The following is a 72,089-nucleotide window of genomic DNA, read 5'->3' as shown; positions in this document are numbered from 1 at the left end:
CACTTCGAGAAACTTATGAATGAACTCCTTGGATTCCGCTATGACTACGCGGGAAAATATCGCAGGCGCATTCTTTAGTCAAAATAGCATCACAATGTACTGAAAACAACCCCACTATATCGTGAAGGTTATCTTTCTTCTATTCTCTAGCATGATCTTGGTTTGATGATACCCCAAGAACCCATCAGTAAAGGAATAGGCCTCCAACATTGTCTAACACTTCCTCTATAAACGACGTTGGGAATGGATCGTGAACACATGCATCATTAAGCTTCCTCAGATCTATACAAATCCTTATTTCACCTTTTTGTTTCTTCTCTTGGGCCACCATCGAGCTCACCCAATCAGATTCTTCAATAGGTTCTATGATGCCTTCCTCCAGGACCTTATCCTGCTCTGGGAGAACCTTTTCCTTATACTTAGGATTAAGGTGATAAGGCCTTTGTTTAATAAGCTCCGTGTCTGGTTTCAATGTGATCTTCATGATGCCCAAATTTCTGATGATGCCCTTTAAATCGGAAAACTTATTGGGAAATAGATCTTGGTATTCACGAAGTAATTCAGCGACTTTATCTACAATATTGTCATCCCAATAATCTCCAATTTTTGCGAACTTCGGTTCTTCTTTAGTGCTAATGTTTACTTTCTTTGTCTTCAAAGGTGCGAAGATGTACGAGTTTTATATTTGTGGGCCTTCAACTTTGCGATGTCATTCTACCTCCAGAATATTGATGTTCCTTGGGTCTTCTTCTTCCTCTTCAGTGGTCACATTATAGCATTCCAATGTCTGGCATAGCTAGGTGCTCCAATCTGGTTGGGTCCATTCCAGAGGTTCCTTCGGCGTTCTGAAGATAACCAATTTAATTTCTTGCAGCGCTTCATCGATGCTTGCAAACCCATCCCCAAAACTAAAATTCAATAAGAACCCTTCCTTCAATATATCCCATTCCATGGTGCCATGGTGGAGCTTCATTTTAAGATACCAGTTCATGGGGATTGTATCCAAGGTATGCAAAAACATGTGTACCCACTCTGGTTGCAATTTTGTGCCCCATGCTTTAGTTCATTTTTCCAGGTGATCTGAAAATGGGTTCCTTAGGTTTCTTGTCCAACTTACAAGCACCTATCCCACTTCCAAAACTTAAATATTCCCAAGTCTTTATGATTAACAAATGCAGAATTAAATATGTTCTTGAGAATAAGGTGTATGCTAATGGTTTCTTTAAACTGTTTATGTGCTGCAAATTGATTTGATTAAACTAATATAAAACATATAATAGTGAAAAAATGCAGCAAATGAGCATCACACATAAGGCAGCAAGTTTAATATGGAGTTCATCCAAAACTCTTGGGCTACATCTCCTTGAACTCTAGTCAACTCAACTAGGCTCTCTGGGATTATTGTCTAAGTTATTTTACAAGATCCACACTCAACTCCACTAGTTTACATAGAACACTATGGGTTCAAAACACCATATTGTCCCTTGGCTCTGAAGCTCTTGGATTTCTGGCTCTAGGCTTTGGCTCTGGTTCTCGGCTCTGGCTCTGGCTCTTCAGCTCTAGCTTCTTTGGCTCTACCTTTGGCTGTCTACAAATTCTCTCTGGCTTTTCACTTGACCTACAGGTGACTCCAAAGACTCCCTTAGCTGCTCTGTGCATTAGCTTTTCGCTCTCTCTACTCTCTTGCTTATGCCTTGCTCTCAATTGAGCTCTCTACTTCCTTTGAGGTACTTTTCCAGCTTTTCGGCTACCCCAACCATTTCTATGCATATCATCATGTCTTTGCGCCTCTCCGGCTTCCCTGCTCCTTGTCAGTTCGACTAGCCATCTAGCTCTATGGCTCTATGGCTTCAAAATGCATCATTGCCTGTAAAAACGCCTGCTTGTAGCTTAGGATGATGATTTGGAGCGGTTACAGAGGTTTCGAGGCCTTCTCATAGGCAAAAACCCAAAAATTGAGAAAATCCTATTACATAGAGAATGTCTGCAAAATACACCATCGGGCGTGATTTTTAGACTTGAAATCCCATTCAATCGCCACTAAAATCCCTATTGGGTCCACCATTAGGCATTATATCGTATCGTATTAACGTATTGGGCAAGATTTGAAATACATGGGAAAACATTCAAAAACCTGACAAAATCCTTTTTATTGGACTTCAAATTATATCAAAATCGCCCCAAATATCGCTTTGGGTCTGCCTTGGGTCACTTTCACAAGCTCCACCATTGATTTGGGTGATCTCTAATTCAATGGTCAACATGCGGTTTTGGGTGGCTTAAGGGTACAAAACTTACCCGCCCAAAAAGGCGGTTTTCCTCTCTCCTCTGTCAGCCACGCATCGTTCATTGTATAGGATCGGACGGAGCTGGCCCAATACCATTTACCGCTTGAGGCCCGCCTGAAATCCCGCTTATGGAATTCAAATTTTATAAATCACACCTCTAATTCCCCTTCGAGTCCAGTTTTATCGCCTCAGGAATCTTTCCTTTGTATTTCAGTTTTTACACTAAAAAGCGTTAATACACAGAAAATCCCTTTTTAGGAACTCAAAATTTATGAGGCCGGGTTTATAAAACCCATTGGGTCCAGCTTCCACTAATTGCTAGTCACATGCATATTGCCCCTTTTACATCACTATGATGCGACGTTGTGATGTGATATATCGCAATTGCAAGTCGCATTGGCCTGGGGTCCATACTTTGCCTCATGGCATCACTGACTGCAATCCATCGATATCGGCGATTGCAATATCGCATTGGCCTGGGGTCCTTGCCTTTGCCTCATGACATCACCGACTGTGATCTGCCAATATTGGTGATCGCAATATTGCATCAGCCCGAGGTCCTTGCCTTAGGTTATATGCACAAGCCTGCCTTTTCCTCGATATGTCGGGGATTAGCAATTGGGGGCTTCTCTCCTTTCCGCTTAATTCCACCTTTTGGACCTCCTCCAATGTGATTTCCCTTTATAAGGGTTTTTTTTCCCATTTTAGAGTATTTTGCCTCTTTTTCCAAAGAACAAAGGGCATCTTCTCTCTGCGATAACTTCTGCATCCTAAGTCCTTGGAATTTCATTTTCCTCTGTGAGAAACACTTAGACTTAGGAGTCTATCCAAAATCCATTTTGGATCATGCCTTCCCACTGAAAGAACTTTTGGTCTCCAAAAGACTAATATACTTATCTGAACAGTAAATGAGAGTAACAACACCCTCTTCTTTTAGCTTCCATACACTTGCTTTGCATAGTGCCTCAGAACCAAAGCCTTTGACCACTTTCCTTCCTGGATATGCTGGTCCTCCTGGGAAGAAGTGTCTTCCTCCTTGCCTTCCTGCAAAACTCCTGTTGAAATGGTCATAGAAGGTAGTTTGAACTTCTCTTCCTTGATCATTGATCCAAGGTGGCTCAAACAAAGGTGAAGTACACCTGCTCCACAATTATCATTTGTACCTATTTGAAAAGATGTCAACAACCATTGTTAACAACAACAGAAATACAAACAAAAACTGGATGGTCTAACTCCTGCTTCAACAAAAGAAACAAATTTCACATCTTGTGAACACCTCCATGTCTTACATCTACATACAAATGATGGACTAGACAACAAGCTGACAAAACATGCCTTTAAAACAAATGAACCTTCAAGTCAAGAATGTAGAAAAATACCATTAGGACTCTTTTTCAAAAGATGAAACACTTCATTATTAACTCCATCTTGGAGACCAAGTTAACTTCTCCCTAGTCAACATTACATCACATGCATGTCAAAGCAATCAACCCTGCAAGTTAATTACACATACATGTTCAAATACAAGGAAATCATCAACATCGTTGTGTTCATGCATCTCATGCTCATGCATGCATTTCATTCTTCAACTTCCACTTAAGCACATTGTACTTTTGAAGCTGAAATGAAATATAATGATGCAACAACAAAGTGAGCTTCCTACTCAACTTCTCTCATTCACCTTCTTGGTAAAGTTTTGCAACTTGCATTCCATTAACAAATAAATGCAAATAGATGCATCAATAGATATGCAATCTTAATTGGATAAGAACTCTAACCATTTCTCACCAATCCCTTTCAAAGGTACTACCTTTGTCTACACATCAACATCAACATGTGCATCATCCTGAAACACATCAATCATGGAAACTTCCTTTCCATTACTGCCATCTTCTCTTTCCACTTTCTTCAGCTTTGGTGGAAGAATTGTTGGATTCAGAGTCCAACACCTTTCAGAAAGATGTCCTTGCTTATGGCAGTAAGTGCAACACATGTGCATCCTCATGACAACGTGATTTGCCTTGTCCAATGGACCTTTGGCTTCTTGCTTCTTTCCCTTCAAAAGTTTCCAGTATGTGGCCATTCTCTTCCAACATCTAGAAACATGATGGTTATCCAAACCAGAAAAGGAATATGTAATTATTTTCCCATATCTATGTGGAAATTTATCATGCTTTGCAAAATCAAAAGGAATATGATTAGAACCATATTTATACCTTCCTGTTTCACCTTTATTGCCTTCATGAGGAGGTGAATCAAATGGAGAAGTGGCTCCCTTTGGAACACCATAAATCTCTTCAAGGCTTTCAGAGTTTCCACAACTCTCTGGTTCAAGTGTGTGCTTCTGAACACCTGCATCCCGCAAATGATATTTCAAGCTATTGCATTCCTCCTGAACACATTCTTCACACTCTTGAGGTGGAAGACCTGCAATGCAACTCCTTCTTGGATCTGTTTTAATGGTCTTCATGGCAGCTTTGGAACTTTCTCCATAAGCTTGTCCATAACCAAGACCCAAATACTTCGGCCTTTCCTCAACCATGATTGGTTCAACAATACCTTGTGTGTGCTTACCCAAGCCTTTCCCTTCATAGCCCATTTTGGACATTAGCTTGGAACCTATGCCCCTAGTATGTTTTTCAAAAGAACCAATATAAGCATTCTTAGAAGAATTTGAAGATAAAATGGAATGGTTTACCTCTTCTTCAAGCTGATTCTTGACCAAGGCTTCTTTGGCAACAAAGAGCTGTGACTCCAACTCATGCATCCTTTTCAAGTTCGTATTTGCAATATGAAGTTGCCTCTCCATTTCCTTCAATTTGTCAGAAAGCAATTGCTTCTCTTCCTTCATGGAATTCAACTGCTCTCTAAGTATGCTGATTTTCCTTCCCTCCTCACACATTTCCCTCACCTTGTCCATCATAATGAGCAAGTCTTGCTTCATTTCTTCATCAAAGAGTATTGTGATGCAAGAGGAGTTTGAGGACTCACTTGCAGAAGTTTTCATTATACCAATGAACAAAAGAACATCAAACAAGATTACTAAAGAGCTTATTTAAGAAAACTTTTGCAACAAACCTCTTGTGCTTCAAGGATTTCCTTGAGGTCCTTTGGGATAGAAGAATGCCTTCAGCCCTTATTCCTTCTTGTCCTTCCTAGACTGACCTATCAATAGATTTACCTTCACCTCTGCAAACTCAAACAATAGTCAATCTGCAAAACAAACATACAACCAATCAGACAATCAATCCTTGACTGCCCAAACACCTTTTAGACAAGTAATCTTTGCTTTGTCAATCAAGCATTCTGATATAACCTTCTTTGAAGGTGGGGTTAATCAATTTCAAGCTCTGATATCACTTGATCTGAAAATGGGTTCCTTAGGCTTCTTGTCTAACTTACAAGCACCTCTCCCACTTCCAAAGCTTAAATATTCCCAAGTCTTTATGATTAACCAATGCGGAATTAAATATGTGCTTGAGAATAAGGTGTATGATTATGGTTGTTTCAAATTGTTTATGTGCTATAAATTGATTTTCTTAAACTGATATAAAATATATAACAGTGAAACAATGTAGCAAATGAAAATCACACATAAGGCAGCAAGTTTAATATGGAGTTCACCCAAAACTCTTGGGCTACATCTCCATGAACTCTAGTCAACTCAAATAGGCTCTCTGCGATTATGGTCTAAGTTATTTTACAAGCTCCATGCTCAACTCCATTGGTTTACATAGAACACAATGGGATGAGACGACCATCTTATCCCCTAGCTCTGAAGCTCTTGGCTTTCTAGCTCTAGGCTCTGGCTCTAGCTCTAGCTCTTGCACTTGGCTCTGGCTCTAGCTCTTGGCTCTGGCTCTGGCTCTTCAGCTCTGGCTTCTTCGGCTCTGGCTTCTTTCGCTCTGGCTTTGGAATTTTGCAAACTTTCAGCTCTCTGGCTTTTCATTTGACCTCCAAGTGACTCCAAAGACTCCCTCAGCTACTCTGCGCATTAGTTTTTTGCTCTCTCTGCTCTCTTGCTTCTGCCTTGCTCTCAATTGAGCTCTATACCTCCTTTGAGGTACTCTTCCGAATTTTTGGCTACCCCAGTTGTTTCTTTGTGTATCATCATGTCTCTACACCTCTGTGGCTTCCTTGCTCCTTGTTAGTTTGATTGGCCATCTGGCTTTGTGGCTTTGTGGCTTCAAAATGCATCATTGCCTATAAAAACACTTGCTTGTAGTGTGGCATGATGATCTGGAGCAGTTACAGAGGTTTCGGGGCCTTCTCATAGGCAAAAACCTAAAAATTGAGAAAATCCTATTACACAGGGAATGTCTACGAAATACACTATCGGGCGTGATTTTTGGACTTGAAATCCCATTCAATCACCCCTAAAATCCCTATCGGGTCTGCCATTAGGAATTATATCACATTGCATTAATGTATTGGGCAAGATCCGAAATACACGGGAAAACATTCAAAAACCTGACAAAATCCTTTTTATCAGACTTCAAATTATATCAAAATCGCCCCTAATGTCGCTTCGGGTCCACCTTGGGTCACTTTCACAAGCTCCACCATCAATCTGGTGATCTCTGATCCAATGGTCAACATGCGGTTTCGGGCGGCTTAAGGGTATGAAGGTTACTTGCTCAAAAAGGTAGTTTTCCTCTCTCCTCCGCCAGCCACGCGTCGTTCATTGTATGGGATCAGGCGGAGCTGGTCCAATACCATTTACCGCTCGAGGCCAGCCCAAAATCCCGCTTACATAATTCAAATTTTATAAATCGCGCCTATAATTTCCCTTTGGGTATGGATTTATCGCTTCAGGCGTCTTTCCTTTGTATTTCTATTTTTACACCGAAAAGTGTTAATACACAGAAAATCCCTTTTTCCGAAACTCAAAATTTATTAGGCCAGGTTTATGAAACTCATTGGGTCCGCCTTTCGCTAACCACTAGTCACATGTATATCTCCCCTTTTACATCACTGCAATGCAATGTTGCGATGTGATATATCGCAATCGAAAGTCGCGTTGCCTCGGGGTCCATCCTTTGCCTCGTGGTATCGTCGACTATGATCCACCGTTATCGGCGATCACAATATCACATCGGCCTGGGTTCCTTGCCTTTGCCTCGTGGCATCACCGACTACGATCTGCCGATATTGACAATCACAATATCGCATCGGCCCAAGGTCCTTGCCTTAGGTTATATGCAGAAGCCTACCTCCGACCCAATATGTCGGGGATCGACAATTGGGGGTTTCTCCCCTTTCTACTTAAGTCTGCCTTTTGGACCTCCTATGATGCAATTTCCCTTTATAAGGGTTTTTTTGCCCATTTTAGGGGATTTTTCCTCTTTTTCCAAAGAAAAAAGGGCATCTTCTTTCTCCAATAACTTCTACATCCTAAGTCCATTTTTTCCCATTCAAGCTATAGTAGATTCAGAATGAAAATATCTCTGCCATGGGGCTATTTCCAGGAACTTCATTGGAATTTCATTTTCCTCTGTGAGGAACACTTAGACTTAGGAGTCTATCCAAAATCTATTTTGGATCACCAGGTGATCATGTAGATCATCCTTTCCATTATAATTCTTAGTTATTCTGGTGTTAGCATTCCAAAGCCGTAGCTTCATCATTCATATGTAATCTCGGAATCTAGCAAAACTATCCTTATGCGTACCCCACCATCGTGCAGGTGTAGCACGCAGTGCCAACTGTAATGCTTGGAAGCGGTGGTCCTTAGGGACCTCACATTCAAATTCCTCCAAAAACGTATCTACATCAGTTAAACCATCGTAATAAGGTAATTTTCTTACCTCCGATGAAACAAAGCGTAGCGCATTCATCATCATATTGCATCACAATGTAGAAATTTCATGTAAGTGATTCTGCCAATGCTCTAACTCCTCATCTGAATCATAGGTGCAGGAACTCTCTCGGTCCCATGCAATCTTCCCATCTGCCATTGGATTGATCCAGTCCTGATCTTGCGTTGTTATATTGTAAGTTTGATCTAGTTCATCATTAATGTCTTCATAATCATGGAGTGGTTCAATATAGCATGCCCCTTCTGTCGGATCCAGTGGCACTATAACTCGAAGAAACTTTCTTTCAAACAACATTTTCCTCTTCTTCAAATTAATGACCCCATTCATATCAATAGCCCAGTCAATTCCTAGGAGCATGAGGTAGGGATTATTTTAATCAACAATTTCTATAACTTCAAAGTTTTCTATAGCACTGTTACTCCATATAATCGTCCCATGGAGATGATTTTATTCTGGTTTTCCATTCTGAGTTGAATAGGAGACCACTATAACATAGGGTTCCCCATCCTCTCCCATGTTTGTTTCAGTAGAACATTTGCATCAGAGCCCAGATCCAAGATGACCTAGTCCATTTCATAATCACCTATCTGCGCGGTTAGCCGCATCTCTCATCCTATTTGTGCCCTATGTTTGCCAATCTTTCTGACCACACAATGTTCATTAGGGGCCTTCTCCTTACTGACACATTTATTTATTAATTCATGCAGGCCTTTTATAGCCTTTCTATCGTGTGGTAGTTTCATTCAGGTCTCTAAAAATGTAGTGAGAACAGAGGGATAAACATCTGCAAGTGTGTCAAGTTCTTGCATCTTGCCCTAGATTCCTGAGTTGTAGGCCTCTACAAAGCTCTTCTTGGCTTCCATAAAAGTTTCCTTAGTGTGATCCACATCAAAACCAGTTTCTTTCTCTGGTGCTTTGCGGACCCATCCCTCTTCTTCAGGTAGTTTATCTTTATCAGTCCCAGTCGTCATTCCACTTCTCAACACAATATTAACACTTTGATCTCCTTCACGGGGCTCAACCCTCATCATCTATAAATTATGCGTTGACTACTGAGGCTGCGTTTTCTTCTCTTTCTTTTTGTCTATTAGCACCGAAATTCTTCTATATTATGGTCAAATTGTTTATAGTATTAATGTGATAGGTGTGTAGGATTTTGGCACTCTCACACGTAGTGCACCGGCCGTCTGTAGTTGTAGCATAAAATCTGATCACGACCTCTACCGGATCCTCTTCCTCCTCAACCTCGACCTCGACCTTGAAACCTCCACGCACCCCTCCTGTGCCTTGATCTAGAGGCCAAGTTTCTACTTTCATATGGTAAGTAGGGGTTCTTTCCATCATCAGCTCATAGCTCCAACAATGGCACTCACGTGGCCCACATATTTGCAGAAGTTACATAACAATTGTTGGGGTGTCTAGATGAACTTCTGAAGTAAGTGGTAGTTATCTGTTGCATGTTGCCTAGTAACTTGAAAAATGGCACACCACAACATAGCCCCCATGGTCGGCCCTGCTAGGGCTTCTGGTTTGAGGGGAATTGGCCCCTCGCCTATAATGTAATTCACGTACATGGGACAATGATCCTTATCGTGCCCATGGCCATTGCACTTCAAACACCAGAATTTTGAACGCATTTCTAATTTAGTCTCCTTGTTTTTCTTCAAACTCTATAATTCGAGGTGTAACCTCGCTAATTGTGGGTGGATATGTTGTACTCCCAGGTTCATATCTTGAATAGGTGATGCATGTAGCCTCATTGCGATCTCAAAGGCTCCTGCCTATGTATTTATCTTATCCTGTGACAGAGCGATCCTTAAATGGGGTAGAAGCGATGCAATAAAGCAGTCACAATGTTGACTATCCGAGATATGCATGTTAGCCTGTCTGATCTAGAACTTCAACCTCTGATCAAAGTCCCAAGGTGTCTCTTCCACCTTCATCATTATCTCCTTGAATTCAATCACTGAATGTGATTTAGACTTAGCTAATCAAACTCTTTGTTTAAAGCCTTCTTAGTCTCTGCTAGTGTTGCAAGAGGATTATCAATGCAATACTTAATATACCAGGTTAGCGCGCGATCCTCCAAAGTGGTAGCTAATTGTTCCTTCTTTATATTTTCATTAGTGATCTATTGCACTGTCCATATAGAATTCTTAACAAACTAGGACTGCTCTAGATATTCACTTCCTATTCCCTTGAAGATCGACATCTTCATTGCGTTCGCCATGTTGAATGGTGTTGGTGTTGGTGGAGGTGTGGGTGAAGGTGTATGCGGTGGAGGTGGAGGTGGAGTGGAAGGATGATTTATTCAAGGAATCCCCTGATTTATTATCTCAACAATGCTTCACGGCGTAGTCTGCCCCACTCCTTCATCGTCACTTGAAGGAGGTCCAATCAATGGACTATACTCTGGTCCCGATCCTTCATGATTTCTAAATAATCATCCACTCCACGTAGCCTCAAACATTAAGGTAATCACATCACCTGTTTTTCACATAACAATATTTTAATCCAATGATTCAATGATCTTAAATACTTACCTCACGGTCCTTTGAAGAATCCTCGCTCCGCTTCACTCTAGTTGACTGAGGTATCAACCAAAAATTCTATAACAAATCCTCCTAGAATTCGATTGAGCCAATGATCGACAGGCCGCGTGATATTATTTTCAGAGACTTCTAGTCATCACACTAATTCTGAAGTCCACACTATAGGACTATTGAGCTTCCACCTTCCTTGAATGTCTATCAATTTAGCTAACCACTCATACAGTTCAATGGGGAAGGTGCAGAGGAAGATATTGTGTATCTCTGTATACAGATACTTATTCAACCACTCTTCCTTTGATAGGTGCAAATTCTTGTTTTCTTGCACCGCGAACTCATGAATATTGTGATCCAACCACTTTTCAATTTATTTCTTAGTTGGATTCCAATGATGCGACATCACACATCTCTTTCAAGTAGATCTTGGTCCCAGAAACAGAACCATTTATTAGCTTAGGGGGTCCTAACCCAAGTTCAGAGTTAATTGTGCCAACCAAAAAAACCCTACAATGCTAGCTCTTTCAGCAACACCTGGCATAGCGTAGGCTATAGTCTCACCCGAAGCAGTATGGGGGGATGTAGGAACCAAGTTTTTCATCCAGAGACTAGTATGATGTCTTCTAGCGTCTTGGATTTGCCTTCGCGAAGATCAATAAACTCCTAGGGCACGTTACTACAACTTAGTTAAAGTAGCCTTCAAACCTTCGCGAAGGCCCATGATCAGTCCTTGTGGACATTTGACAGTTGATTCACCTACTTACGTGTACCAGAAAGCGATCCTAAATTGGAGTTCGCACATATCTACTTAATTCACCAAAAAAAATAAAAGAAATAACCAGAAACTCGTGAAGGTGTTTAAAAATTCATCGTACATTGTTAAGATAGATTCAAGATAATTGTGTAGCATTCAACTAGTATTTCATAAAAATTCATTTACCAGTAGCATATAACATTAACAGATATAACATAAATACTTAGTAATTCTTCAGAAAATTGTCTTTTATTGATCTTCAATTCACGAATACAAACTCAAACTACCCTATGCACACAACTGTAGGGGTCCATGCACTCAGCTATAGAATCTACCTAAGCCTCCGTGCACTTAGTTGTGAGCCTTTCTTTCCCTAACTAAGTGTAGGAAGCATAGCCTTCCTGCCTTAGCTCCTGCCAAGATTCTTCAATCAACCCAATCGTCTATCTTAGTTCTATCTAGTTACTTCTTCCTTTCGCTAAGACTCAACTATTTATAGAATTTTTCATACAATTCCATGTTCCACAGACCATGGGTGAATCTCAAAGCTAACTCAAAACTTTACTTAAAACAAGGGGCTAAGCCCCTTTGACTCTTGTTCATCCACGCACTCTACTTCCATAAATCGTGGAGACTTTACATATTTTACAAAATTGTATATAAAAAAGGACTAATTAATTCCATTCTGCCCTAGGGGACCCCATCCCAATAGGACCGTCTGCCGATAAGTTGGAGCATCAATAACCCCGTCGTCGATGCTCATGTGTAGTTGTATGGGTTGCTTTATTGGGAAGTGGGTTTACCATTGTAGAAGGGGTTGTTGCCATGACTCCTTCAGACCCATTCCTACCTGCTAACCATAGGTATTACATTGGAACCATATTCCAGTGGATTTTCGTTGCTATGTTTGAAGAAGCTTGTTCCCCGCGCACCATTCAAAGACTATTGTTGAAACCAACAGCTTGAAATTATCAATTGAGCCTAAACTTTATCATTTGTTGTAAAACTACCCAGTTATAAAGAATTTGGCCACACCAGCATATATATCATATATATATATATATATATATGATTATTTGGTTCTGAAGAAGGGGGAGAGAAAAGGGTAGTGCAGGTTTGTAGAGCAGAGTAGTGGCACCTACTCCTGGCAGGTGGCCGAGACCATCTATTAGAGATCAGAAGGTTCTGAGAAGGTTGCATAAGGCTCGATTATCTTAATGGGGTGTTCAAATAGGCGTTTTTGCATTGTTTTCGCTAGGAAGTCAGTGGTGCTATCTATTTCTAGAGCTGGGATCTCCATTTGCCATCTATGTTCCAGATTGGAGGTATAAGGGTGGTTATGTAGAAATATGCTTGTAATTCTCTCTTTCCATGCCACTTAATAAAACAAGGCCTCCCTACTATTGAGCAAGGCCCAGAGATGTAGTCCAAATTGGAAAAACTCCATAATAAAATATCTGTGTCATGATCTTTTGTGATCATGTCTCTTTGTCTTCATTTTTCATGCTTATGTTTTTATGGTTTTTAAGCGATGTAACTCATGTCAATTCCAATGCATCTATAAGAAAAAACAATCCTGGATCAAGAAGCTCATTCTAGATCTTGGAGAGAGTGAGGCCAATGGCCTACAGATTAGCATTTCCACCCACAATGAAAGTACACAATTTTTTCATGTTTCCTTGCTTAAGAAATATGTTCATGAAACCAATCATGTTGTTGACTAGTCTATGATATAGTTAAAACCAGAAGGAGAGTTCCAACCAAAACCATTTTGCTTCCTCGATTAGAGACAAATCACTCTCTGGAATAGAACAATAGAGCAGGTCAAGGTCCAATGGAAGAAATTTAGACTTGATGAAGCCACATGGGAGATAGCTAAGAAAATAATGGCGCAATACCCATCTTTTGTTGTTAAATAAGGAGATGTATGAGATACATTTAAAGGTTAGTTTTGTTGGTTTACTATGTGTTGATGGTATTGGATACTGTGAACATGCAAGGGATCTCCCTGATATGAGGTCCAAATTAGACCTCATGCCATTTGGTATAAGAGTCCCATGGTACTATATGGTCTAGCCACCATTGCAAAGGTTGTTGGTTGTGGAGCCTGATTATCTTCTTTATTCAAAGGTATCGCTGCATTGGACCCCAGTTCCTAATGGGGTAGCAACATCGCCTATTTTTTAGCCACTGGGGGGTCCAATGGGGGCGATGATGATTTTTTAGACCCCCCCAGCGGGGGTTCAGGGGCAGCGCCACTGAAGCTAAAAATAGATGTAAAATTGCCTTGAAAAATGTTGTAATTTCGTAGTCAATCTGGTTCGTTCATTAGGCAGAGATCTAATGGTAGAAGTTATGTATAAATTAAGGTTTTTTTTCCCTAGAATGCATACCCTTGCTATATATGAGGGAAGTGTGTTACAACTATGTAGATGTGTATTCTGAGCGAGAAAGAGAGACGAGATTGTGTGAGAGAAAAGAGGGAATTACAATGGATCTGTTGTAGGTTGTATCTCTTCATTTTGCTGGATAATATAAAAGGAAGGACTGGTTGATTCTCCATGGACATTGTCCAAATTGGGTGAACCACGTATATCTGTGTCTCTCTTGTTTTATGCATTTTATGTGTTTATATTTCTTTAATATTTTATGTGTTCCATTGCTTTGGAATATATAATTTTCTAGCAAATGGTATCAAAGCCGAAGGTTTATTTGGCTGATAAACTTGCAGGAGAGAAGGGTTCCTCATTTGAGTGGGAGAAATGACAGAACATGGCAGGTTTAGGGTTGAAAAATTTAATGGCAAAAACTACCAGCTGTGGAAGATGTAGATGGAAGATTATTTGTTTTAGAAAGATATATACCTACCATTGAGTGGAAATACAAAGAAGCTGACGAGTATGATAAACATAGAATGGGATATTCGCGACATAAAGGAAGTTGGAACAATACGGTTGTGCCTAGCAGCGTCGGTAGCCTTTAATATTTCAAAGGAAATGACAACATAGGGTTTAATGTCGGCATTGGACAAACTATATGAAAAACCCTTGGCCTCAAATAAGGTCTTTCCTATGAAGCATTTATTTAATATGAATATGACAAACAATGGATCTGTTGCTAATCATTTAAATGAATTTAATATAGTTACCAGTCTGTTAAGTTCTGTAGGGTTTTGATGATGAAGTTAGGGCTCTATTATTTCTGTGCTCATTGCTAGAAAGTTGGAATGGTTTAGTTATGGCCATTAGTAACTTTGTCTGTGGATCTAGTACTTTAAAGTTTAATGATGTTGTTGGTGCAATCCTTAGTGAGGAGATGCGACAGAAAATCTCCGATGAGACATCAGGTAATGCTTTGACTGTAGAGACTAGGGGAAGAAAAATGGAAAGAGTAAAGAGCCTAGGATATTGTAGCAAGTCAAGGAAAGGTAGATCCAAGTCCAGATCAGGGATAGTGTGCTGGAAATGTGGGAAGAAAGGACACCTGAAGAAATACTGCAAGTCTCGGAAGGGAAAAGAAGGAGACGTACAACAAGAAAACAATCATGAAGTGAATGTGACAGGTGATGTGTTGAAAGATGATTTGATTCTTTCATTAGAAAATATTATTGATGCCTGGGTGGTAGATTCAGGGGTGTCATTCCATGCCACACTTGATAGGAAACATTTTCGTGACTATGTTCAAGGAGATTTTGGACAGGTTCATTTGGGTGATGATAAACCCTATAAAATCATAGGAATGGGTAAATTTTTCATAAAATAGTAGAATGGAAACCAATGTCTATTGAAGGAGGTAAGGCATGTTCCATATCTGAAGAAAATTCTAATTTCAATAGGGTAGTTGGGAGGTGAAGGCTGTGTAACTACTTTTACAGATAAAACCTAGAAGGTCACTAAAGGAGCCATGGTAATAGAAAAAGGAGAAAAGTTTGGTACATTGTATTTATGCAATGGTATTTCTAATTCTGTTAATACTTTAACCTCTACAGGAGTAGATACAACATTGTGGCATCATAGGCTCGGGAGCATGAGTGAGAAGGGGATGCAGATTATTCACTCAAGAAATTTGTTGCCAGGTTTGAAGCATGTTGATTTGGAATTCTGTGAGAATTATGTTTATGGAAAAGCAGAAGAGAGTCAGATTCCTCAGAGTTGGGAAAGAAAAGAAGAGAGAAAAATTAGAGCTTTTGCATACAGATGTATGGGGAAACGCTCAGGTATCATCTCTCAGTGGCTATCATTATTATGTTACTTTTATTAATGATGCAACTAGAAAAACCTGGATTTATTGTATTTGAAATAAATATGATGTATTTGATACTTTCAAGAAATGGAAAGCTTTGGTTGAAAATGAGACAGGAAAAAGGTTGAAGTGACATAGATCAAATAATGAAGGTGAATATTGTAGCAAAGAGTTTGATAGGTACTGTTCAGAGAATGAAATTCATAGAGAGAAGACAATTCCAGGAACACCACAAGAAAATGGTGTGTGAGAAAGGATTAATAGGACAATCATGGAGCGTGCAAGGTGCATGTGATTGCATGCAGGATTGCCTTTACAATTTTGGGTAGATGTTGTAGATATTATTCTTTATCTAATAAATAGAGGGCTTTCAAGTTCCTTGGATGGTGGTAATCCAGAGGAGGCATGGACAACTAAAAAGGTAAACTACTAATTTTCAAAGACTTTTGGTTGTGAATCCTTTTTCCACATTAATAAAGAAAATAGAAAAAATATTGAGGCAAAATCAAAGAAATGTACCTTTATTGGATATGGTGTTAATGAGTTTGGTTATTGCTTTTATGATTATGAAAAAAACAAAAACATTAGGAGAAGAGATGTCATATTCAATGAAAAGGTGTTGTATAAGGATCAAATGCAAGAAAAGAAATAGGAAAAATAAAACAGAGAATACACAGTGCTTCATGAGATCACAGAAAAAGTGAAGGTGCCTGGAAATCATAATGATTAACAACCAGAACAACAAAAACAACCACAATAGCAACAAGCACCTTAAACACTTGAAAGTGGTGTTAGAAGATCTACTAGGATAAGTAGACCCCCTGAATGATACTCTCCTTCATTATATTATGTATTGTCGATTGATTTTGGTGAACCAGAATGTTATGAAGAAGCAGTGCAGGTAAAAACCAGGAAGAAGTGGGAGCATGCGATGAAAGAAGATATGGACTCCTCGGTACATAACCAGACTTGGGACTTAGTCAGGTTGCCTACAGGTAAAACAACATTGCATAATAAATGGGTTTACAGGTTGAAGGAAGAAGATGGAGGTAGAAAAAGGTATAAAGTTAGACTTGTGGTGAAATGGCTTGCACAGAACAAAGGTATAGACTTTGGTGAGATATTTTCTCCTATTTTTAAAATGACTTCAATCAAAACTATTTTAAGTCTAGTAGTAGCTGAAGATTTGCATCTTGAGTAGTTAGAGGTAAAGACAACCTTTCTCCATGGGGATTTGGAGGAAGAGATATATACGCAACAATCACAAGGATATGAGGTCAAAGGGAAGGAGAAACTAGTGTGCAAGTTGAAGAAGAGCTTATATGGATTAAAATAGGCTCCAAGGCAGTGGTATCTAAAATTTGACAGGTTTATGTTTGAACAAAGTTATACTATATGTCACTCTGATCATCGTGTTTATCTCAAAAGGAAAAATGATGGAAGATATATTATATTGTTATTGTATGTAGATGACATGCTTGTTGTAGGTTCTAAGATGCAGGAAGTAAATGTGATCAAAAGAAAATTGGCAAACTCATTTGCAATGAAGGATTTGGGTGTTGCAAAACAAATCCTTGGTATGAGAACAACTAGAGATAGGAAGAATCGTAAATTAACATTGTCTCAGAGTAAGTACATACAAAAGGTGTTGAAAGGATTTAATATGCAGAATGCAAAACCAGTTAGTATACCTTTGCCTAACCATTTCAAACTAATTAAGGAGATGTGTTCCAAGACTCAGGAAGAGATGGATTATATGTCTAAAGTTTCATATGCATCAGTAGTTGGAAACTTAATGTATGAAATGGTTTGCGCAAAACCTGATATTGCACATGCAATGGGAGTTGTAAGAAGGTACATGAACAATCCAGGAAAATAAAATTGGATGGTAGTGAAGTGGATTCTTAGGTATTTGAGAGGTACCACAAATCAAGCATTATGCTTTGGTGGTTCAAACATTTCTCTACATGGATATGTTGATGTAGATATGGCAGGTGATAGAGATAACATCAGAAGCGCCACAAGGTACGTGTTTACTATAGGTGTAACAAATGTTAGTTGGGTTTAAAATTGCAAAGTATTGTTGCACTCTCAGCAAAAAAAGTAGATTATGCTACTGCTACAGAGGCTAGTAAAGAAATGATTTTGTTACAAGGGTTTCTAGATGAATTGCGTAAGAAGCAGGAGTTTGGTAGGTTATACAGTGATAGCCAGAGTGCCATTCATCTTGCAAATAACTCTTCATTTCATTCCAAGACTAAATATATACAACTCAAGTGCCATTTCATATGGTCAGTGTTGGAAGATGGACAATTGAAGATGGAAAAGATACACACTAGCCAGAATCTTGCAGATATGTTAACAAAAGTTGTAACCGGGGAGAAACTGATAGTTTGCTCGGTTTCAATTGGTTTTCAAGTAAGATGATGAAGATGAGAAACAAACAGGTCCAAAGTGGATTCACTGTCCAACAAATGAAGCAGCGGTGGAGTTTCTATAATAAGTCTCCAAGTGGGAGACTATTGGGTGTGGAGCCTGATTATCTTCTCTATTCAAAGGTATCACCACATTGGACCCCAGTTCACAATGAGTCGGCAATGCCACCCATTTTTCTCTACCAGGGGGGTCTGGGGGGGTGATGATGATTTTTAGACCCCCCCCTCCTAGGCAGGGGTTCGGGGGTAGCGACCTTGAAGATAAAAATAGATCTAAAATTTCCTTGTAAAATGTTGTAATTTCGTAGTCAATCTGGGCCATTGATTAGGAAGAGATCTCATGGTATAATTTATGTTTAATTTAGGGTTTTTTTCCCTAAAAGGAAACCCCTCGCTATATATGAGGGAATTGTATTGCAACTATGTAGATGTGTATCCTGAGAGAGAAAGAGAGATGAGATTGTGTGAGAGCAAAGAGGGAATTACAATGGATCTGTTGTAGGTTGTATATCTTCATTTTGCTGGATAATATAAAATGAAATACTAGTTGATTCTTTGTGGATGTAGCCCAAATTGGGTGAAACACATATATCTATGTCTCTCTTGTTTTATGTGTTTTCTGTTTTTATATTTCTACAATATTTTATGTGTTCCATTGCTTTGTAATATATTTAGAGATATTCCTTGGTTACAACACATACATAATAGATCAAAAACACATCTTTGGGGCAACAAGTATGTAAGCTTTGTGTGACACCAAATGTAATATGTACTGGGAACTTCCATGGTTGGTAAAGGAAAACGAGCCTTTGGTTAATTAATTAATAGTACTATCCTAAGGGGCAACCTGGAGCGAAGATAAAGGATTGTTAATTACCTGTAAATTAGTTGACATGATAAGGAACAATCATGAAGGCATAACAACACTCATTCAATAATATCCATATCTAAGAAATGAAATAGTTCATTAGTCTTAATATGTAATTAAGCCAACAAATACCATAAGCATAACATGGATAGTCTTACTACATCCATGATACATGCATGAAGAAGTGCCAACTCATAGAGCTTCTGATTATAAATGAAAGATTCCAAGTACGCACTTACATAGGTGAAACACTAGATCCAATAGTGGAACATGAAGTGAAAACTTTCTTCTCCAAATAATGATATATCTCCTACGCACTATAAGAGAAGCCAAGGCAAGACTCCAAGACTCCAAGCCCTTTACCTGAGTTGTGAGGACTTATTTATAACAAAAAGAGAATGAATTTTGAATTACCTCATGATTGTTCAATGGGCTTGTATACAAATTTTCATATTCTATACATGACCTTTTACATTCCATATGTGGCTTTTCACATTTCACATGTGCCTCTTGGACTCCATTAAATACAACTTATTACAAAAGATAAATTACATATAAGATGGTGGTTATATGAGACAAAACTACTAATAGGACAAAGTGTTATCAAATCAACAATTCATTTGCTTCCTCATGGAGATCATTATAATGTATCAATGCCATGCTTTTAACTCCATAGAGATGACTTTGATCTGAACCAAAAATTTTGTTGCATACGACATATTCAACTCTGGCGCTTCTATCAATATGGTCTTGGAGTTTGTTTGTACACTATTCCATAGCCATGATAATTTCATGTGGGCCTTAGCTGGTGCAATGGAACATTATATAATAATGTCTTTGGTGGTATCCAAGAATTCTTATTATGATGCTTTCTTGATTTTTTCTATTTATTTCTTGATTTCCTGAAGGATTATTTCCTTGGCTCTTATTTCTTCAAGTGATCCTATTGAAGGCATCCCATGTTTCTGTCTTAGAGACTCAAATCCATTATGCATTTTACCACAAGCAAAACTAGTGTTAGTCGACTATTCTCCTAGATGAATGTAGTTCTAATGATGCAGTCTCAAATGTAAGATGTTTATCTCAACAAAAATTCCATCTTTTCTAACCATATATTATAGAACATTCATATATTTGGAAGCTCAATCCTGGAGTTGATCAACAACTCTATTTTCAACTTTTAGGAGCCTTAAGACTTCTTGTGCTTTATTTGAATTAAAATGAGGGGTGCCACTACTTGTTGTATAAATATCATTTCATCATACAATTGTGCCATGGTGTCCTCCATCACCCCTAATTCCTCCTGTATGGTTGACTTCCATTCTACCTTGTTGAACTTGTGGGAAGATAGTCGTTGATTTTTTGTAACAAGATGTTCTGCTTGTTTCTTACTATAAATAACTCTTTCCTCATTCATGCATTCTCACTAAAAAATTACTCTGAGTTGTCCTGTGTTGTTGTAGCAAAATCAACATTGGCCACCATGATTTCTCTAGGATTCCTCCTAGTATTAGTAATTATAACATTTTATATGGATATTGAGACTAGATGTTTAGGATTATTTGGGAAGTATCTTCATCTCTGCTGCATGATCCTTTTCTTGAGCTAATCAAATGTGACATTACACACATCCATGACTCTGTCTTTAGGTGGAGGTGTGATTCCCATTTCATTTAATGGGAGATGACCACCCATAAGAGGTGGTTCTTCCAGAGAAATTGTTTCATTATCTATGGGTTGGATGGTATCACATTCCTCTAACTCTCCCTCTATATCCTAAGTCAATTGTTATTCCTCCATCCTCAGTGCTACTTCCTCATCCTATGACTTCCTTTGTCGTTCTTCTTCTATTCCCATTCTCTTTACTTATTCTTCTTGTCTCTTCCTGAGTATCTCTTGTTTCTTCCTCTTCTCCTCTTCTTCATGTTGCATATTTTCCTCTAATTCTCTCATTTCCTATTCAACTAGGATAGCTCCCTTATTCAAAGGATCAACCTTCCATTTCCTGCTACTTTCTCATGTCAAATCATGCTTAATAATTTCCTTAGAGCTGTACTATTTTCTTGAGGAGTTGTTTTTGGTGCCTCTTGTAACTATATAACTTGGTGGGAACGAACTTCAATTCTTGGATTTGTTCTTCTTACTGCATTGTAACAATTATTTTCCTTCTCATATTCTACTATAGACATTGATGAATATCCCCAAGTGAAACCAATCCTTTCACAATGCTTCCTACACACTCTTCTGAGGTCATTTTTGTGAAAGTCCTTGATTGCAAAATGCAAGTAGTCTAGATCCTATATTTTTTCCTTCGTCACCTTATGTCTCTTTAGTTCATACAATCTAATCCTCAAAGGAAACATGGGCCAACAAGATTTCTTCCTTCTTTGAAAGACTCCTGACAACCCTTTATTCAATTGATACACCACTCCTTGCAGGACCACCTTATTAGTTACACATCATGGCATGAGGTGTGTAGAAATATGACATCCAAAGCATCATATGTATGTACCTTCAGGTACAACAATCCAATACCCAATATCATGTAGTGACTCCTTCACTTGATTAGTCATGCAAGGAGGATCAATCTCATATGTCATATGAAATATGATTGAGAATAAATGCTCTGCTAATATGTTATATGCCTCCATGAAACTCAACTCTGACAACACCCTACAGTGGAAGTAAATTGGAAACTTATCCTACGCGGTCTAGTTCCAACACATTTTTTGGAATGCATATGGTGTACAGATCCCACCCAATAGAAATGTAAACATATAGAATTATGGTGCCTAGTTCAACCTTATAGAAGCTTTAGCCTGCCAACTTGACGCTACAATTTGAAAGAAAGTATATTCTTATAAATGAAAACTTTTCCACATGAAACTATCATTTTGAGCATATATATTCAATTCTCTTCAAATACTTCAATGTTATTTTGCCCATGTAGCCTACAACACATAGCAATAAGGTATGGATACACATCCTTGAAAATCCTGTTCGGGTAAACTGCGGATGGGTGATGTAAGAACATAACAGACTCTCACACCAAGATTTAATGATGTCACTTGTGTCGCGATCATCCCATCTAGTGTAAAAAAATTTAGTGGCATACTCTATGGTATTATGCATCTTATAGTAGGTTAGTATGTCTTCTCCATAATAGGTGATAAGTTGACCACCGCTTTCACTTCGAAGCACCAGATTTGAATCATCCACGTGTGTAAGAATCCATTCAGTCACTTATGTGCAAGGAATGACTAGGAACTATCATGAAATCCTGTGTACTTTTTACTTCTTAATATTAATGTGTACTACCAAATATTCCAAGTTTCTAGAGAACTATTTCTACATGAATGTGTCTTTGATGTCTTTCCATGTGACCTTAGTGGACTTGTCTTTGAATCACTGTGTGTCTGCAAATATAGGAATGGTAGGATTTGTAACTTATACTACTTCTTCAGTGATCACTTTTGAGGATTCTTTGGAGGCCACTCGATGTGTAGCAAGAGGCATCTTTCCAACAGATGATGAAAGAGTAACAATACTAGCAGCTTGAATGCTTGTATGTGGAATCACACTCATGGAGAAAAATATTATATTTATAAAATAATTTATCTATCATAAGTAGTAACTTAGCAAAACATAGTCACAAAGTTTTCAAATGTAACTGAGAAAATAATCTTATCAGTGACGAGACATAACTACTTGTATAGGAAAGAAATCTGCATAAAAACAAGGAGGGTGCATTATCTAAGCACACAGGAAGTTCAAGGGTCATTCAGTGCTTTGAGGTGCATTCATACACTCAAGAAAGAGGGAGAGATGATCAAGGGAATATGTAACACCACCAAAGCATGAAGGAAAATAATTTGGGCCTTTAAAGTGCGCTTGTGTCCTTGAAGTGACTAAGAGGGCACAAGGGTGCACTCCGAAGATATGAAACAACCAGGCTTTGGGCCTTCATGCCTTTAAGGTGTGCTCATGCACTCATGAAGATAAGCAGGGTGCAAGGCCACATACTGAAGATACAATTGGAAAGCATTCAAGCCTTCAGGGTGACCTTATGCACTCCAAGAGGCTGCAATTTGTCATGACGAAAGGAGTGTGCTCTTTAGGGAAACTTGTATTTCTGGGTGCAATTTTCTGGGATAGTCAGGCTTTGTCTTCTAGAAGTGCGCTCTATCTTGGAATGGCTCAAGGAAAAGTTCATTAGTAAGATAGAATTATAAAAATATAGAGAGGAAACATCTACAAGTTTTTATAGATTCCATCACAATCATGATTGCAATATGAAGAGTTACAGAATATGAAGAGTCACAACTTGCAACAATAATTTGAAACTTACATATGAAATAATGAACTAAAATTCCAATAAAGAAGCTAAGAAGAAGTGAGTTAACACCAATAAGGAAAGAAATATAAAAAACAAAACATCAAAGGAAACCAATATAATCAACATGAAAGACTTACTTGGAATGAAGATCGACGAAGAGCTTCTTGATCCAAAGATGTGTGCCCAACCCAGACAAGAATGATTAGGAGAAATAATGATTAACTGGATGGATTATAGAGATATTATATGAAAATCCATTCCATGCATGCTCACCACTTGTCAATGAGTGAATGAGTTAGTTAATTGAAGTAAAGTGGGATCCTATATTCTAAGAGTACGACCACATGCAACAGGAAATTGATGCATGAGTTTGGAAAGGGCGCATGTCTTCATGCTGAAGGAGTGTACTCAAGGATGGCAAGTTAGTTGATAATGAAGGAGTGCACTCAAGGAGGGCACAGTTACTCATCCTAAAGCAGTGCACTAAAAAAGAGAGAAACTCTTCGTGATCTTAATGTGCACTTTTTCTTTAAAAGTGCTTTTATTTCTTTTGTTTTATTTTGTGTGGTTTTATGTGGCCAATAAGGCTAGTTTCTTAGTCAAAAAAGGTTATGACTTCACCTACCCTTGCACAAGATAACGCAAACACTTCTAAAGGTAAGGTGAAAACACATGAAAAACATTTACTTTTAAGGATGTGACACTTAGCAAGAACATAAGAATGAAAAATCAAACACCATGAGAACACTAAGTAGCTTGGAATGTAAATTCAAGGAGGATACAAAATTGAGTTAGGAAAAGATTTTGGAGGGTCATTGCCACAACGACAACACTTGGAGAGGTATTGAGTGAACCCCAACTTCTTCTTTTTTTGGGTTTGATTTATGTGTGAAGTCTCGAATTTATAAGAAGTATTGGGAAGCAACAACATGCTTGGGTGACTGGAGTTTCAAGGAATTTCATTGTTTTTCAACTGTTTTTCTCTCAATTTCTATTTATGGTATTAAACCCTATTTTGTCAAATTTTCAAATTTTGTTGGGTTTCTGGTCTTTTCTGTAGGTTACAGGTACTATTTGGGAAATATACGACAAAATTTGTGAGAGATCTAGCGATTGCGACTCTCGGGAACATAGTGCACTTTTATACTTGACAAATGAGTTTCAGAGCACACTTTTCGGCTCAAAACCTAAATTTTACTCAATTCTAGGTTAGTACCTATGTTTTGGAAATGTTCTTAAAAAAATTCAATTACAGTTTTTCCAAGAGTGTTGTCTGCAACTAGTTTGGGTTATTCATCTCTATTTGTCAATCTCCTTTAGGCCTAGGAACTCCCTTGATGTATCCTTTTGTGATTATGTTGAACCCTCTTCTTCAAACACATCAGTCTCAACATCGATAGATATTCCATCTACTTAATCATTCCTCCATCTTACATCAAAAACATAGTCCCTTAGATATTTTTGTTGCTCAACCACCATGCTTTCTAAGTGAGCATTAGTTCCTTATATCTGAAGCCACTATTTGGTACAATGACACCATGTATGCGAACCCAGAAATTCAGTCCATTGAATTCATATATGTAGTACCAAACGAGATTGGTAATCCACCATTTCCTTTCTCTAACTATATATCCATTCTTCCCATAATAAGACAAATGTAAACAAATTGCAAACCACATCATCAAAATGTGTTTGGAGTCAACTACTCTAAATACATCAGGTATGCCCATAGCATACTCCATTTATCCATACAAAATGGGGGGAAAACATGCCCCTTTATATCCTCATCATCCTCTTTTGGATCTCGTGCTAGTGGGACTTAATGCTTGAATCCCTTATTTGAGCACTTGGAACACCATGGCACTCCTCAAACTCCTCCTGCTAGGGGGCATCATTCCCACCTTTGCATACTAGATCAATCCCCTCCATCACATATTCTTAGGGGTAGTATCCTATGCTTGCAAAAATGTGGACCCCCCCAGCCACTTTCTCACTTTATTAATGTAAGTCTTGGCCTAGACCCCAACGATCTAGGTATGGTCAATTATCTTCTCATTACTAGGATAGTTTATCCCACCGACCGCTCCAATGAGACATATACACATCAAATATTGTAGATGCCTAATACCATATCTTTAACCTTTCTGTTCTATGTGATGCCACACTTACCACTTGTTCCCCATGTTTGACTTGCCGGGTAGGGATGATTCTAGATCTTCTCTAGTAGTTTTGTTGTCACTCACTACTTCATAAGTCACTAGTTGCTTCCAAAGCCAAATAGCAGTAATGTTTGATGCCAAATTATGAGACACTGAAGTTATCTGAGCTTTAGGGGACCCACTCCATTGCGTACTTCTCAAAAAATGATTTTCGGTGGTATATGGAAGTCCAAAAATGGAATCCTGGGGCAGAAATTAAAGCATGTTGAAGAATCCTCTTGAAAAAATCAGAAAACCCAAAAAAATGGATAACTTTGAGGAAACAATCATAATCAGGACCCAAGAGGCTCATCGCTGATATCGCATATTGATAGTCGGCAGGTTTGAGCATAGGGAATATTGGATATTGGCAGCCAGGGGGAGCTAGGCATAGTGAATCCCACAATCCTACATTATCGGCACACCGATGGAACAATGAGATGACACTCCAAACCTTGCGGGGGCTGATATTGTGATGCAGTGTTAAAGTATCGAGTCAGTCAGAAAAATGTTTACAAATAAAAAGGTTAACAACAAGGATTGGGCCACCCTCCTTCTCTCTCCTCCACTTGGCAGTATCTTGCATCTCGTAGATCCCCACAGTCTCTCATTTTCCCGCATCACGGAGACCTCGCAGTTCCTGTAGTCCCGTAGGGCCTCGCATCCCACATCTCGGTGACCCCATAGTCCCATAGATCAGTGGGTTATAAACTTAAAAGACCTTGTGGGGATTGATTTTGTGGTATAAGGAAAGAATGTTGGGGGCCCAAGAAAACCATTAACAAAGGAATTTCATCGAAAAACCAGGGTTGGGCCTCCCGTTCTCTCTCCTTCACGTGGAATTAGCAATCAGTGGATCGATGGGGTCACAGGTCTGAAACTATAAGAATTCATTGATATTGCGATATGGACCAAAATCACCAAGGAGGGCCGATTTTTAAATACAAAGGAAATAATGGAAAACCAGGGCTTGACGATCCTCTTTCTCTCTCCTCCAAGGGGCCATGTGGTGGCCTCTAATCGGTCTTTAAAACTGACAAGGTAGTTGATGTTAGAAGTAATGGACAGTACTAAGGGTGATGTGGCCATACGAGGGACATGTGTCACTTATTTTTAGCACTTTTAGGGATGATATGGGGCCATTTCTAGGTGACACGTGTCACCAATCATGAGGTGGCATGTGGCAGTGATGACGTCACCCATTGCAGTCGACAATCAATGATTGCGCAATGTAAATCATTCTATTTTGCCTAATTTCCTTCATAGATACAATTGTGATAAGGAAAGTGGCTCCAGAATGTGATAAAGTATGGTGATCCATGTGATAAGATGTTCGTGTCTGGACCAATCAGCCCATGGTATGGAAAAAGGGTAAAGAGTCATCCTCCTTGTGTTGCGATTGCGATGTCCTGGGTGGGCCCAATCTTGCATATCGGCAAATGTGGTTGCCAAAAGGGAAAGCTTAACGAAAAGTGCATTCAACAATGGGATGCGAAATTCTAATTAACAAAAAAAATAAGGCCCCCGTGAAGCTGTTGAAAGCCTTAGCATTCAAAGGGATTAGCACTTGGTTCCAGCCCCCGGTCATATGTGAGAAGTTACAAAAGGCACTAAAGGCATAGGGGCTAAGGGGTAGATCAAAAATGCCTGCCTGTTCGTCATATTTTAAGGTAAAGGACCCACGACCAAGAAAATCCACTGTTACACTACAGCACGACCCTGAGGGCACGTATAGAGATTTAAAGCTGGGTGGGTCAACAAACCCTGCATTGAATAAAGTAGGGGGCAGTGCATAAATGATAGTATGGCAGGCTTCTACGGTTAATGCCTCAGAATGGAGTCTCACTCCTTTGCACAGTGCAACACTGCCCAGAAACATTTGATCCCTTCTCCACCAAACATCTCTCCCATGCAGTAAGGGCAGAATTGACATAAGCTGGCTGAGCAGTAGTGAACTGCCTCAAGCAGCTAAAAAGAGTAGGATGACAGCAGGGAAATGGCTCTATCCAAGGGGACACCTCCTCCTCCCTCTCTCAACTTTATTTCTCTGAGAATTTATTTATGTATTTTTTTAAGAAAGGGATTCGATCCCTATTGTAACCTCAAGTAGGTGGTAGTACTGCATGGTAGAGCTAAGACTGCTAGTCTAGCATGACAATTTGGGCTTAGGCTCAGATATTTTGATTGTAATTCGAAGCTCTCCCCCTCTTCTTATAAATAGGGGGATGAAACATAATACAAAGGTTCCAGATTCTCTGTGTTTCCATTTTGGTTCAATATGTTTTTATGGGACTTCACTAATATCATGGCTGAGTGTATGGACTAGCTATTGGGCCCTTTGGGATAAATAGTGTTTCCCTGTTGATTCCAAGCATGATTAATGTGTGGAAATTTCCTCTTGGTAATCTCATTTCACTTGTGTTTTTCTTTCTTTCAAATAGTGTAATGAACGCATTTGGTTCCTCTTCAATCTATGAATTTATCTTAGCTGCTTTGGCATAGAAAGATACCCATTTTATGTTTGATTTGAAACCTTCTTTTGTTCCTATATTTCTATCATATCATTAGAAAACCATGGTTTAGGATTCTCTCTTGCTTACAACCCTATCCATTGAATTCCACTTTATGGTGGAACATCGCTGCCTAGGATTCTCTTTGTTATAGCCCTAGGCATCTATTTCTCTCCCTCCTTTCCTCCTCTCCACCATCTATACAACTTCAGTTTAAGCTGTCTCATTTTCATCTATCACCCACCAGAAGGAGAAGTCATTTCTCTTTAATATTACCCAAATACCCCCTAACATTTGGATCCATGATTTGGCCTGAATCTCCCTCCTTGAAAGATTATTGAACCAAGCCCCTCCTTTTATTTTCTTTTATTTACGTGACAATTGGAGTGTTGTATCCCCTCACATATAACCTTACAAGAAGTCCTCTATTTAAGATTTCCTAGGAATTAGTCTACAATCAACCCAGAGGTTGTATCTATGGAGATTTCGTTGCCTCCTGTTTCACTTGTGCGACAGGTGCAAGATTTAGCCACAACACCTTTCTCGCACCATTACTGGGGAACATATTAGAATATTTTTCCTGGGTTATGACAAAAAAATTCATTTCCTTTGTTAGGTGAGCATAGGAAGTGTGGGTTGAAGATCTCTCACCTTGGCGACTCCACATTCAATTTTATACTAAACATCTTGGTGATTCCATTGTCCATATCTTTGTTTGATCATCCTGGCTTTGAAGAGGCCTCATACTCACTTTGATGCTACAATAGACGAAAACCATCCCCTACTTTTGAAGCTGAAATCACTCATATAGAGAGGTTTTCAAGATGGCCCTTCTTGCATTCCTGGCCAACCATTTTGCTCCACTGGAATTCTCTTCCATTGCTGGTTATCCTAACCGTTTTCCTTTATTTCAGAGTGGGATAGATATTTTCCCAAATTCAGTGGGAACTAAGAGAAGACCTAACCAACACCCCAAAGACTTTCCTGAATGCATGGAGCAACAAGGTATTCTTCTTGAAGATGTACTAATGAATTTGTTCAAATTTTCTTTAGAGGGGGATGCTAGGGTTTGGTTTACAAAACTACCTCTGTGCAGCATATTTTCCTTGAAATGTTTCCATGCAGCATTCTATCAATATTACAAGACATTTTATTTACCGAATGCTATGTTTGAATATTGCTACAAATTTGGTAATGATGAAAATAATCTCAATGTTGATGAATCTGCTGAAGATGTTCGTGGAGCTCCGCTCCAAGAAAGCATCTGCTCGCATCAAGAAGCATCGCGAAATGAGTGAGAAAGAAAAGAAGGAAATATCATTGAACTTCCATCAAGCCCTCAGGGGTAAACTGTGGATGGGCGATGTAAGAACATAACAAACTCTCACACCAAGATTTAATGATGTCACTTGTGTCGATATCATCCCATCTAGTGTAAAACAAATTAGTGGCATACTCTATGGTAATATGCACCTTATAGTAGGTTAGTATGTCTTCTCCATAATAGGTGATAAGCTGACCACCACTTTCACTTCGAAGCACCAGATCTGAATCATCCACATGTGTAAGAATCCATTCAATCACTTATGTGCAAGGAATGACTAGGAACTATCATGAAATCCTGTGTATTTTTTACTTCTTAATATTAATGTGTACTACCAAATATTCCAAGTTTCTAGAGAACTATTTCTACATGAATGTGTCTTTGATGTCTTTCCATGTGACCTTAGTGGACTTGTCTTTGAATCACTGTGTGTCTGCAAATATAGGAATGGTAGGATTTGTAACTTATACTACTTCTTCAGTGCTCACTTTTGAGGCTTCTTTGGAGGCGACTCGATGTGTAGCAAGAGGCATCTTTCCAACAGATGATGAAAGAGTAACAATACTAGCAGCTTGAATGCTTGTATGTGGAATCACACTCATGGAGAAAAATATTATATTTATAATATACTTTATCTATCATAAGTAGTAACTTAGCAAAACATAGTCACAAAGTTTTCAAATGTAACTGAGAAAATAATCTTATCAGTGACGAGACATAACTACTTGTATAGGAAAGAAATCTGCATAAAAACAAGGAGGGTGCATTATCTAAGCACAAGGGAAGTTCAAGGGTCATTCTGTGCTTTGAGGTGCATTCATGCACTCACGAAAGAGGGAGAGATGATCAAAGGAATAGGGAACACTACCAAAGCATGAAGGAAAATCATTTGGGCCTTTAAAGTGCGCTCGTGTCCTCGAAGTGACTAAGAGGGCACAAGGGTGCACTCCGAAGATATGAAACAACCAGGCTTTGGGCCTTCATGCCTTTAAGGTGTGCTCACGCACTCATGAAGATAAGGAGGGTGCAAGGTCACATACTAAATATACAATTGGAAAACATTCAAGCCTTCAGGGTGACCTTATGCACTCCAAGAGGGTGCAATTTGTCATGACGAAAGGAGTGTGCTCTTAAGGGAAACTTGTATTTCTAGGTGCAATTTTTTGGGATAGTCAGGCTTTGTCTTCTAGAAGTGTGCTCTATCTTGGAATGGCTCAAGGAAAAGTTCATTAGTAAGATAGAATTATAAAAATATAGAGAGAAAACATCTACAAGTTTTTATAGTTTCCATCACAATCATGATTGCAATATGAAGAGTTACAGAATATGAAGAGTCACAACTTGCAACGATAATTTGAAACTTACATATGAAAGAATGAACTAAAATTCCAATAAAGAAGCTAAGAAGAAGTGAGTTAACACTAGTAAGGAAAGAAATATAAAAAACAAAACATCAAAGGAAACCAATATAATCAACATGAAAGACTTACTTGGAATGAAGATCAACGAAGAGCTTCTTGATCCAAAGATGTGTGCCCAACCTAGACGAGAATGATTAGGAGAAATAATGATTAACTGGATGGATTATAGAGATATTATATGAAAATCCATTCCATGCATGCTCACCACTTGTCGATGAGTGAATTAATTAGTTAATTGAAGTGAAGTGGGATCCTATATTCTAAGAGTACGACCACATGCAACAGGAAAGTGATGCGTGAGTTTGGAAAGGGCGCATGTCTTCATGCTGAAGGAGTGTACTCAAGGATGGCGAGTTAGCTGATCATGAAGGAGTGCACTCAAGGAAGGTGTGCTAGCTGAGCATGAAGGAGTGCGCTCAATGAGGGCATAGTTACTCATCCTAAAGCAGTGCACTAAAAAAGAGAGAAACTCTTCATGATCTTAATGTGCACTTTTTCTTTAAAAGTGCTTTTATTTCTTTTGTTTTCTTTTGTGTGGTTTTATGTGGCCAATAAGGCTAGTTTCTTAGTCAAAAAAGGTTATGAATTCACCTACCCTTGCACAAGATAACACAAGAACTTCTAAAGGTAAGGTGAAAACACTTGAAAAACATTGACTTAAAAGGATGCGACACTTAGCAAGAACATAAGAATGAAAAATCAAACACCATGAGAACACTAAGTAGCTTGGAATGTAAATTCAAGTAGGATACAAAATTGAGTTAGGAAAAGATTTTGGAGGGTCATTGCCACAATGACAACACTTGGAGACGTATTGAGTGAACCCCAACTTCTTTTTTTTGGGTTTGATTTATGTGTGAAGTCTCGAATTTATAAGAAGTATTGGGAAACAACAACATTCTTGGGTGATTGGAGTTTCAAGGAATTTCATTGTTTTTCAACTATTTTTTCTCTCAATTTCGGTTTATAGTATTAAACCCTATTTTGTCAAATTTTCAGATTTTGTTGGGTTTCTGGTCTTTTCTGTAGGTCACAGGTACTATTTGGGCAAGATACGACAAAATCTGTGAGAGATCTAGTGACTGAGACTCTCGGGAACATAGTGCACTTTTATACTTGACAAGTGAGTTTTAGAGCACACTTTTCGGCTCAAAACCTAAATTTTACTCAATTCTAGGTTAGTACCTATGTTTTGGAAATGTTCTAAAAAAAATCAATTACAGTTTTTCCAAGAGTGTTGTCTGCAACTATTTTGGGTTATTCATCTCTATTTGTCAATCTCCTTTAGGCCTAGGAACTCCCTTGATGTATCCTTTTGTGATTATGTTGAACCTTCTTCTTCAAACACGTCGGTCTCAACATCGATAGATATTCCATCTACTAGTCTTATGTCTCCAACCTTTGACGATGTGTATGTGAACCTTATCTCACATGAAGAGGCTTCAGGTAGATCATTTCCATCATGTGGTATTTCTTCCTCCAGTCTTCCATCTTCCATTCTAATGAAGAAATCATGGAATCTATGACCGCCCCTGATTACACTTGGGATGATATGCAACATTGTACATGCTTCCTTCCGCATCAAACCTGTCATCAATACGTTGTGGAGTCCAAAGAATTCATTCATGGTGAGGTTGATTGGTTCAATAACCCCTTACTTCGAACCCATGAATTCGAACCACATCCACCTTGTGGCCATTACATTGCCACAAAATGTTTGGGTAAGGGGGCATCTATCTTTGAGATTCTAGGAGAAGCAATTCTCCCCAACCCTCCTAGTGCATCTGGTAGTGTCAACTCTAGTACCATTATTATTCCCCATCTAGAAGAACCTCTAGAGTTACAAATCACTTTAGATCACTCTAGGGATGATCCACTTAATCATTCCTCCATCTTACATCAAAAACATAGTTCCTTAGACATTTTTGTTATTCAACCACCATGCTATCTAAGTGAGCATTAGTTCCTTATATCTGAAGCCACTATTTGGTACAATGACACCATGTATGCGAACCCAGAAATTTAGTCCATTGAATTCATATATGTAGTACCAAACGAGATTGGTAATCCACCATTTCCTTTCTCTAACTATATATATCCATTCTTCCCATAATAAGACAAATGTAAACAAATTGCAAACCACATCATCAAAATGTGTTTGGAGTCAACTACTATAAATACATCAGGTATGCCCATAGCATACTCCATTTATCCATACAAAATGGGGGACAAACATGCCCCTCTATTTCCTCATCATCCTCTTTTGGATCTCGTGCTAGTGGGACATAATGCTTGAATCCCTTATTTGAGCACTTGGAACACCATGGCACTCCTCAAACTCCTCCTGCTAGGGGGCATCATTCCCACCTTTTCATACTAGATCAACCCCCTCCATCACATATGCTCAGGGGTAGTAACCTATGCTTGCAAAAATGTTGACCTCCCCAGCCACTTTCTCACTTTATTAATGTAAGTCTTGGCCTATACCCCAACGATCTAGGTATGGTCAATTATCTTCTCATTACTAGGATAGTTTATCCTACCGACCGCTCCAATGAGACATATAGACATCACATATTGTAGATGCTTGATACCATATCTTTAACCTTTCTATTCTATGTGATGCCACACTTACCACTTGTTCCCCATGTTTGACTTGGCGAGTAGGGATGATTCTAGATCTTCTCTAGTAGTTTTGTTGTCACTCACTACTTCATAAGTCACTAGTTGCTTCCAAAGCCAAATAGCAGTAATATTTGATGCCAAATTATGAGACACTGAAGCTATCTGAGCTTTAGAGGACCCACTCCATTGCGTACTTCTCAAAAAATGATTTTCGGTGGTATATGGAAGTCCAAAAATGGAATCCTGGGGCAGAAATTAAAGCATGTTGAAGAATCCCCTTGAAACAAATCCGAAAACCCAAAAAAATGGATAACTCTGAGGAGACAATCGTAATCAGGACCCAAGAGGCTCATCGCCGGTATCGCATATTGATAGTCAGTAGGTTTGAGCATAGGGAATATTGGATATTGGTAGCCAGGGGGAGCTAGGCATAGTGAATCCCACAATCCTACATTATTGGCACACCGATGGAACAATGGGCTGACACTCCAAAAGCTTGCAGGGGCTAATATTGTGATGCAGTGTTAAAGTATCGTGTCAGTCAGAAAAATGTTTACAAATAAAAAGGTTAACAACAAGGATTGGGCCACCCTCCTTCTCTCTCCTCCACTTGGCAGTATCTTGCATCTCGTAGATCCCCATAGTCTCGCATTTTCCCGCATCCTGGAGACCTCGCAGTTCCTGTAGTCCTGCAGGGCCTCGCATCCCACATCTCAGTGACCCCGTAGTCCCATAGATCAGTGGGTTATAAACTTAAAAGACCTTGTGGGGACCGATGTTGTGGTATAAGGAAAAAATGTTGGGGGCCCAAGAAAATCATTAACAAAGGAATTTCATCGAAAAACCAAGGTTGGGCCTCCCCTTCTCTCTCCTTCATGTGGAATTAGCAATCAGTGGATCGATGGGGTCACAGGTCTGAAACTATAAGAATTCGTTGATATTGTGATATGGACCAAAATCACCAAGGAGGGCCGATTTTTAAATACAAAAGAAATAATGGAAAACCAGGGCTTGACGAGCCTCTTTCTCTCTCCTCCAAGGGGCCATGTGGCGGCCTCTAATCGATCTTTAAAACTGACAAGGTAGTTGATGTTAGAAGTAATGGACAGTACTGAGGGTGATGTGGCCATACGAGGGACATGTGTCACTTATTTTTAGCATTTTCAGGGATGAGATGGGGCCATTTCTAGGTGACACGTGTCACCAATCATGGGGTGGCACGTGGCAGTGATGACGTCACCCATTGCAGTCAGCAATCAATGATTGCGTAATGTAAATCATTCTATTTTTCCTACTTTCCTTCCTAGCTACGATTGTGATAAGGAAAGTGGCTCCAGAATGCGATAAAGTATGGTGATCCATGTGATAAGATTTTCGTGTCTGAACCAATCAGCCCATGCTATGGAAAAAGGGTAAAGAGCCACCTTCCCTGTGTTGCAATTGCGATGTCCTGGGTGGGCCCAATCTTGCATATCACCAAACGTGGTTGCCCAGAGGGAAAGCTTAACGAAAAGTGCATTCAATAATGGGATGCGAAATTCTAATTAACAAAGAAAATAAGGCCCCCGTGCAGCTATTGAAAGCCTTAGCATTCAAAGGGATTAGCCCTTGGTTCTAGCCCCCGGTAATATGTGAGAAGTTAAAAAAGGTGCTGAAGGCATAGGGGCTAAGGGGTAGATAAAAAATGCCCGCCTGTTCATCATATTTTAAGGTAAAGGACCCACAACCAAGAAAATCCACTGTTACACTACAGCACGGCCCTGAGGGCACGTATAGAGATTTAAAGCTAGGTGGGTCAACAAACCCTGCATTGAATAAAGTAGGGGGCAGTGCATAAATGACAGTATGGCAGGCTTCTACGGTTAATGCCTCAGAATGGAGTCTCACTCCTTTGCACAGTGCAACACTACCCATAAACATTTGATCCCTTCTCCACTAAACATCTCTCCCATGCAGTAAGGGCAGAATTGACATAAGCTGGCTGAGCAACAGTGAACTACATCAAGCAGCTAAAAAGAGTAGGATGACAGCAAGGACATGGCTTTATCCAAGGGGACACCTCCTCCTCCCTCTCTCAACTTTATTTCTCTGAGAATTTATTTATGTATTTTTTTAAGAAAGGGATTCGATCCCTATTGTAACCTCAGGTAGGTGGTATTAGTGCATGGCAGAGCTAATACTGCTAGTCTAGCATGACAACTGGGGCTTAGGCTCAAATATTTTGATTGTAATTCAAAGCTCTCCCCCTCTTCTTATAAATAGGGGGATGAAACATAATACAAAGGTTCCAGATTCTCTGTGTTTCCATTTTGGTTCAATATGTTTTTATGGGACTTCACTAATATCATGGCTAAGTGTATGGACTAGCTATTGGGCCCTTTGGTATAAATGGTGTTTCCCTGTTGATTCCAAGCATGATTAATGTGTGGAAATTTTCTCTTGGTAATCTCATTTCACTTGTGTTTTTCTTTCTTTCAAATAGTGTAATGAACGCATTTGGTTCCTCTTCAATCTATGAATTTATCTTAGCTGCTTTGGCATAGAAAGATACCCATTTTATGTTTGATCTGAAACCTTCTTTTGTTCCTATATTTCTATCATCTCGTTAGAAAACCATGGTTTATGATTCTATCTTGCTTACAACTCTATCCATTGAATTCCACTTTATGGTGGAACATCGCTGCCTAGGATTCTCTTTGTTATAGCCCTAGGCATCTATTTCTCTCCCTCCTTTCCTCCTCTCCACCATCTATACAACTTCAGTTTAAGCTGTCTCATTTTCGTCTATCAGCCACCAGAAGGAGAAGTCATTTCTCTTTAAGATTACCCAAATACCCCCTAACATTTGGATCCGCCTGAATCTCCCTCTTTGAAAGATTATTGAACCAAGCCCCTCCTTTTATTTTCTTTTATTTACGTGACAATTGGAGTGTTGTATCCCCTCACGTATAACCTTACAAGAACTCCTCTATTTAAGATTTCCTAGGCACTAGTCTACAATCAACCCAGAGGTTGTATCTATGGAGATTTCGTTTCCTCTTGCTGCACTTGTGCGACAGGTGCAAGATTTAGCCACAACACCTTTCTCGCGCCATTATTGGGGAACATATTAGAATATTTTTCCCTGGTTATGACAAAAAATTTCATTTCCTTCGTTAGGTGAGCATAGGAAGTGTGGGTTGAAGATCTCTCACCTTGGCGACTCCACATTCAATTTTATACTAAACATCTTGGCGATTCCATTGTCCATATCTTTGTTTGATCATCCTGGCTTTGAAGAAGCCTCATACTCACTTTGATGCTACAACAGACGAAAACCTTCCCCTACTTTTGATGCCAAAATCACTCATATAGAGAGGTTTTGTTAAGTTATGGTATGTTCTATGCTTATAACAGTTTACTTCTTTTTCTTATTATATTCCACCGATTAGCAATCACATGTACATAAAGTAAAGTGCAGATAGAACATTAAATGATCGACAGAAAACAAGCCAAGACAAGAGACAAAAGATGTGGCGGCTAGCCAGGGACAAACCCCACAATGTGTGGGGAAACCCTTTGATCAAGTCTTCTTTTATCTTCAATAATTCAGCAGAGAGAAATAGTACAATAAATTTGATTCATATCAGCAGTAGCAAACCCTAGATCAGTAGCATCAGCATTAGCGGTTTCATTATCAAACTAGGGCAGACCATATCTCACAAACTGACAGTCGGATTGACTTCATTCCACCACCAAACGTTTTGGCTTTCAAAGGAGGTTTAGATGAACCTACAACGCAGTTCCAAAGAGGATATCTTCTAGGCCACGCAAGTCAATCTTTACTTCTGCAGTTGCATCTTCAATTTCAGCAGTTTCCGACTTCAAACTAGGGCAGTCGATATCTTGCAAACCGTTCGTCGGATTGACTTCATTCCACCACCAAAAGTTGTGGCTTTCAAAGGAGGTTCAGATGAACCTATAGCACAGTTCAGATGAGGAGATCTTCTAGGCCACGCAATTCAATCTTTACTTCTGCAGTTGCAGCTTTAGTTTCAGCAGTTTCCGGCTTCAAACTAGGGCAATCGATATCTTGCAAACCGTTCGTCGGATTGACTTCATTCCACCACCAAAAGTTGCAGCTTTCAAAGTAGGTTCAGATGAACCTACAATGCAGTTCCAAAGAGGAGATATTCTAGGCCACGCAAGTCAATCTTTACTTATGCAGTTGCAGCTTCAAATTCAACAGCTTCCGGCTTCACATGTGTGTGAGAGAGAGACCCATTTCAGCGCAGTAGAGAAGATACTCATATCTGTGCAGTAGAGAGAGAGAGATGTGATGAGATGATTGTGTCCAAATGAGGAAAAGTCCTCTTATATTTATACACAACGTTGGTGGGTGAATAGATGCGACCGTTGGGCTTCTGAGCCTACATGAGTTGTAGGTCAGCTTGATAATAATTCCATAATCAAAATAAATTCATATCTCCATGAATACTTATCGGAATTGGATGACCTTTATATCAATCCTACACTTCTCGACGAGAGGAATCTAATAAAAATATTATCAGCCATGAATAAGATTACCCACATGAAGTTTTGCCCTGGTTGCCAATTTTAACACTCCCTCTCAACCATGGAGAACTTCATCTGCAAACTGTCTATCGGTCGTTACTATTCATCCATCAAATGCACTGCCTTGTATAGCCTAACCCTTGCCCTGCTCTGCTCTATTTTGCCTGTTCTGCTTTGTCTTGTTCTGCCCTGCACTGATCTGTACTATTTTGTTCTGTTTTGCTCTGCTCTTGCATTGTTCTGTTCTACTCTGCTTTTGTCCGAATTATGAAGAAGAAGAAATGATCGAGGATGTATCATAATGACTCAAAGTCAGTCTCAGAGTATGTACCACTGATCCCAGACCAGTCTCAACCAACCCAAAGTCAGCGTCATAGTGAGTACAACTCTGATGGTCGCAGACCAATATCATCCTCCACTAACTCAAAGTCAGTCTCAGAGTATGTACCACTGATCCCAGACCAGTATCAACCGACCCGAAGTCAGCATCATAGTATGGTACAACTCCTACCACTGGTCCCAGACCAGTATCATTGATCCAAGATCAATGGAGGTCATCCTAGCATAGGGAGTACGATAGTTACAACGATGCGTCCATCGATACTACTATGGTCCCTAACTTCATTTCCCTGCTCATTGATCAGATGAGAGGTACTTCCCATGAGTCCCAGACTGCATGGGTAGGATGCCTCGACAGAGAACTAATCAATCCTGTCCTCACAGGAGAACACATAAATCCTGCTACAATTGCCATGGAGAACACATCAATCCAGGCCTCACAGGAGAACACATCAATCCTGCTACAATTGCCATGGAGAACACATCAATCCAGGCCTCACAGGAGAACAAATCAATCCTGCTACAATCGCCGTGGAGAACACATTAATCCAGGCTACCATGGAGAACACATCAATCCAGGCCTCACAGGAGAACTAATCATCCTGCTACACAGGAGAGTGAATCATCCTGTTCCACAACAGAGCGAATCATCTTGTCCCACAAGAGAGCGAATCATCTTGTTCTAGTGCGCACCACTAGGGGAGGGTGAGTCACCCTGTGGTCATATGTTTCTCCAGTAGGAACCGCAAGCCCTTAGAGCTCCCAGAGCTCAATGATTGCAACATGCAGGACCCTTGTACAAAGGTTTCTTGCCGACTCCAAGTCGTTTTGGAAAATCACAAATTAGATCTTTCCTCGGGGCTTTGACAAGGTGTATCAACCTGTACATCATCTTAATGTGATGGAGCTTCCTTGCTCATCAACTTACCATATCCTAGATGATGTCTATCTACTAGAGCAATTGACGAATACGGGATTCCTCAATAATCGAATCCCACCTCTGGTTGTTACAGAGAATCACAGTGGTATCCAATGTAAATCCAAACAACTCACTGAAGAGCTTTCGCAACTAGACTGCCTCACATGAGGTTATGCTAGCAACAATATATCCTACTTCGGCGGTGCTCAAAGCCACTGACTTCTGCTTCCTGCTCATTCAAGATATCAAAGCAGATCCCAAGGTGAAACAATACCTAGAAGTGCTCTTACGGTCCACCACACTGCCTGCCCAATCAACATCAGTATATCCAAGTAGTCTCACATCTCCGACAGTGTATCTTAATCCATGAGAGATTGTGTCCTGAAGACATCTCAGAATATTCCTGGCATCAATCCAGTGAGGCTCAACCAAATATGAGCTCACAATGCTAACTGCAAAACATATGTTCGGACGGAGGTTCACCAAGAACATCAATGCGAATGAGTTTTTGAAACTCAGAGGAATTTCCCAAGTCTGGTCCGACATCACTACCATATAACTTCTAAAAGTTAAGATCCTCGAGGTAGTCACAGCCTTGCAGTCCATCATACTAAATCTTTCCAATATATTCACCACATATTTTCCTTGAGATAGGAAAATTTCTCCTGGCTTTTGCCACACTTCAAGTCCTAGGAAGTAGTGCATCAGTCCTAGGTCTTTCATTTCAAATTCAGAGGCCAGCTCCCTCTTACATTTGTGAATGAGAGGGTCTGCACTTGTTAGAAAGAGGTCATCCACATGCAACACCAATATGAGAGGCTTGTCATCTTCAACCTTAAAGTAAAGGTTAAGATCGGCTTCACTCCTAGTGAATCCCGGCTTCATCAAGTAGCTATCGATCCTCTCATACCATGCTCGGGGTGCTTGCTTTAGCCCATAGAGAGCTTTCTTCAACCTGCATACATGAGATTTTAAATCATAAATCTCAAATCCTTTGGGTTGCTCTACGTAGACCTCTTGTTTGATCGAGCCATGCAAGAACGCAGTCTTGACATCCATCTGATGTAGGTTCCATCCTTGTGAAGCGGCAAGGGATATGATCGAGCAGATGGTCGTATATCTGGCAACAGGTGCAAATATCTCATCATAGTCTATACCTTCCTTTTGGGAGAAACCTCGAGCAACAAAACGAGCCTTATACTTTTCCGTGCTTCCATCTGCTGCATGTTTTATCTTGTAAAGCCATTTGGAAGTAACAACAGTCTTGTCCTGGGGTCTGGGAACTACTTCTAAAACATCATTCTTTATGTTAGACTCATATTCTTTGGTCATAGCATCCTTCCATACTTGATGCTTGACGGCATATGAGAATGAAGAAGGCTCATTTTGTATGATCGTGCTCATGATGGTTAGGTATCCTTGATACTTATTAGGTTTCTTACTTTCACAAAAGGTTCCTCGGGGTGCAGCATGTCCTTCAGCATCATCAAGTAACCCCTTAAGCCATGAAGGCCTCTTCCTAGAAGAGGAAGGCTCATATGGAGGAGGATCAATCGGATCCATGGGTTCTTCTACATCAGGCATTGATTCATCATCCTTTTCTTTCAGTTCCCTGGTGTCAGCTTCTTAAGAGCTACTCAAAGTCCGCAGATTGTCCACCTTGCTGAGAGCCATATCTTTGTCAAAGGTGACATCATGACTAATCACGACTTCCCTTTGACCGGTGGTGAACATTTCTTCAGGATTTTAGGAACCCAATGCTTGATGAGGGCATCAATTTTGTACATATACGATGGTGATTGTAGTTTCAGCCCATAGAAACTTTGGAAGTCTTTGATCATGTAGCATGGCCCGGACAACTTCCATCATCGTGTGGTTCTTCCTTCCTGCCACACCATTCTGCTCAAGAGTATGTGGTGTAGTAGTCTCCCTCTTAATGCCAACCTCAGGTATTCCTGAGTAAACCAATTGTAATATATCGGAGGTCTTTCTTTGGCTTGAGGAGAATGGTCCCCTTTTGAGCTTTCCTTTGGCACATCCCGGACATACACCTTCTTTCTCTACTTGGAATTCGGGCATCCCTGTTACCATCTGTCTCACATCGGGTAATGAAGGTGGGAAAACTTCTGATGCCAAATTTCAGACTGAAGAGTTGTGTCACAAGACATGACACCTAGCGGACTTCCATCGACCTGATATGATGAATCAACACTAAACCCAAGAGTAAAGGCATTTCCATATACATACCTTGCCATTGCTTAAGGTTACCTTGTAGCCTTTGTCTTCCATTGCCGAGATGGACACTAAGTTTTTTTTTTTTTTTTTTGAGGTCAGGTGTATTTAATACATCCTGGACTTTCTAGCCTTCTTGAATGGTTTTCCTCTTCCTCGATCCCCAGCTCTCCTCTTACCTTTGCTGTTGAATTTGTCATTCCTTTGATTTGCCATCAGAGGGATTTTGATCATTGTCCCGGTGTGAGTCCTTCTATCAGGGCACTCCCTTGCATAGTGACCTGCTTTATCGTAGATGTAACATCATCCTTTTCTTCCACCCTTAGGTCTAGCCTTTCCTTTTGTTTTAGACCCAGAATTATTTCTTTTCTTAGCATGAGAAGAAAAAGCAGCAGGAGGACCTTTAGGCAAGGGCATTTCCTGCTCTTCTTCCCTTGTTTCTTCTTGAATGCATCTAGCCATTAATTCCTCAAAACTAGGAATTACATTATTGTTCAGAAGAGTAGTCCTGAACACATACCATTCAGATGGTAATCCTCCGAGAGTTGTGGGTGCCATTTCTCTGTCAGTAATGGTTTCCCCAATAGATAGGAGATCGTTCTTGATCTCGGTGATTCTTAAGAAGTATGCTTCCATACTTTCATCTTTACCCTTCTTGATTTCCCTCAACTTATTTCTAAGAAACAAAACTTGATTTGCATCATTAACTTTAAATAAACTCACCAGTCTGTCATAGATTTCCTTGGAGGTGTCTAGATCAGAGATGTAGGCCACCAAGCGCTTGTCGATAGAGTCTTGGATGATCTTCTTTGTTTTGACTTCTCCATTTTTCCATTTGTTCCAGGCAGCAGCAGATGCATTTGATGAAGGCTCAACAATATTGCCTCTTACATGGTCCAGCACTCCTTGATATTCAAGGGTTAGATCGATAGACATCTTCCATCCGTGATAGTCAGCTTTCTCACGGAGCTTGTTTTCGGCAGGAAAGAGTGTTGAGGACCCCATAGTTCTTTTAGGATAACCTTGCCAATCTTCTCTTCAATGATTGCTCTTGCTCTTGCTCGGGCTTTGTCTTCACCTCAGCTCTGATACCATGTTAAGTTATGGTATGTTCTATGCTTATAACAGTTTACTTCTTTTTCTTATTATATTCCACCGATTAGCAATCACATTTACATAAAGTAAAGCGCAGATAGAACATTAAACGATCGACAGAAAACAAGCCAAGACAAGAGACACAAGATGTGGCGGCTAGCCAGGGAAAAACCCCACAATGTGTGGGGAAACCCTTTGATCAAATCTTATTTTATCTTCAATAATTCAGCAGAGAGAAATAGTACAATAAATCTGATTCATATCAGCAGTAGCAAACCCTAGATCAGTAGCATCAACATTAGTGGTTTCATTATCAAACTAGGGCAGACCATATCTCACAAACCGACAGTCGGATTGACTTCATTCCACCACCAAAAGTTTCGGATTTCAAAGAAGGTTCAGATGAACCTACAGTGCAGTTCCAAAGAGGATATCTTCTAGGCCACGCAATTCAATCTTTACTTCTGCAGTTGCAGCTTCAATTTCAGCAGTTTCCGGCTTCAAACTAGGGCAATTGATATCTTGCAAACCGTTCGTCGGATTGACTTCATTCCACCACCAAAAGTTGAGGCTTTCAAAGGAGGTTCAGATGAACCTACAGCGTAGTTCATATGAGGAGATCTTCTAGGCCACGCAATTCAATCTTTACTTCTGCAGTTGTAGCTTCAGTTTCAGCAGTTTCCGGCTTCATACTATGGCAGTCGATATCTTGCAAACCGTTCGTCGGATTGACTTCATTCCACCACCAAAAGTTGCGGCTTTCAAAGGAGGTTTAGATGAACCTACAGTTCAGTTCCAAAGAGGAGATCTTCTAGGCCACGCAAGTCAATCTTTACTTCTGCAGTTGCAGCTTCAAATTCAACAGCTTCCAGCGTCACATGTGAGAGAGAGAGAGACCCATTTCAGCGCAGTAGAGAAGAGACTCATATTTGCGCAGTAGAGAGAGAGAGATGTGATGAGATGAGTGTGTCCAAATGAGGAAAAGTCCTCTTATATTTATACACAACGTTGGTGGGTGAATAGATGCGACTGTTGGGCTTTTGAGCCTACATGAGTTGTAGGTCGGCTTGATAATAATTCCATAATCAAAATAAATTCATATCTCCATGAATACTTATCGGAATTGGATTATCTTTATATCAATCCTACACCTCACGACGAGAGGAATCTAATAAAAATATTATCAGCCATGAATAAGATGACCCACATGAAGTTTTTCCCTGGTTGCCAATTTTAACAGGTTTTCAAGATGGCCCTTCTTGCATTCCTGGCCAACCAGTTTGCTCCATTGGAATTCTCTTCCATTGCTGGTTATCCTAACCGTTTTCCTTTATTTCAGAGTGGGATGGATATTTTTCCAAATTTAGTGGGAACTAAGAGAAGACCTAACCAACACCCCAAAGACTTTCCTGAATGCATGGAGCAACAAGGTATTCTTCTTGAAGATGTACTAATGAATTTGTTCAAATTTTCTTTAGAGGGGGATGCTAGGGTTTGGTTTAAAAAACTACCTCCGAGCAGCATATTTTCCTTGAAATTTTTCCATGCAGCATTCTATCAATATTACAAGACATTTTATTTACTGAATGCTATGTTTGAAGATTGCTACAAATTTGGTAATGATGAAAATAGTCTCAATGTTGATGAATCTGCTGAAGATGTTCGTGGAGCTCCGCTCTAAGAAAGCATCTGCTCGCATCAAGAAGCATCGCCAAATGAGTGAGAAAGAAAAGAAGGAAATATCATCGAGCTTCCATCAAGCCCTCAGGGGTCTGATTCGATTGAATTTAATGTTCCTCCTTCCTGTGATGAATATGACTCAAGTGATGCAGAGCCACAACACTTCCAGTCAAGGGAGGCTATGAAAGAAGAGGAAGCCCATCAGGAATTCAGTGAAGAGCCTCCAGTTTTCAATGCTCATCCTTTGTGTGGAGAACAATACCAAGACCCTCATCCAAAGCATGATTCATATTACCCAGAGGAGGAGGAAATGGTCATTGAGGTTCAGAAGGAGCTGGTTGTCAACAAGTGGAGAAAAATTTCCCAGCGACAGGATTTTATTGAAAATGCTAAAGTTGAGGAGATGAACAATGATTGTAGCTACCCTGGCTAAGAGGATATCGGCTAGAAGAATACTCATTAAAAGGATGAAGCTACAAATTTTCCTTGTTCATTGCATGACCCTATGGCTAAGTACATGAGCAGGTTCTTAAGTCAGCTCCAATGGTTGTGTCCAAAGTATGCTTCAAGCTTTTCATTTGCAGTTTTTTCATGTTGCATGCATGTTTTAACATTTTTTTCAGTGGTATGAAGGCATGTGGTCCATTACTCTTATGATGGCCTAGATCTATTGGAGAGTTGAACATACTTAGCTAAATTTAGTATTGTGCACAAGTAGGATTATACACAAATAAGATCACTAGCTGAGCATTTACTTTTTAGTTGTTAGAATTTTTATTTTTGCAGTTTAGAGTCAAGAGGAAAGTCTGATGGAGATTTTGCATATCATAAATATGCAATTATTACTGACTCCATGCCAAATGGTGAAGGATATTGGTCTATAGGTTCTCAACACCTTGCAAGCAAGGAATTGTCCCGTGTAGGAGCCAATGTCATCACTCACTGCTTCATCAATCACTAGTTGTTTCTAAATCCAAATAGCAGTGATGTTTGATGCCAAATTCTGAGACACTGAATCTATCTGAGCTTGAAGGGACCCACTCCATTGCGTAGTGTTCAGAAAAATATTTCGAGTGGTATATGGAACTCCAAAAATGGACTCTTGGGGCATAAATTAAAGCATGCTAAAGAATCCCCTTGAAAAAACTTAGAAAACCCAAAAAAATGGCTAAGTCTGAGGAGACAACCGCAATCGAGATTTGGGGGGCTCATCATCGATATTGCATATCGGTAGTCGGTGGGTCTGGGCACAGGGCATATCATATATCAACAGCCAGGGGGGCCTAGGCACATTGAATCCCACAATCCCACATTTTCGGTACACCGACGGAACAATGGGCTGACACTCCCAAACCTTGCAAGGGCCGATATTGTGATGCAGTGTTAAAGTTATGGGCCAGGCCGAAAAATGTTTACAAAGAAAAAGGCTAATAAAGAAGGAGCAAGCCTCCCTCCTTTTCTCTCCTCCATATGCCAGTATCCCACATCCAGCAGATCCTTGCAGTCCCATAGTTTCCTGCATCCCACAACCTGGAGACCCTGCAGTTCCCACAGTCCCGCAGCTTCTTGTAGTCCTGTAGGGTCCTGCATCCCACATCTTGGTGACCCCATAGTCCCGTAGATTGGTAGGTTCTAAACTTAAAATATCTTGCGGGGGCAAATGTTGTGCTATAAGGTAAAAATGTCGGGGGGCTAAGAAAACCATTAACAAAGGAATTTCATCGAAAAACCAGGGTCGGGCCTCCCCTTCTCTCTCCTTCGTGTGGCATCGCCAATCGACAGGGTCACAAGTATGAAAATGTAAGAAATCGTCGATATTGCGATATGGACCAAAATCGCTAGGGAGGGCCTATTTTTAAATGCAAAGGAAAGCATGGAAAAATGGGGCTCGACGAGCCTCTTTCTCTCTCCTCCAGGGGGGTCATGTGGCAGCCTCTGATTGGTCTTCAGAACTGACAAGGAAGCTAAGATTAGCAGTAATGGGCAGTACGGAGGGTGACATGGCGATAAGGGGACACGTGTCACCTAGTTTCAGCATTTTCAGGGGTGAGATGTGTCCATTGCCAAGCGACACATGTCACCACTCACTGGGTGACATGTGGTAGTGATGACATCACCCATCGCAATCAGAAATCATGCAATGTAAATCTTTCTCTTCTGCCGAATTTCCTTCCCGACTGCAATTGCGATAACGAAAGTGGCCCTCAAATGCAATAAAGTATGGTGATCTATGTGATAAGATTTTTGCGTCGAGACCAATTGGCACTATGGAAAAAGGGTAAAGAGTCACCCTCCCCATGTTGCGATTGGGATGTCCAGGGGGAAAGCTTAATGAAAAGTGCATTTAGCATTGGGATGCGAGATTCTGATTAACAAAGGAAATAAACCCCCTGCACATCTTTCGACAGCCTTAGCACCCAAAGGACTTAGCCCTTGGTTCTAGCCCCCAATCATATGCGAGAAGTTACAAAAGGAACTAAAGGCATAGGGGCTAGGGGGGAAAATACGTGCCTGTTCGTCATATTTTAAGGTAAAAGGCTCGTGGTTCAGAAACTCCCCTGTTACACTATAGTAGGGCCCTAAGGGTAAGGTACAGATCTTTCAAGGTGGATGGGTCAGTAGCGTCTGCATTGAATAAAGCTGGGAACAATGCATAAATGATAGTATGGTGGGCTTTTACGAAGACTCAATGCCTCGACATGGAGTCTCACTCCTCTGCACAACGCATCACTGCCCAAAAACACTCCATCCCTTCTCCATCGAACAACTTACCCACGCAGTAAAGGTAGAATTGACATAAGCTAGCTGAGCAATAATAAACCGCCTCAAGCAGCCAAAAAGAGCAGGATGACAATAGGGAGATAGATCTATCCAAGGCATCCACTCAAGCATCAAGGGGAAACCTCCTCCTTCATCTCTTGACTTTATTTCTCTAAGAATTTATTTTTGTATTTTTCCAGGAAATAGATTCGATCCTTGTTGTAATCTTAGGTAGGTGGTAGCAGAGCCGAGACAGCTAGTCTAGCATGACAACTGGGGCTCAAGCTCAAATATTTTGATTGTAATTTAAAGCTCTTCCCCTCTTCTTATAAATATGGGGATGAAACATAATACAAAGGTTCTGGATTCTCATACCCGTGAGGGCTGAAATCTTTGTTGCCATTTTGGTTCAATATTTTTTTATGGGACTTCACTGATATCATGGTTGAGTGTATGGACTGGTTATTGGGCCCTTCGGGATAAATGGTGTTTCCATATTGATTCCAAGCATGATTAATGTGTAGCAAGTTCTTCTTGGTAATCTCATTTCACCTGTGTTTTTGTTTCTTTGAAATAGTGTAATGAACGCAGTTGGTTCCTCTTCAATCTATGGATTTATCTTAGCTGCTTTGGTAGAGAATGATACCCATGTTATGTTTGATCTGAAACCTTCTTTTGCTCCTCTTTTTCTATCATCTGATTGGAAAACCATGGTCTAGGATTCTGTCTTTCTTACAACCCTATCCACTGAATTCCCCTTTATGCTGGAACAATTTTGCCTATGATTCTGTTTTTTATAGCCCTAGGCATATATTTCTCCCTCCTTTCCTCCTCCCCACAATCTATACAACTTCAGTTTAAGCTATCTCATTTTTGTGTGTCAGACACCAGGAAGAGAAGTCATTTCTCTTTGAGATTGCCCAAATACACCCTAGTAATTGGATCCATGAGTTGGCTCAAATATTCCTCTTTGAAAGCTTATTGAACCAATCCACTCCTTTTATTTTATTTTGCTTTCATGACAATTGGAGTGCTGCATCCCCTCACATATAACCTTACAAGAACTCCTATATTTAATTTTCCCTAGGCACTAGTCTACAATCAACCCAGAGGTTGTCTCTAGGGAGCTTTCCTTGCCTCCTACTGCACTTGTGTTGCAGGTGCAAGATTTAGCCACAACATCTTTTTGGGGTCATTACCGAGGAACGAATTAGAATATTTTTCCCTAGGTACGATAAAACATTTCATTTCCTCTATTAAGTGAGCATAGGAAGTGTGGGTTGAATATCTCTTACCTTGGAGACTCCACATTCAATTTTATGGTAAACATCATGGCGACTCCACTGTCCATATCCCTATTTGATCATCTTGCCTTTCAAGAGGCTTCATACTCACTTTGAGGCTGCAACAGTCAAAAACCTTCCCCTGCTTTTGAAGTTGAAATCACTCATATAGGGACATTTTGAAGATGACCCTTCCTACATTCATGGCCAACCAATTTACCCCACTGGATTTCTCTTCCATTGCTAGCTATCCTAACTTGGTTCCTTCATTTCATGAGTGGGATAGCTATTTTCTCAAATTCAATGGGAACTTACAGAGAAGACTTGACCAACACCTCAAAGAATTTCATGAATACATGGAGAAACAAGGTATTCTTCTTGAATATGTACTAATGATTTTCTTCAAATTGACTTTAGAGGGTTATGCTAGGGTTTGGTTTAAAACACTACCTCAGTGAAGCATATATTCCTTGAAATGTTTCCATACATCATTCCATCAATATTGCAAGACATTTTATTTACCAAATGTTATGTTTGAATATTGCTGCAAATTTTGTAATGATGAAAACAATCCCGAGGTTGATGAATCTGCTGAAGATGTTTGTGGAGCTCCACTCCAAGAAAGCATCTACTCACATCAAGAATCATCACCAAATGAGCGAGAAAGAAAAGACTTAAATCTGATCGATCTTCCAACAAGCCCTTAGGGGGCTGATTTAGCTGAATTTGATGTTCCTCCTTCTTGTGATGAGCATGACTCAAGTGATGTAGAGCCACAACACTTCTAGTCAAGGGAATTTGCGCAAGAAGAGGAAGCCCATGAGGAAGTGAGCGAAGAACCTCTAGTTTTCAATGCTCATCTTTTTCTTGGAGAACAAGAACAAGACCATCCTCCAAAGCATGATTCATATTACCCAGAGGAGAAGGAAATGGTCATGGAGGTTCAGAAGGAGATGTTTGTCAACAAGTGGAGAAAAATATCACAACAACAAGCTTTTCTTGAAAATGTTGATTTTGAGGAGCCGAACGATGATTGCAGTTGCCCTAGCCAAGAGGATAGCGGCCAACAAATTGCTCATGAAAAGGAGGAAGTTGAAAACTTTCCTTATTCATTCCATGTCCCTGTGGTTGAGTACATTAGAAGGTTCTTATGTCAGCAGTAGTGATTGTGTCCAAAGCATGCTTCAAGCTTTTCATTTGCATATTTTTCATGTTGCATGCCTATTTTAACCTTTCTTTTTCAACAGTATGAAGGCATGTGGTCCAGTACTCTTATGATGGCCTAGATCTATTGGAGAGTTGAACATATTTAGTTGAATTAGGTATTGTTTATAAGTAATATTGTACATATATAATCTCACGAGCTGAGGATTTAATTTTCAGTTGTTAGATTTTTTATTTTTGCAGTTCAAAGTCAGGAGGAAAGTCCCATGAAGATTTTGTAGATTATAAAGATGCATTTATTACTAACTCCATGCCCAATGGAAAAGGATAACGGTCTGTAGGTTCTCATCACCTTGCAAGCAAGGCATTGTCCCCTAGTAGGAGCCAATGTTGTCACTCACTGCTTCATCCATCACTAGTTGCTTCCAAAGCCAAATAGAAGTGATGTTTGATTCCAAATTTTGAGACAACGAATCTATCTGAGATTGAGGGGACCCACTCCATTGTGTAGTGCTCAGAAAAATATTTCCAATGGTATATGGAAGTTAAAAAATGGACTCCTGGGGTGAAATTAAAGAATGCTGAAGAATCCCCTTGAAGAAACTTAGAAAACCCAAAAAAATGGCTAAGTCTAAGGAGACAATCGCAATCGGGAAGCGGGTGGCTCATCGCTGATATCGCATATCAAATTCGGTGGGTCTGAGCACAGGGAATATTGCATATCGGCAACCGGGGGGCATCGAGCATAGTGAATCCCTCAATCATACATTACTGGCACATCTATGGAACAATGGGCTGACACTCCAAAACCTTGCAGGGTTCGATATTGAAAGGTAATGTTAAAGTTTTGGGTCGCGCCGATTTTTTTTTTATAAATTAAAAGCTTAACAAAGAAGGAGAAAGCTAACCTCCTTCTCTCTCCTCCACGTGGTAGTATCCCACATCCCATAGATCCCCGCAGTCTCTTAGTTTCCTGCATCCTACATCCTGGAGACCCTGTAGTTCCCGCAGTCCCACAGGGCCCTGCATCCTGCATCTCGGTGACCCCACAGTCCCACAAATTGGTGGGTTCTAAACTTAAAAGACCTTGTGGGGGTTGATGCTCCATTATAAGGTAAAAATCATGGGGGGCTGATACAATCATTAACAAAGGAATTTCATCAAAAACTAGGGTCAGGCCTCCCCTTATCTCTCCTTCACATCGCATCGATGATCGACAGATCGGTGGGGTCATAGATTTGAAACTATAAGAAATCACTGATATTGCGATATGGACCAAAATCACCAAGGAGGGCGGATTTTTAAATACAAAGGAAAGCATGGAAAAGCAGGGCTTGGTGGGCCTCTTTTTCTCTCCTCCAAGTTGGCCATGTGGTGGCCTCTGATTGGTCTTTAGAACTAAGAAGGAAACTAATGTCAATAGTAAAGGGTAGTACGGAGGGTGATGTGGCTGTATGAGGGACACACATCACCCAATTTTAGCATTTTCAAGGGTGAGATGGAGCCATTTCCGGGTGACACGTGTTACCACTCACTAGGTGACATGTGGTAATGATGACATCACCCATCAGATTCGGTAATTGACGATCACATAATGTAAAGCTTTCCCTTCTACCGAATTTCCTTCCCGACTGGGATTTTGATAAGGAAAGTGGCCCTCGAATGTGATAAAGTATGGTGATCTATGTGATAAGCTTTTTGCGTCTAGATCAATCGAACCGTGCTATTGAAAAAGGGTAAAGAACATCCCTCCCCATGTTGCGGTGCCTTGGGTGGGTCCAATCTTGCATATCGGCGATCGTGGTTGTCTAGGGGAAATCTTAATGAAAAGTGCATTCAACACTGGGATGCGAGATTCTAATTATCAAAGGAAATAAGGCCCTTGCTGCTATCGAAAGCCTTAGCGCCCATAGGGCTCATCCCTTGGATCTAGGCCCCAGTCATATGCGAGAAGTTACGAAAGGGGCTGAAGGCATAAGGGCTAAGGGGGAGATAAAAAATTCCCACCTATTCGTCATATTTTAAGGTAAAAGGACCGTGACCGAGAAACTTCGTTGTTACCCTACAAAAGTGCCCCGAGGGCACGGTACAGAGCTTTAAAGGTGGATGAGTTAGTAGCTCCTGCATTGAATAAAGTAGGGGGCAATGCATAAATGATAGTATGGAGGGCTTCTATGGAGACATAATGCCTTGGCATGTAGTTCGCTCCTCTGCACAACACAGCACTACCCAGCAACACTCCATCCCTTCTCCGTCGAACAACTCACCCACATAGTAAAGGTAGAATTTACATAAGACAGCCGAGCAACAGTGAACCGCATCAAGCAGTCAAAAAGAGCAAGACGTCAACAAGGACATGGCTCTATCTAAGGCCTCCACTTAAGCACCAAGGGGACACCTCATCCTTCCTCTCTCGACTTTCTTTCTCTGAGCATTTATTTTTGTATTTTTCCAAGAAAGGGAATCGATCCCTGTTGTAATATTAGATAGGTGGTAGCAGAGCCTGACAGAGCCGAGACAACTAGTCTATCATGATAGCTGGGGCTCAGGCTCATATATTTTTATTTTAATTCAAATCTCTCCCCGTCTTCTTATAAATATGGGGATGAAACATAATACAAAGGCTCCAAATTCTTAGACCCGCGAGGGCTGAACTTTGTGTTGCCATTTTGGTTTAATATGTTTTTATGGGACTTCACTAATATCATGGCTGAGTGTATGGACTGGTTATTGGGCCCTTTGGGATAAATGGTGTTTCCATATTGATTCCAAGAATGATTAATGTGCAGCAAGTTCCTCTTGGTAATCTCATTTCACATGTGTTTTTATTTCTTTGAAATAGTGTAATGAACACAGTTGGTTCTTCTTTAATCTATGGATTTATCGTAGCTACTTTGGCAGAGAATGATACCCATATTATGTTTGATATGAAACTGTTAGTACCATAATTTTCTCTGTTTTTTCCATTTTCCCCTTCCTAAATCATAACCTTTTACCGTTGTCTTATCTCTTTTATACACCCTCATCTTGCACCAGTCCAAGCATGGTGACATATTTCGTATAAACTTTATTTTTCATACTTATAATTTAACTTAGCATTAATTAATCATTTATTACATGATTTCTTACTTTTAATCACTCTTTGTAACTTATCGATATCTCCAATGTTTATTTGGTAGTTAGAGTACTTACCATGACTGCTGATCTTAGTGCAGGATAGGATCTCGCACCGTTGCTAGCATAGCAAATCCTTGTAGTAGATTCAAACCTCCTTGATCACCGCCTTATTTTGAACAGCTTCAACCACAACAGCAAGATCGATTAAAAGGCAGCCGAGATCGAATCTGTGAAGGACAAAAGCTGGAGATTGGCTATGGCCAGTTTTGCTAACTGTCTAATTTTGAAGGCTGAAAAGCTAAATTCTGCGTTTGGTTATGTAATCGGTTGAATGATCTATTTTGGTCTTTGAATATATATATATATATATATATATATATATATATATATATATATATATATATATATATATATATATATATATATATATATATATATATATATATATATATATATATATATATATATATATATATATATAATGTAGAATGTAAATAGGACTAAAGGGAAGTTCTTGATAGTAGAAGAGAACAGAGACATAGCCAGAGAGACGGTAACAGGTTGCTTATTTTGTTATCGCCCGAATCTAGGCTGGACAATGTATTAATGTATGTACTTGCCTCAGTGAATCAATAAAAGGGAGCTCTACCTCATGTTTCACAAATTGTGTTTCTGTATTTGAGCTGATGAATTGATTAAGGTACTGAGTAGCATTTTTATTTAAAAGGGAGACGCGCTGGTTGGCTAGGGCCCAGTGAACCCGGCACATTTACCCCATTTCCTATTTTCCTGTAATTTGTGTTTACATTGTCAAGTGTGATTTAATTTTAAGAACATGCATTCCTGTTTGAGTGAAAGCGGATCCATTTTGTGAAGTAGATAAATTCCCTTTCCTGCACTTGATTTCAGATTGGTTTTCCTCTGCCTGGTCCAAGCAGGAGAAATAACATTGCACCAGTGCACGTTGGTGTGATATCTCCTTTTCTGCAATTTTGTTTGATTGGTTTTCCCCACCTGGTCCAAGTAGGAGAAACGAACATGCACCAGTTCACATTGGTGTGATGCAACAAGCCTTCTTAGTCTACTTCCTGCAAATCTTCTTTCTTTCATTCAATGCTTATGACAGGATAAATGTATATTGATTGTTTCTTTATTCCTGCACTCTATTAAGATCAGAAACATTCAATTTTTATGTGTGAAATTTGATTTAACAGTATAATAGAACTTGCAATAATTAAGCACTCATTTTAAGAATTAAATGCTAAGTGTGGGAAGCTCTGATCCGGTGCAAGAACTAGTTTCTTGCCACGGGATATGAGTGCTTTGAACCTAGAAAATATCAAGCCCTTGCAGGAAGCAAAAAGCCTTTAGTAAAGATGCTATTTATGCCTTCTGCATAAATCTCTGTTCCTACACTAGTGCAAGCAGACTGTGATAGTACAGGACAGATTAGTGCAAGAAGGAAATCTCTAAAGGAGCAAGTTTAAGGGCCCATTTGATGAGACTGCTAAGTGTCTCTGTTCCAGTCTTAGATTATTTTGATGGTTCAAGTTGCCTTTTTCTCTTTTTGATTTGATTATGAAATCTTTCCTTTAAGGAAAGTACATATTTATATTAGGAAGATTCATACCATTTTTGGCATTGCCTGTGCTTTGTCTCTAAGTTTACGGATCCCCCGGGTTGACAAATTAAGTGTTGAGGATTTTGCTTAAGTGTAATTCCTGCACCCAACATTTTGGCGCCAGTGCCGGGGAGGAGATTTTATTTGGTAAGAATTTTCTGATTATACAATAGAGGTAATTTTTCCTTTATTTTTGCAGTATTGTTTGGAAAATCTTTTTTGAAGGAATTTTACTGGTGTTATTTGATTTCTTACAGCATTTTTTATTAGAAGTTTGTTATTTTTCTTTCTTTTTTGAAATGAATGCCTAGAAAAGGTAAGGGTTCAAAGCCCACTAAGGGCTGAAAGAATTCTGAAAAAAATTCTCATATTGGGTCTACTTCTGTAAGCAGGAAGCCCAATCCAATTCAAATCCATCACGCAGGAACAGTCCACCTGGATTTTGGTGGCAACAGCTCAGGTGTGGTTCAGCCTGTTGAGAGTAGTTCAAGTAAAATGGAAACAATGGCAGACCATGAAGATCATGTCGAATGGACTGGTGAAAACCAGGTAAGTGGAAAACAATCCACTTTTGTGTTTCCAATTGTGGATCCTAATACTGTGGCGCAAATGAAGAATATTCCACCATCAACTCTCCCTCATTTCCATGGTAAAGTTCATCAAGATCCTGACTCTTTTCTATTCGAGTTTGATATTCTGTGTAGAAGTTATGATTATTCAACTGATGCTCAAAAGTTAAGATTATTTACTGTTACTCTCAAGGAATCAACTCTACACTAGTTTATGGGGTTAGGAGGAAACACTATAACCTCTTGGGATCAAATGAAGAGAGTGTTTTTGTCTAAATATCAAGATTATTGCAAAACTTGGGACATGCAAGATGAGATTTTTACAATCATACAGGATGGTGATGAAACTCTTAAAGATTACCTAGAAAGATTTATGTATATTTTACAAAGGTCGAAACTTAAGCTTGATCCTAGTACTATTAGAACCTTGTTCTTAAGAGGACTTATTGATAATGCTAGAAATAATTTAAATCTGTTAGGACAAGGTGATATTTCTTAGCAAACGTTTGAACAAATTTGTGAATTATGCAGGAAATTCTCAAGAAATCATTATAGATCCGGTAGAGGAACTCAAAATAGAAATAGAAAAACTAAATCTATTGATGCTATGATTATTGGACTAGAAAATAAAATGGCAAACATGAAAATTGATATAATGAATATTGTTACCAAACAGTTGGACTCTTTAAAATTTCGGCGAAAACTCATGAAGGAACAAGAGTCATTATGTATTTTCTGTCCTAAATGTAGAGACAAGCATCCTCCTAAACAATGTCCTCTTAATTTGAAAGAAACTAATAAGTGTGCTATTTGTGCAGAAGACCATGTCATAGAAAATTGTCCCTCTATACCAGGACTTAAAGCTGTATTTACAAGGGGACAACCGGAAGCTTAATACTTGTATGTTATGGGAGCAAGAAGGAATTGGCCTTAGGTAGGTGCAGGTATGGCTCCTCGATTTTCTCCACACTATTTTGGTTATAATTCACATGCATATTCTTATCCTAACACTAATCAGTAGTGGCAGTATGGGAATCAATATCAGCATGGGCAACCTTCTCAACCATGGCAACAAGGTTGGAGAGGGCCAACTCATTCTCCATATTCCTACCAACCATCTATGCAGTCATATCCATCTATGCATACACCTTATTCAATGCCTTAACTTCTGAGTTAGTCTACTCCATCGTTGCCTTTACCTCCACATTTTTGACCTCCTCAGTTGCCTGCTCAACCTATGCCCAATCCTAACAATAGTAAAGCAATGTAAATGATCTATGTAACAAAACCACCTTTACCATTCGAGTACCAGTCTATTCCAGTTGGGGTTCATGATATTCAAATAAGATCGGGAAGGACTGTAACATCAGAAAATCAGAAGCAACCTATAGTGATTGATGAAGAGAAAGGAGAAGAGGAAGCTCTTAACCATTCTTCGAAAGCTGTCACTAAGCAACCATTACCCTCTGAATCCTTGCCATCTTCTTCCAACCAGCCTCCCTTCCCAAAGAGGCTAGTAATGGAAAGAAGTGAGCCTATTTTTGAGACTAGCTTGGCATTAGAGCTTCAGAATATTTTCATTAAGATACCTTTGCTTAAAGCCATCAAAGAGATCCCCATTTGTACCAAGATTATTAAGGAACTCTGTCTCAAGAAACTCGGGAGGAAGAGATTGGAACCCCAAACCATTCAATTTGTTTGTAGGCCAGTAGAGTTAATGACGGGATGTGTGTCTATGGAAAAATATACTGATCCCGAAAACCCTGTTGTCTCAGTTCAGATTGGTAATGTCCTTGTCTCTAATGTTCTTATAGACCTAGGGGCAGCCATTAATGTCATGACTACGCAAACCATGGATCAACTTCAGTTATCTCATCTTTGTCCTACTCCCACTGTGCTTGAATTAGCAAATATATCTAAAATTAAGCCAGAAGGAGTATTGGATGATGTGATCATCTCATTAGATTCTTGGGAATATCCTGCTGATTTCATTGTGATTCAGCCAAAGAAACCAGTAGGAGGACATCCCTTGATCTTGGGTCGACCATGGCTTGCTACAACTGATGCATATATTAGATGTCATTCCAGTGATATGTATATTTCATATGGAGATTCTAGGAAGAAAGTTTCCTTATACTTCCCTGCTAGATCCATTCAGGACTTTCGAGATAATTTATGGTTGGATCAAAGCATTGATGAGGAGACTCAGCCCATTTCCCTTATCCATCATTATACTGGGTCTTCACAAGAAGATGAGATTCAAGATTTCCTGAATAATCTAGACACTATGCCTAATTTTGAGCCATTAACCCAGATTTTCAACCTAGATTTTCAAGATAATCATGATTCTCATTATTCTATACTACTGCATTTGACCACTCCCTTGAGTACTCTTGAGCCTGATACTACTCTTGTTGAGATTATCGCTGGTAAATCCTTGCATATTAGTTCAGATTTGGACTCATCTTAGCAGGAGAAACTTGTGAATTTGTTGCAAAACCATCTTAGTGCCTTTGCTTGGAGCTACGAAGATATGAAGGGTATTCCTCCTGAAACTTGTACACACCATATCTATATTCAGGAAGGAACCCAACCTGTCTGACAACCCCAAAGGTGAATGAATCTAGCTTTAAGAGATGTTGTGAAGGAAGAAGTACAGAAACTCTTAGATGCCGGTTTTATCTATCCTATTTTCGATAGTCAATGGGTATCTCCATTAGTGCTAGTACCTAAGGAAGATGGAAGATGGCATATTTGTATTGATTATCGAGAATTAAAAAAAAACACTCTCAAAGATTATTTCCCTCTCCCTTTCATTGACCAGGTGCTTGATACCCTTGCAGGAAAGAAATATTTATCCTTTTTGGGTGGCTTCAGTGGCTATAACCAGATATAGATTGCACCCAAAGATTAGGATAAAACTAATTTTACATGTCCATGGGGTACATTTGCTTATAGAGTGCTTCCCTTTGGTTTATGTAATGCCCCAACTACCTTTCAAAGGGAAGTCCTGGTCATTTTTGTTGATCTAGAATTTGTAGAAATTTATATGGATGACTTTTCTATGTTTGGTGATTCTTTTCAGGAAGCTCTCAAAAATCTGGAGAAAGTACTTCTTCATTATCAGGAATCCCATCTTGCCTTGAGTGACAAGAAATGTAGATTAATGTGCATAGCGGGAATGGTATTTGGCCATTTGATTTCTAGTAAAGGTATCCAGGTTGATCCAGCAAAGATTGAAATCATTCTGCATCTTCTTGCACCCAAAACTCAAAGGGAAGTAAGAGGTTTTTTAGGACATGCTGGTTACTATAGAAGATTCATTGAAAATTTTTCTAAGATAGCTGCCCCACTTTTTCCTACTTCTAGCTAAGGATAATGAATTTTCTTGGACCACAACTTGCCAGCAGTCTTTTAAAACATTGAAGGAAAAATTAGTACATGCACCAATTTTGAGAGGTCCTAACTGGTCCCTGCCTTTTCACATTTCCTCTGATGCTTCAGATTTGGCTATTGGTGCAGCTTTAGGACAAGAGGAAAATAAGCAATTCTATGTTATTTATTATATTAGTAAGAATTTTTCTTCTGCTAAATTAAATTATACAGTTACAGAGAAAGAGTTTTTAGCTATAATTTTTGCAATTAATAAGTTCAGGCACTATATTACAGGATATGAAGTATTTATACATACTGATCATTCTGTGATTAAATATTTGATGAACAAACCATTGATTAGCGGTAAAGTGACTAGGTGGTTACTATTGTTGATAGACCAGGAAAATCTAATGTTGTAGTAGATTTTCTTTCTAGATTAGATAATCCTGGTGAAGCAACTCCTGTTAATGATGATTTTCCAGATGAACATCTTTTTGTTATGTCAACAGATTCTCCATGGTTTGCTGACATTGCTAATTACTTGGTTACTGGGAAAACATGACCCCACTTGGCCGCTCGTGAAAAGTGGAATATTATTAAGCAAAGTGCTACATACTCCTAGATTCAAGGAGATCTCTTTTACACTAGTCCAGACCTATCCGTAGGTGTGTAAGAGAGGAGGAAGTGTTTGACATATTGAAATCTGCTCATGATGAACCTTGTGGAGGCCACTTCGCTGATAAGCGGACTGCATATAAAGTATTGCATGCTGGTTACTTTTGGCCTTCCTTTTTTAAGGATACCAAACTATATGTCAGGCGGTGTGAAAGCTATCAACGAATGGGCCAACCTAATAAAAATAGTGAAATGCCTTTATGCCCCCAATTTATGATTAATTCGTTTGAAAAATGGGCTATTGATTTTATAGGGCCAATAAATCCAACGTCATTAAGTAAAAAGCATGTTTTTGTTTGTATATATTTTGTTACAAAATGGGTAGAAGCTAAAGCTGTTTCCTTTGCTACAGAAAAAGTTGTTATTCATTTTCCTTTTACTAAAATATTTACTAGATTTGGTGTGCCTAGAGAAATTGTTTCTGACAATGGTCCGCAGTTTATTTCTAATCTGGTATAGGGTGTGATGGAGAAATACAAGATCCGTCATAGAAGATCCATGTCGTATCACCCAGAAGAAAATGGCCAGGTGGAATCCACAAACAAAGTGATCAAGTCCATTGTTATGAAACCAGCTCACAAAAAGATAGAAAAGAGAGATCAACGCCTTAGAATTCAGCCTCTTCGAGGGGGAAACCTCCTTTACATTACACAAATGAACAACTCTTGGATGATTCAAATGAGAAAACCTCCTTTCTATATATAGGAGTCTAAGGAGTCACTATATAACCTAGCCAACCTAACAATAATAATATAAAGCCACGAAAATAACAATAGAGGGATTCTATGGGGCATAGTAATAACAATATGGGGACAATAGGGGCACAACAATATTAATAATGGATACAACTACAATAGTAATGGGGTAATCACTAGTATTATAGGGACCCAACATGCACCTCTCCTTCAAAAAAGTGTTGTCCTCAACACTTGAGTAGTTTTGGATGCTTCTGTATAAAATTCTCATCCTCCCATGTGGAATCTTCAACAGATAAGTTCTTCCACTTGATAAGATACTTTGAAATTGATCGATTTTGTAATTTTCGAGTTCTTGTTTCTATGACTGCTTCTGGTTCCAATATAATTTTTCCTTCCTCGTCAAGTTCTGGCAATATTGTTTGAACTGGGAGCTTGTTGCCTATAACCTTCTTTAAACATGAAACATGGAAAACTGGGTGCAATCGAGAAGTTGTAGGAAGCTCCAATTTGTATGCCATAGTACCAATATTTTGCAACACCTTGTATGGACCATAATACTTTGGTGATAATTTATTATCCTTCTTAGCTTGCTTGAGGGACATTTTCTTATATGGTTGTAGCCATAGGAATACCCAATCACCTACATCAAAACTTCTTTCGCTGTGATTGATCTGCCTGTTGAGGACTTGTTGTTGATGTTCGATGTGATGTTCCACTGCTTGAACCTTAGAATTTTCTCTTAAATATGATGTGATGGATGGTGGTTGATATCCATAAAGTGCCATAAATGGGGTCATTTTTGTTGCTATATGGAAGGAAGTGTTATACCACCATTTAGCCAGAGGCAACCATTTGACCCATTGTGTCCGTTTATCAGATACAAAGCAACGAAGATATCCTTCCAAACATTTGTTTACTATCTGAGTTTGCCCATCAGATTAAGGATGATAAAATGAGCTATGAGCTAACTGAGTACCAAGACAAGAAAATAATTCCGTCCAAAAATTTCCAGTGAAAATGGGATCTCTGTCACTTACAATAATATTTGGGTTTCCATGTAGATTTTGAATTGTTTCCATAAATGAAGTAGAACTGTACTGGCTTTAAATGGATGTGATAATGCACAAAAGTGTGCATACTTGGTAAGTATGTCAACTACCACCATGATGACACTCTTTCCCTCAGACTTGGGTAAACCTGTGATAAAATCCATTCAAACCTCCTCCCAAAGTTGGCTTGTAATGGATAAAGTTTGTAATAGACCCGGTGTCTTAATTGTTTCAAATTTATTTTGTTGGGAAACCAAACATTCCACCACAAACTTTTGAATATCTGATTTAAGGCCCTCCCAAAAAAATTCCTTCTTAACCCTATGGTAAGTTTTTAAAATCCAGAGTGCCCACCTAAGGGAGAAGTGTGCAATTCCATAAGAATCTTTTGTTTTAGCTGGGAATTCTTACAGAGGTATAGGTGATCTTTGTACCATAACGAATCATTTTGCCAGCTAATCTTGTTGTAACTTTCGAATAAGTGCCCACACTTCTTCGTTGTTCTTCCATTCCTCCCTTGCTTCGTTTATAAAATCTGGTTGGATAATAGAAATGGCGCACAACAATGCTTCCACATCCTCATCCTTTCTTGAGAGTGCATCTGCCACCACATTTTGCTTCCCTTTTTTGTAGATGATTTCAAAGTCATAACCCAACATCTTTATGACCCACTTTTGTTGCTCTTCAGAGGATAATCTTTGTCCTAAAAAGTATTTAAGGCTATCATGAGCCGTTTTTACCTTGAAGTGTCTTCCCATTAGGTAGGGTCGCCATTTCTTAAGTGCATGGAGTATTGCCAATATTTCCTTCTCATAAATAGCTTTGTGTAAAAACTTTCCCTTGATTGGATGACTTTCAAAAGAAATAGGTCTTTCATATTGCATTAAAATAGCACCAATTCCATTTCTTGAAGCATCACATTCCACAATAAAGGTTTTTGTGAAGTCTGGTGTAGCTAAGACCGGTGCTTGGCACATTGCCTCTTTAAGATGCTTGAAGGACTTTGTTGCTTCTGGAGTCCATGAAAATGCATCTTTCTTCAATAATGTTGTTAGAGGTGCTACTATTCTCCCATAATTCTTAACAAACTTGCGATAATACCCTGTCAACCCAAGAAATCCTCGCAGATGCTTTATGGATGTGGGGATTTTCCATTCCTTAATGGCTTTAATTTTGCTAGGGTCTACCTTAACTCCTTCATGAGATACAATATGACCCAGATATTCCACCTCTTGTAGTCCAAAGAAACATTTGGATCTTTCTGCATATAATTGTTTCTCCTCCAATAGTTGTAGCACCCTGTCAACATGTTCAACATGATCCTTCCAAGACTTGTTGTAGATTAGTATATCATCAAAAAATACTAACACAAATTTTCTAAGGAATGGTTTGAAAATGGAATTCATCAAACCTTGAAATGTTGAAGGTGCATTGGTAAGGCCAAAAGGCATGACCAAAAATTCATAATGACCCTCATGAGTTCTAAATGCTGTTTTCGGAATGTCTTCAGTCTTCATTCTGATTTGATGATATCCTAAACGAAGATCCAACTTGGTGAAGTAAATTGATCCATGCAATTCATCTAGTAATTCATCAATGACAGAAATGGGAAACTTATCTTTAATAGTGAGCTTGTTGATCTCCCTATAATCTGGACACATGCGCCATGATCCATCCTTCTTGTGCACCAATACTACTGGATCAGAGAAAGAACTTTGACTCGGTTAAATTATACTAGCCTCTAGCATTTCTGCAACCATACATTCAATTTCACTCTTTTGGGCATAGGGATATCTGTACGGCCTGATGTTTGGAGGAATACTTCCTGGAATCAGATGAGTAACATGATCATGATCACGAATAGGTGGGAGACCTTTGGGAGTCTCAAATTCCTTGGAATGCTTGTCCAAGACTTTTTGGAGATCTGGAGAAATAGATGATTCCAACGTGGAAACATCTAGTGGACATAATTGTGTAATGACACCTCTTTGTTCCTTTTTAGAAGCTTTGTCATATCATTAGAGCTGATTATTTTTCCCGGTTTCCCTGCAATACCCCTTAATTCAACTTCCTTTCCTTCCACATAAAATTTCATGAAAATTTCTTGAAAATTAAAAGCTATTGTACCCAAGGATTGTAGCCATTGGACTCCTAGTACAACATCAGCACCTCCCATTGGAATGGAAAGCATTGGGCTAGTCAATACATATTCTCCCATGGATAGCTTGATATTATGGCACTTTCCAGAGCAATTTATTGTTCATCCATTTGCAACCATCACTTGACACTCTGGTGCTGGATATAAGAAGCAATTCAATTCTTTTGCTACCTTACAATGAATAAAATTGTGGGTACTTCCTGAATCAATCAACACTATTACCTTTTTCTTCTTGATTTGTCCTTCTATCTTGATGGTTTGAGGAGTGGTAATTCCTGCCAATGCATTACAAGATATGGTCAGATTAATTTCTTCTTTATCTAGGCTTTGTTCCTGGAGTATATCCTCTTCTTTTAACCTTTCTTGCTCCTTTTCTTCTTCCTCTTCACAATCTATGTAGAATAATTTCTTCTCAGCACACTTATGACCTTTAGTGTATTTGCTATCACAACTGTAACAAATCCCTTTTGCTCTTTTTTCTTCCAATTTTTGTGGTGTCAACCTTATAGGTTGTGGAAGACTAGGAGCAATGACACTTCCATCTTTATAGTTGTGAGTGGTATGCTTCCTGGTTGCCATAATTTTTCTTTCCATTTTCTTGCTAACCTGAATGCCTTCTCTAATGAATCAGGTTCCCAAAGGTGAACATCATGTTGGATATTATCCTTTAAAGTCCCTATGAACACATCAATCCTATGCTCCTTTGGAAGATTTTTTACCCTTATGTTCAATTTTTGGAACTCCTCAATGTGCTCCATTATTGAACCCTTTTGTTTGAGACTTATCAATTGGCTAAAAAAAGTGTTGCTTTTTGTATCCTCATAATATGTTGTCAATTATTCTGTAAAAATTGACCAAGTGATAATTTGTTTACTAGAGCAAAGCCATTGATACCATACAAACTGATTTGGTTCCAAATATAAAGTTGCAATACGTACCTTTTGTGTGTTTTGCACATTATTGAGATCGAAAAATTGCTCCATCTGTAATATCCATGTTGCGAGATCCTTTCCATCAAACTTCCTCATATCAATTTTTGGAATATGGTGGGTCTTCGATCCAACATTAGAGTCTATGGAATCATGATTAACATTTCTTTTGTTCTCATCATGAGCTTCCTTTACTACCCTTTCACCATTAGTGACCATTTCTTGTAGCACTTTATTCATATTTATCTTCAATTCTTCCATCTTATCATCCATGCCATCAATTTTAGCATCCATGCCATTCATCTTAGCTTCCATGCTATCTATCTTAGCTTCTACGCCTTTCTTTAAACAATCCATCCTAGCTTCTACACCATTCTTTAAGCCATCCATCTTAGCTTCTATATCTTTTCTTAAACCATCCATCTTATATTCTGTTGCTTTTTGTGCAAGTGACACTTGCACTTAGTCTCGTAATTTTGATATATCATGTTGCATTTATTCCTCTTCCTCATGAGCCATGCTAAAGCTTTCAGGTTACTTACTAGGTGTTTGCATTTTCTTTCCTCGGGGCATCAATTACTGATTCAAACTAATTTTTCAAACCAATCTTATGCAAAAATTTAAAAAAAACTACACACCTTTTTTCACTTTGTAGAAGCTTGATATTGAATCTGATGTATCTTTGTAATTTCAGATCATCCAGTTCTGAAATTGCAACCTAGAGTATCACTATGTGTCCTCTTTCCAATGCCACTAGTCTGATCCAAATTGAATTCTCCAAGGAAGAGTTATGCACAATCTCCCAAGATGACTTGATTATAGACTAGTTCAGCAGAGCAAACTTGTACGACGTACCACGAGTCACTGTTTCGACCTCTGGCTCTAAAAAATATATACAAGAAACTATAGTTTGTCCTCTTTCTGTAACTTCTTATGAAATTTCAATGCGATGCTCAGCAAGAAAGTTATGACGATTTTCCCCAGGTCAGCTTTTTGGAATTTAATTCAGGAGTCTGCAAAAAGACCAACTTCCTTAGATCATATCTCTGCAAATATAGCGCAAAAAGCTCTGAAATTCAGACTTGAGATTCAATGTGATTTCTTCTCAAATGGGTTATTTGTTTAGCTTCTAAAACATCACAGAAAAAAAGTTATAGGGAAAATGCCACAATGACCTGTTTGGAGTAGCGAAACCCTATAATCCAAAGCTCTGATACCAAATGTTATGAAACCATCTCACAAAAAGATATAAAAGAGAGATCAACGCCTTAGAATTCAGCCTCTTCGAGGGGCAACCTCCTTTACATTACACAAATGAACAATTCTTGGATGATTCAAATGACAAAACCTCCTTTCTATATATAGGAGTCTAAGGAGTCACAATATAACCTAGCTGACCTAACAATAATAATATAATGCAACAAAGATAACAATAGAGAGATTCTATGGGGCACAATAATAACAATATGGGGACAATAGGGGTACAAAAATATTAATAAGGGATACAACTACAATAGTAATGGAGTAATCACTAGTATTATAGGGACCCAACATCCATTCTTATAAAGACAGTAAATATGCATCAGAAAGATTGGGCTGAAAGATTACCAGAAGCTTTGTGGGCATACAGAACCACTTGGAGAAATAGCACGGGACATATAGCATATGAGATAGTATATGGCAAATAGGTTCTATTACCAATTGAATTCAAGATCAAAACTTTCATAACTATAGTTCAGTTAGGACTAGATCTCTCTAACGCAAAACAACAACGTCTTCTCCAATTAAATGAGTTAGATGAATTTTGTAGGGATGTTGTTCAACAAAACATACTAATTCAGGAGCAATGCAAAAGGTGGCATGACAAGTCTATTCAGAAAAAGCAATTCCAACTAGGTGATTGGGTGCTCCTTTATGATTCTAGATTTAAAATTTTTAAAGGGAAATTCCATACACGTTGGATGGGACCTTATGAAGTGATCTGAGTATTCGAGAATGAAGCAGTAGAAGTTAAAACTATTGATAGACAAAATTCAGTATTCTTGGTAAATGGACACAGATTAAAGAAGTATTTTAAGCCACTTACCAGGAAAGATTTTACATAGCAAGTCCAACAACAATTCGGGATAGTAGTGGTGAATGGTAATACCAACCTTTTGAAAATATGAATTCTTCTTCTTCTTAAAAAAAAAATAATACATTTTTTTTTTAAAGTAAAGAAAAAACATTTTCTTGTAATTATGAAAATCAGTTCGCTGACATGATTCAGAAGGATCAACCTGAAAACTAGCTTGCTGGCAGGAAGATCAAAAATTTCTAATAAAAAGTTGCTTGATCTTTAGATATGCTAGCGACCACCAAGTAAAAGCAGGTTCAACAGAACCAACCTTTATACAATGGGGGTAATTAGCATGGATATTTTTATTCAAGTAACACTTAATTTTAGCTGCAGTTATTTTTCTTGCACTAGTGTAGGAAGACCTTCCAGAAAATTTTCTTCCTTTCTTCATATCCCACTTTCGTAATATTCCCTTAGTTTTCTTCTTCAATCCCAGAATGATTAACCTTCCCATATTCTTCTGAATTTACCCTGTCCATTTCGTGAAAATCCCACTTTACCCTTGAATTTTTTCCCTATCCCACTTTTGTTTATCCCCTCTTGTGGTACTATTCCTGGAATCCTTGTAACAAAATTCTTTCCCATTTTGAAATTTCCCTTTTCCCACTTCTTTGTTCCCTCACGAATTCATTGCAGGATCTCACACACAAAGAGCAAAAGGATATGCTCTGAAGCATCAAGAAAGGGCAAAGAAAATTTACAGTATAAATTGAGGAAGCCATGTTGGAAGTCCAACCTATATTTTACTTAAATTCCTTGTTCTTTTTTTCAGATATTATGCTTGCACTAGTGCAAGCATGTCGTCCTATATAATAATGCAAGAAGAATGGTACCAGTAGAATAACATAGTTTAAGTGGTGCAAGCAAATCGATGCAAGCATGCACCTTGTCAGAAACATAGTACAATTTGTTCCTTTCATAGCATACATCATAGGAAAGTGGTCATCAGGAAAGTTTATAAGAAGTCCTTTCACCTAGTCGATGAGTACTTGTGCTATCATATTAACTAGGAGAAAATTATTTAAAGTACAAGGTGTTTTTAAGTTAGGAATCATGATCATTTTGTAATGAATGCTAAGTTATTTTTTTGAATTATGAAGGAGTGTGGAAGTTTTTAACCGTTGCTTGGATATAATTTCCCCTTTCCGCCATAATCCTAGATGTCTTTCACTTATACTGATTACCTCACCTAGTCGTTAAAACGCTGCCACAAGTACCAATCCAGCATGATCTCAAAGGTGTCGTGAATCCACGGCTATTTCAGTGGAATGAATGGGTGATAAGATGGAAGGGATGGTGTATGGTTGGATACCTATCTATAAGAACCAATTTTCCTGGTGTTGCATGTAAATTCCTGATTGCTCATAACTGTTAAGCAGCGATGCCGCTTGTTTGAAGCGAACCTTCATCTCTCAGTAGGGTAGAACAAACTGCTGAGTATCGCAATAGTCTTGCACTATTGCGAGACTTGGGATTTCTTTAGTCCTTGCAAAAGTTTGACGGGAACAATAGTGAAGTGGCCTTACAGTTTTCCAGAAGTTTCAAAAATGGCAGAGTAAAAATTGGACCTCTAAAATTTGAGGCTATGGAAGAGTTTGTAGCAGCAGCGACAGGCTTGGAAAATATTGGTGAGTAGTGGTTTAAAAGTCAGAAACTAGAAAGGAAGTTATAGTAGTGTTCGTCGTTGACAAGAAGATGAAGGTAGATTGGAAAGAAGGAGTTATGCGCAGTGCCCTACTGGGACAGTGGCAGGACCTCCTTTTCATCCTACAGAAATTCTAACCTGTGAGGGAAGGTAATCCCGCACTTTTGTGTACCATTTTAGGATGTTGCAGCATTTCGAAGCTGCCCAACTGAATTTCCCCTATTTTTTTCCTAAGATCTTGGAAAAAATGGCCAAGGGTGTGCGGGACAGATGGGGAGACCAGGCCTACAAGAAGTTATATCACCACGGCCTGATAAAGATTTTGGTCCAGAAACAATTAGAAGTTAAAGGCATGAATTGGGAGGCATTATTAAAACAACTACATAAAAGACAGCTGTTGGAAAGGAGATAGAGGACCCCGCCAGCACAAGCAAGGGTCCGAGTAAGAATGTAAAGGGAAGTCCTTCTTGCACCAATGTAAAAAGGAAACGACTTGAAAAATCAAAAGAATAAAGGGCCCCATCTCCAAATAAGAAGACAGCTAGAACACCTGTTGAAGAGACTCCTTCTATGCCACTAGTATAGGCACAGACCCTCGAAGAAGACAACCTGTTAGTCCTTGCAGATGCAAAAAATTTGCAAAGGTCGAAGATGACACTCTCTTGGCAGATTTCATTAAAAGGCCCTGGAAAACGAATAAAGAATCTGGTGCAGGAAAATAATCACAGTCCCCACAGGACGTTGAATCCCCTTTTGCACCAGTGCAAGAAGAAGAACCAGAAGAAGAAGAACCAACAAAAGAAGAAGAACCAACAGAAGAAGAAGAACTAGAAGAAGAAGAATTTCCTAATGTAATGATGAGGGATGTTGAGGTCCTTGAGGAAGACACAGCCCTTGTCAAGTCAAAAGAAGAAGAAGATTTGGTAACTCATGCTGCTCGAATAGTTGAACTAGAGCTTCAAGTGTATAATTTAGAACAGTTCATAGCTAAAGTGCAAGAGGATAAAGAACAGAGTAAAGAAGAATTAACCGCGAAGATCCAGAAAAGGAAAGGAGAAGTTAGAGTTTGGAAGTACTGAGATGTGCAATGTTTCAAGCGACTTAAAAAGGTGACAAAGAAACTAAAGAACATCAGAAAGAAGAAGTCTAAAACATTGCAGGCCGATGTCAGTATGCCAGAGCAGGATTGAGCTAGAATGCTCAAAGTTTTGAAGGTTTTTTGCAAAGGTAAAGACTTGTGTGAGGACACACAACAACTTAGGGATGGGAGGATGTTAGCCCCCTAATTTGCTCTCTTTTTTCCATTTTCCCCTTCCTAAATTATAACCATTTACCGTTGTTTTACCTATTTTATACACCCTCATCTTGCACCAGTCCAAGCACGGTGACATATTTCGTATAAACTTTATTTTTCATACTTTTAATTTAACTTAGCATTAATTAATCATTTATTACATGATATCTTACTTTTAATCACACTTGCTTCAATGCCAGCGAGGCTGGATAATACCCCGTCGAAGTCACTTGCTTCACCTTTCTATGCGGAAATCCATTCTCTTATTTCACCTTTTATGTTTCTTTCTTTTCAATAGGACTGTGCTTATGCACTTATTATTTTAAATGAGATGGAAGAGGGATCCCGAATTATTGAGAGCAGAAGAGGTTTCTCCTTTAGAAACAATTTTATAAACCTATGATAGTTATCTTGATAAATATTTTCCCCTCATCTTTCTCTATTAAAATAGATAGAAGAGAAAAAACTATTATCAAATAACACTGAGTGTAGGAGTGATAATTCCAGATAGATATGGTCATCATGGTTCATGGATGCTTTCACAGCTGAAGGATGATATTTTCCATTCAAAAATAATTGACTTTAAATATGTAAAAAAAATCACGAAGAGGGTAACATATAATACAAGGGTTACATGTTACCACAACTTTCCTTTCACAAAAGATTATCCACATTGTATTGAAGCTAAAACTAGTTTTATGCAAGGACTAATAAAACTAAAAACCAAAGTAGGAAAATGGAAAGAAAAACAAGAATGTAATACAACTAACTAAATGCAACCTATCTTATCCTACACTAAAAAAAATAGGGCTGGGTTAAGTGAAATGGAACTTCCAATGCAACCATAGAAGTTTCTCCTGACTTTTGAGTCAAAAGATGTGAGTGTGTAAAATCAAAGTGAGGTAAAATGCAGTGAAAGAGATAAAAAACACAAACATTTGCACTGAAAAGTAAAACAATAAAGTTCCAGCACAAGGGTGTTACACACTTAACTACTCTATTGAATGAAATACTTCACAACAACAACATATACTAGGTTCATGACCAAAACTTGATTTAATGCATGAAGGGACAAGACATGAGACACATGTCTTGACCAATAGGACTCTACAAGGGAATCTGCAATAGGATTGTGGACACAACATTTATGATAAATTTGACAAGAAAGACTAATCAAAGACAAATCCATATCGAAAGCAATATTGATAGGTTGACCACAACCCATGTTTTCATGTGAGTTCATTTTTTCAATGAATGATGTAGAAGTGATGTTATATTCAAATATTTGACAATCATTAAGATAATTCTTTGTTTTAACATTACAAATTAGATATTTTCACGAGGTGGGATGTAAAAATTGAAATTCAAAAATATGATTAAATTTTATACCTTTAGGATTTAAAAATTGAATACATAAAAAGTGAGAATCCCTCAAGGGAGAATCAACATCCCACAAGATGACATTAATGGCCATTTTTTGTGAGAAAATATTAAACTGACCAAAATCACAAGTACCATCGAAGTGACAAGAACCTGACATAACCATCAACATAGGCTGAAGTGTCATGTCCACCTGACATGACCCTGAATTTTGAAAATATTGAAAGTTAGAATGAGAAAACGTGGTTAGTTGCTTGTATAAAAAAGAGTCAACATTTAAATTGCAAGATACATAAAGTAATTGAGGCTCATTGGATGGATTTCAAATATTATGAAAAAAATCCTCAATAACCATCATGTTATATTCTTGATCAAAAGGAGATATAACTGAAAGGAAATATTCAATAATCACATCAGACTCCATTAAAAAGTTTTGCAAATATGAATCTTCTTGTGGGAACAAATATTCATCCATGAAACTTAAACAGTCATCACCATACAATTCAGAAAAAAGGAAATGGTCTGGGTGATTGTGGTTCAAAGGTTCAACTTGATTAACAAGCTTAAGTTCAACAAGAGGATTATCAAGATTCAAAGATGATTAATTAATATCCGCAAGAAAATCATTATCAAGGGAAAGACGTGAAATAAAAATTATTTCTTCTTCCTCAAATTGATCTTCTAGTTTGTTGATCAGTTCGGTTCGAAACATGGAACATCAAAAGGAGTGGGACACAGAATAATAGGAATATTGGGTTGTCCTTCAATATTTTGAAGTTCCTTTTTAACATTAGTGCATGATAAATATGGTTCAAAATATTTTCTTGAAATCCTGACAATGAAATGAAACTTTTCTTCCAAAAATTGCCAGTCCACATCTCATCTTGGAATTCATAACAACGATGAAGGAACCGGTCAACAAATTATTCAAAAGATTCATTCGATTCCATTATAAGTTGATTGATTTCACTAAGAACATATTGATATTCATACTTTTCGAAAACATGACAAAGCTTATTAACCAAATTCTTAAAATAAGAAATATAAGCAGTGGGTAAAGATAACACCATTGCTTGGCACGACCATCCAATGTAAGGGTGAACAACCTTGCTAGAATTTTTTCAGAATAAACACCACTTGAAAAAAGAAATTGAACAAATTCAATTATGTAATCAAGGATGATTATTGTATCCTTGCCATCAAACTTTAAATGTGACAATTTATGTAAAAAATCAATGGGGATTGAAATATATAAAGCTTTAGAAAAATACCTTGGGATGAATCGATTAAAGGTAAGAGATTCAAATAGAATTTGTAGGCTCAACTTGTCATCTGGCCCTCCTTCTAGCTCCAAAATGTTGACAGTGCTAGATACCACCAACATGCAGTGGATCTCCATGATATGAGGTCCCAATTAGACCTCACATTGTTTGGTATCCCATCTAGATATATGGTCTAAACAAAATTGCACAGGTTTTAGAGATATGCCTTAGTTATGACACATACACAAGAGATCACAAACACCTCTTTAGGGCAACAAGTATGTAAGCTTTGTGTGACACCAAATATAAGATCTAGTAGGAACTTCCATGACTGGTAAAAGGAAATGAGCTCGTTAGGGAAGTAATAGTACCATCCTAAGGGAGACCTGGGAGAAAATAGAAACTCTTGTTGATTACCTGCAAATTAATTCAAATGATAAACAACAATCATGAAGGCATAACAACGCTCATTCAACAGTATCCATATCTAAGCAATGAAATAGTTCATTAGTATTTGTATGTAATTAAGCCAACATATACTGTAAACATAAGAATAATAATATTACTACATCTAAGATACATGCATGAAGAAGTGCTAGCTCATAGAGCTTTTTATTATAAATGAAATATTCAAGTAAAAAGTTACATAGGTGAAACACTAGACCGAGTAGTGGAACATGAAGCCACAACTTGCTTCTCCAAAGAATTATCCAAGCCCTTTACTTGAGTTGTGAGGAGATATTTATAATAAAAGGAGAATGAATTTTGAAATTCCTCATGAATGTTCAACTTCTATGACCTATGGG

The sequence above is a fragment of the Pinus tabuliformis genome, chromosome 2_1, assembly GCF_031772625.1.
Source record: "Pinus tabuliformis cultivar Carrire ecotype Pingquan chromosome 2_1, CPIR1, whole genome shotgun sequence".
In the NCBI taxonomy this organism is placed as follows: Eukaryota; Viridiplantae; Streptophyta; class Pinopsida; order Pinales; family Pinaceae; genus Pinus; species Pinus tabuliformis.
This window is presented reverse-complemented; position numbering follows the sequence as displayed.